The sequence below is a fragment of the Dipodomys spectabilis genome, unplaced genomic scaffold (assembly GCF_019054845.1).
Source record: "Dipodomys spectabilis isolate Male_0828 unplaced genomic scaffold, ASM1905484v1 ptg000092l, whole genome shotgun sequence".
In the NCBI taxonomy this organism is placed as follows: Eukaryota; Metazoa; Chordata; class Mammalia; order Rodentia; family Heteromyidae; genus Dipodomys; species Dipodomys spectabilis.
The window spans coordinates 14,470,811-14,542,899 of NW_024870769.1; the positions used below are offsets into that span (position 1 = coordinate 14,470,811).

A 72,089-nucleotide genomic window follows, 5' to 3' on the forward strand; every position below is an offset into this window, starting at 1 on the left:
GAGATCCTAGGGCCCAAGCCATGGCTGTCACACCACCTGGAAAGAGGGGACTCTGGAGGGTTGAATGGTTAGAGAATGAATATGTTCCTCATCCATGCTAACTGCTGCCAGGGGCGAGAGTCCAGATACAAGACCTTCTGGAAGAAACTCAAGAGAGGCCACAAAAAGCCTCAACAATTGGTGAGTGTGCATGTCTGAGGCCAGGGGCTTTCTAGAAGGAGTAATTGAGGGGGGTCCCCCAACCCAACCGACCTGTTGGCCCACTTCCTTAATGCCCCATCACACCTGGCCTCTGCTCAGATGGCATGTTGCAGCAATGAGTTGCAGCCACTGCACTAAGGCCTGCACCAGAGTAGAGGAGCAGGTGGAGGGCAGGGCCACAGACCTTGCCCGTGTGTCAAGTGCCAGCCCTGGAGGGGCCCAGACCCAGATAGATTTCCCCATTCAGGGCTGTGTCTTTAGTATGGGGTAGAGGGTAGATTATTGAGTAAGGAGCCTGTCTTGCCCCAAGTTCTGCTAGATAGATGGCTCCATGCGGCGGGGGTAAGTCTGGGGTTCTTGGAAAGAGCTTAACAGGTCTCTTCTGATCTTTCTGCACCCAATGCCACAGGACTATCCCGAGGGCACAGTCCCTTACCTAGGCACCGTCCTCACACACCTGGCCTCACTGCACAAAGACCAAGATTCCAAGGATGTGAGAACAGGGCCCCAGCCCTGGGAAAGCAGATTGGGGACAAAGAGCCTCTCCCTGCCCCTTGACCTCCAGCAAGAGCCCACGTCCTCCCCAGCCCCAGAGTGCCAAGCACCACAGCAATCCTACTTGTGATGCCCTATGCCCTCAGACCTCAGTGCTGCTGATGACATGGGGCCATCCTTCAGAGGGTGGTGAGCAAGGGTGGCAGTGTGACAGCAGGTGCTCAAGCTGACATAGCATGTGTGAATTGCATGGCCTTGTCACTGGAAGCCTCAAGTCTCTGCCATGTCCACAGAGTTGAGCAGTGAGCTCCCTGTCTTCAGGACCTAGGCCTCCCTGTCCTAGACTGAGAGCAATCCTAGTCCAGCTGTGCACCCAGCCTGCCCTCTGCTGGAAGGACTTGGTAGGGTGGCAAGTGGCAAGGCAGCCTTCAGGGTGGAACCAGCATTTTCTTAACAGATTGATTCTTTGCTTTGCAGGGTTCTTGGCTCAATATGAAAAGACGAAGAGAGGTGAGAAAATGGCACCTTTCACCGCAGGCAGCCAGCTGTGTGGGTCCCTTAGGTCCTTCATTCCCTCTGAGGATGGTCACATCTCTTGTCCTCCAGAGTACAGGAGATAGGGCCCTGAGCTGGGGATCTAGGGCAGCTTGCTGGGGATGGGCACTGGACCTCAGTAGAGAAAGGCATGTGTGTTCCGGAGAGATAAGGGTGAAGCCAAGTGACGACCCGAAGTAAGCTGCATGGCCCTACCTTGCACTGGTCCAGGTTCATCACCTCTGTGTCGTTTCTCTCAACCAGGAATTCAAGGTGATGGCACTAATGAAGGAACTACAGGGCTCATGTCAGGAGCTCCAGGTGGTTCCTGACATGAACTTCGTGTCTTGGTTTAACAACATGAACCGCCTAAATGAATTGGAAAGGTGAGCTGGGGTAGGCAGTGGGGGCAACAAACATGGGAATCCCCAGCACCAGTCCATGAGAGCCTGTTGCCTGAGTCAGCCTCCCACCAGACCTGTTGAAGGAAGGGTGTATGAGCTCCTGAGTCCCCAGGGCCCCTGGGAGGGAACCCCCAGGGTGGAGCCTGCTGTCCAACCAGCTACTTCTTGTCTTAGTTCCAAGCTATCCAGGGAGCTGGAGCCTCCCCGCTGGGTAGTTGTCCTCACCAGGAAAAAGAGGAGCCCTCCCCTGAGGAAGCCCTCCGGAAAGTAAGTACATTGGCCCAGGGGCCAGGGACTCCCCAGGGTCTGGGTGGTGGGACAGGCAGCCTGATGAGCTGGGGCTGCCATCCCACCACCTGCCACACAAGCCTTTGTCTGGGTGGTGTGGCCTGACCTCTGCCCACCTCACTTCCTTCATTGGGGTCCCACGGTGGTCCTTAGAGGATTGGGCATAGGGCTACTTGGAATTGAGCAGAAATGAAGTCTGCCTCAAGCCCAGGGGGCAGTGGGTGTGGGACAGCCCTGTGTGCTCAGGGAAGCCCTGGAATTAAGGCAGTCCCTCCATTCAGTTGCCAGGCTTCAACAAGAGAGCTCAGTGACAATGGCAGCTCCCAGTTGGAGACAAATGAGCAGCTCAGCGGTGGGAGTGGCAGACATGTACCCAGCGTGCACTTGGGCTGCTCACCCAAGCCTCCCTCACACAGCAAACGATTATATCGGTCTGCCCCAAATATCTGCATGGCAAAGATGACAGAATATGAGGGAATCTTGCCGTTCCTGAGCCCCCAGCCCTCCAGGAAAGCTGGGCATGGGGCTCTCTCCTAGCCTGTCCTTTCTTCAGCCCAGATGCCTGGACTCCAACCACAGAAAATCCTAATCTCCAGTGCATGATGGGAAATGCATTGCACAATGCACAAAGACTCAAATGTCACAGTTTACCCATTGGGAAGGGTGGGTGGGTCATTTAGATTAAAAACCTATGTGGAAACACTAGTAGTCTGTTAAAACCATTTCTTTACAAGAGCAAGGTTTTGGTCGGTGCTTTTCTTTGTCTTTGTTAATGGCAGAGACTTCTGCATATCCTATTCTAAGATGAAATCCTTTCGGGCTTTGAGGTAATTTTTTTCTCTGCAGAATGAGCAAGAGCAGGTCCCACTAGCGGCTAGGCTTTCAGTCAGTCAGGTGTTCTCATGAACTGTTCCACAAGCCTTGAAATCTGAGTGTTGAAAAGTCTCCTTTGTAACAGCCATCATCTGTGTGGGAAGCTGCTGGCTTACTTCCATGCAGGTAGGGAAGCCTCCCTCAACCTGCTGGGAGGGACTGGAGTCGCCATGCACAACTGCAGGACCCTGGGGGAAAAACAACCTGATGCCACACCAGACCCAGGGCAGTGCTCCAGGGAGGGAGACACTGCTGAACTGCCAGAAGTGCTAAACTCAGTCAAACCAAAATCACAATTCTTACAACAAAAGTTCGTTCCTAAACCCATAAACACACTGATGAAGCAAAACACAGGGAAACATGCAAAGGAGAAGATACAGATCACAGAAAGCACATCAGTCAAATGCCAGAGCCACTCACAGATTCCTAAGGGAATATAAACCCTCTTCCCTCATTATTTCATTGTTCAAATAATTCTTGAATAGTTGCCCCCCTGGGCTTTTATGCCTGTTATAGGAAGATATATTATCTTTTCTCCATTACACAGTTGAAGAAAGCCATGGCAAGAGCACTTCCCCTTTGTGTTTACTTCACAATACCAGAGTTGCAGTGGACAAAATGTCCATCCGGCCAAGCAGACACACATGACCAGGAAGGAAAGTGGGGACAATGCTTCTAGACTCCTCCGCAGCAGTAGCAAAGGAACCCAGCAAGAGATCAATAGAGGATAATGCACAATAGAGGATAATTGTTGTTTCAATCCTCCACTGTAAATTACCTGCCAGGTGCTTTTGACTAACATCTGCAACTTCAGTGTCTCAACAGCCTGAGATCTTCAACCTTATACAACTGAGATACACACTGTCATTCCAGATATCCTTGTAGACTTTTGAAACCAAACACAAAACGGTCAAAACTTAAAGCTTCATATCCATGGCCATAGAGTGAGAGATTACATTTGCCTAGTTTTATTCTCAAGCATTAGTTTTTCCAATTATTTTCATTCCTAGTCTTCATAACGAAAATGTTATTTCATGGAATATCTTACATCCTAGAATATCATCTTTCATCTACTCTCTTTGGATTTGTGGTATGATTACTTTTACTTGGGGGTTGCTTTTTTAAATTTCCATTGCTGCTTTGTCTATCAGCTATGGAACTGCAAGGCTGGTTCATTGCCTTGAGCTTGTGAGTTGAGTGTTTTGATTTACCACCTCTGTCTGTGCTAGACACACTGCCCTGCCATCTTGCCACAACCTAGTTCTTCCTCTAAAGCCATGGCAAATTCTACAACAGAAAGAAAGAGCCTGGGAGACAATAAGACACAGTGGGGAGTCAAGTCAAGCAGGAACATGTTTATTAACACAGAGCAAGCAGTTTTTATAGCAAAAAGGAGCGGGTGCATGGGAGGGGAGGAAAAGGAACCAATCACTGTCAAGGTCACACCCTATCATGCACCTAAGCTTCCAGGGGCTGGTTATGCACTGAAGTTAAAGCAAATCGGGCTCCGCTCACTCAACTCCCTCTCAGCACCATCTTTGTTGCCCATGTGCTCCACAGATTCCCGCTTTTTTGTTTTAATGGCAGACCCACCTCCCAGTTAGTTATCCTTTTTCCTCCATCTTAAAGGTCATTTTAACAGGATTACATTGGTAAGAATAGCATTGGCCACGCAAGGGGTTCGAGGCAAGTCTGGGATGGGAGAGAGAGAGAGAGAAAGACAGAGAGATCACTAGCAAGCAATTGGTTTAGGGAGAGAATCACCCCTCCCTTCGCGCAAACAGAGTCACAGTGGTTTCAGGAGGCTGACAAGGCTGGATTGGATGGACAGAAAGAGGACAAGGCACCAGCCTCACGCCCGTGCTTTCCCACACTGGGGACCTCGCATTCCATGTACCGTCCAAGGGAGTCCTGTCCTCCCTGGTTTTCCTTGCTGGGTTGGGGCCCTGGTGGCATCTAGAGACCTGCTGTGCAGATCTTGATCAGAGGTTGGGCTGAAGGGTCCAATTAGATGTTAGGGCGGGGGTTCCGTTGGGCTTTAGCTTTTGGCTGTGAATTGGGGTCAGCATTGGCCTTAGGCTTGGGTTAGGTGAGGTTTAGGGAAGAGGTGGGGGACAGGGGTCAGGTGCGATTTCAGTATGGAAGATGGGGTTAGGGTGAGACTTGGGATAGGTTTGAGCTTAGGTGTAGACCTACTCCATGGGGTTGAGGGTTTGGGTGAGGGTTACTGGTGGGGTGAGGAATGGGCCTGTCCTGAGGACAGTTGTGGACCAAGGTTTCTGGGTTAGGTGGTTCTGCACCGGCACTAGAGAGGTGACTTCCAGGATGCTCTGCAAAGCTCAGGCCTCTGCTGAGTGCATGGCCGGTGAGGGCAAAGCGAGGTGAGGGAGGGAGGGAGGCAAGCGCAGTGAGATGCAAAGCATCGGGAAGCAGCCAAATGCACAGCCATGCACCGAGAGATGGAAGCGGTCCCTCAGTAGCCTGGCGGCCGGAGAAGACAGGTGGGGAGCCTTGCAAGTGCACTTGCCTTAAGCGCTTGAATGTGCAAGGCTGACGCAGGCAGGCTGTGGGGTAGGAGGGCAGGGCAGTGAGTCGCTGGGAAATCGGCCCGGTCTCCTTCTGGGCATTAGTGCGTGTGTGGGGAAGGTTGGGTGCAAGGGGGGAGAGAGCACTGGGCAGGGAGAGAGCGCTGGGCAGCGAGAGCAGCAGGCCTGGCTTGCTGGCAGAGGCTGTGTTGGTCCGTGCGTTGATGCGAGCATGCTTCGATGCAATTGTGCGAGCAAGCAGGCGCAGCAGGTGTGTGTGAGCCGAAAGCCGCAGGCAGAGGCAGAGGCTGACAAGACCATGGAGAGCAGAGGCTGCAGAGGTGGCAAGCAGCATTTGGGGCTGTGCACAGCAGCAGCAGGGGTCTATGGCCATACCACCCTGAACTTGCCCGATCTCGTCTGATCTCGGAAGCTAAGCAGGATCGGGCTTGGTTAGTACTTGGATGGGAGACCGCCTGGGAATACCGGGTGCTGTAGGCTTTTGCCTCCACCGGGCTTCTTCTTCTTCACAACCCCAGCCCGCACCGCTCAGCCTGCCTTCTGCACACTTTCCCCACACATGCTCACACACCCTCCTGGCACGCTGACTCCCTCACAGTCACAATCACAATCACCTGCCCCACACACACTCAAACCCTAGCTCCACTGTGCTCACAGCACTGCCTAGGGAGCCCCTGCCCACCCCACACACTCTGACCACACCACAGGCCCGTGCCACACCCCGCACTTCCGCACGGTGGCGCACTCACACCCACCCCTCACACCCCCACTGCTCTTGCCTAGCTCACTGGTTTCTCGCTTCTGGCTGCAAGCACATCTAGCCTGTGGCCTGCAGCTCCCCGGCCAGACCCGTACCCGCCCCTCTACTGCGTGGCATGACTTCCTGTGGGTTACCTGAGGGGCTTCTTTGTGGCTCTGCCCAACCTTCTCTATGTGGGATGCCTACTCCTTCAATAGATGAATTGCAATCACTGAAATGAGGCTTGGCTCAAGTGTTCTTTCATCAAAGCCAGCCCACCTTAGCCTGCTTCTTCACAACTCCAGCAGGCACCAGTCACCCTCCCTTCTCCACACATGCTTACACACCTTCTGACATGCTGAGTCCCTCAGTGACAATCACCTGTTCCACACACACTCAACCTTTATCTCCATTAGGGTCAAAGACCTGTCAAGTGAGTCCTTTCTGTACACTGATGGTAGGTGGGGCACCTTGCAAATCCACTTTAGTGATTATATTTTTAACTCTCAGGCAACACAGTGTTTTAAGATGGAGGAGGATTTGTCAGAAAAACACAGAGCCCTGGGCACTTCTGCTCAAGGCTAGTTTGTTGAGTTCCCAACTTAAATCATATATATGTATATATACACACAGACACACATATTTCTTTTATTTGGTTGGATAAGCAGAAGCCATGGGTAGCTTCCTGTTTCTGGGTGACACAGTGCTAGCTTGACCTGTGTATCTATGTTAGATCTGGATAGTGCAGGCATTATCCACCAACCGGCTTTTTTTTTTTTTTCCAGGTAAGGGGTAGGTTTATTCAGTAGACCTCCTGGGACCAGGCAAGGTTGGCACTCTATGTAGCTGGGAAAGACCTGGGAATGAGAGAGAGCTGGGAAAGAGAGGAAAGAGAGAGGAAAGAGCTAGAAAACAGCAGAGAGAGCACAGAGAGAGGGCATCTGGGCCTGGGCTAGGCCTTATCTAGGGTACCAGTGGAGAAAGGTGTGGCCACATCAAATTCATACGCGACCTCTTCCAGGTGTCCCAGTTGCCTAGGTAAGGCAGGTACTGGGTGGAGACTTTGCTGTGAGGAGGGTGGAGTCTGCTAGCCATCCAGGAGCGGACCTTACGTTCCAGCCTTTTAATAATCATGAAATAGGGTGTGGATTCGCTCTGGCTACTTCCTGCTGACAAGGGGCGTCGACAATAGGGGTAAAAGGCTGGAATTTGGTCTCCTCCCAGAGAAGGCAGTGAGCAGCAGCTGTCCGTTGGTGGCGTGAGTCCTTAGATGAAGTCTGGAGAAGTCTCATGAGCATTGAGGGGCTGGAAAAAAAATACTAGAGAGCAAATAAATGGCAAGAGAAGGACTTGGGGCTGAAAATGTTGGTAGAAATGTCCCTAGCTACTTCTGACATCTGGTGACTAGGTAGAGGAGAAGTCAGGTAACAAAGGCAAGAATATAAATTCTTGTCCAGTTAATAGGTAGACAGATATGGACACTAGATGGGCAGGCTTCTTACTTCTACTAATCTCCCAGCTCTGGTTAATTTTGAAAGGGCAGGCACAAAGTGGCTGATGTGACATCATCTCCTCTTACTCCTCTCCATGTTCCCTTCTTCCCCAGACTGGCTGAGTCTACGTGCTCATTGCTGGGATGGCTTGTCCCTCCCAGCTGGTATTCAAGGAGGTTTGAACTCAAGGCCTAGGCAATGTCCCTGAGCACTTCTGCTCAAGGGTAGCACTGAACCACTTTGAGTTATAGTACCACTTGCAGAGTAGAGTCTTGAGCCATTCTTCCAGCCTGGCTCTTTGCAGGTTAGTTGGGAGATGGAGTCTTAGGGATTTTTCGGCCTGGGCTGGCTTTGAACTGCAATCTTTGCCACAAAAGCCCTTTATTATTTCCAATTAAAGCAACAAGGAGATCAAATAGAACAAGTAGAGTTTACCTAGTCCTTATCAAGAATTGCCAACAAATATTCTGAAATGACAAAACTCATTAGATGTAATGAGAATTATAGCACAGATATGCCCAGTATTTTAGAACCATGTAGGCAAAACTCAAAATCTAAAATTTTGACAACAATGTTTAGACATCTTTGCTAACAAACCACATCACATGGTTGGGCCTCAGTTGCCAGGGCCTGTGAAAAGAGCAACTTGTTAGCAAGGCATCTTAGAATAGCTGGATGGCGTAGTAAGTTTGGTGGAAGGTTAAGGGTCAGATGGGGCCAAACCCTTAACCCACCATGTGGCCAAGATGGAGAATTCAAGATGGCGAATTTCTGAAAGAATGCAAAGAAACCCTGAACAAATAGATCAAGCCTACATTGGCTAGCCTTTGAGAGGGAACCTAGAGGGCGGTCCCCAGGACCCAGCCTGCATCGGACCCTTCAGGGCACAAGCCACAATGTAGAAAAGAGAAAGGGAGAGATAGGGAAAGTTGGACATGAATGGCAGAGAGAGCAAAGAGAGCCCGAAAGTAAACAGACTTCTGATCATTTACCATTGCAGTGGCAAAAACTGTGTACATCTGAGAATGGCATAAAAATGAGGCGCTCTGGCTTTCCAGGGAGCCCAAGAGGCATTTCAAAGGGGTTTCACGGCTCAGGCGTGACTCGTAGCACCCCATTAAATGAGTAGTCAGTCTGGTGAATGAAGGAGAGCTGACCAGGCAGAAGCGGCGTACCAACTTCCCCCAGAGCCCTCTAGAGAGAAATGGCCAACCCCCCAAAACCAAGCGTCCTCGGCTTCAGAGGTGACTGGCCTTTCAGCTAAAGGCCGTCGGAGCTCTCTGGCGTGGCGCCACATCTGAACAGAGACTGAGCAACAGAGAGTCATAGAGAGTAGTTTCACTCACCAGAGTAGAGAAATGGTGTGGATGTGGATATGAAGGCAGCAATGGTATCGATGTGCTGTGTCCACAGCAGACAGACGGGTTCGAAAAAGGCCGTCAGAACTGTGGGTATTCCTCAGAGCAAAAAGGGAAAAACAGAAAAAGAAAAAAGAGGAAAAAAAACCAGAGAGGAATCCCACCTACCCTGACTTTAAGCCCTTTATCCGAGTCACGGCACCATTTATGTTAGGTTTTTAAAAAGAGGTAGCCGAGTAAGAACAGCAGCACGCAGGTGGTATTCAGGTAAGGGGTAGGTTTATTCAGTAGACCTGCTGGGACCAGGCAAGGTTGGCACTCCACGTGGCTGGGAAAAGCCTGGGAATGAGAGAGAGCTGGGAAAGAGGGGAAAGAGAGAGGAAAGAGCTAGAAAAGAGCAGAGAGAGCAGAGAGCGCAGAGAGAGGGCGTCTGGGCCTGGGCTAGGCCTTATCTAGGGTCCAACCGGCTTCTTCTGGGCAGCTAAAAGGCACATGTCCTTGTTTTGCTCATGGACTTGTGACCAAACCTTGCCCCCTTTTGAATAGTAAGTCATTAAAAACAAAATCTAAAGAAACAAAGAAGAACCAAGAAAAAAACAACTGTTAGGGTTGTGGCTCATGAACTGAAACGCCTGTCTAGGAAGAATTAGATGTGAGCTTCTAAAAAAAATTTCTGGGACACCTCATGGTTTGGTTGCTAGCTTGAATGTATTGTTGTTGATGCTTTTTAAATTCTTTGTTTAGTTGGATGGATGGGTAGATGGGTCCACTGAGCTATCCACACAGTCTGTGGTGCGTTCTGTTAGCTTAAGTTTGCCCAACGTTGGCAAGGCCCATAATTTTATTCCCAGACTGGGAAAATAGACAAACACTGGCTGCTTCATTATTCTTTTAATTCCACCTATTGCACCACACACCTTTACATGTCTCTAGAACAGTGAAAAAGATGATAGAACAGGGAAAAGGAGGCCAGGGAAACCAGCATTGCCTGCATGTCCGACACCAATGGTGCTAGACTCAGGAATTGTTAGATTCAGAGCACAGACCACCCTTCTTTGTTTGAAGGCCTCTTCATGTTAGAGTGAGGCTTTTGCTTAGGTTAGGCTTATTGGTGGCCTCAGCAGTATAGACAAGGGTTTTGAGTGGTCTTAGGTAATAAGGCTAGGGTTCTGCTTAGAGTTAGGATCACAAGTTGTGCTAGGCTGGGCATTAGCAATGGAATGAGGCTTGATCAGAGGTTCGACTGAACGCTCCAATCAGGTGTGAGGGTTGAGGTTCAGTTAGGGTTTACATTTTGGCTGTGGTTAGGGTCAGAATTGGGTTAGGTTTAGCATTAGGTAGAGTTAAGATGTCATGTCAGTATGATTGTTTGGGCTAAGGTGAGATTTGGGATCCCCTAGAGTAATTACATTCAGATGAGTTAAGGTATTAATAGTAAATATTTCACAACCTTCATTAAAATCCTAGACAATGTAAGATAATATTAAAAAAATGACACATGGTGCCAATTTTATTTGCAGCTATTATCATAGTATTCTAACTCAAGGTCACAAGTTACACTTTGACCCCTGCTCTGGATAAATGTTGAACTACTGTAGAATTCACCTGTGTTAAAATGCTGTTGACAAGCCTAGATGGAGCGTACTCATTGGTTTTGATTTTTTGGTCATGGGGCCTGAACTCTGGGCCTGGGTGCTGTCCCTCAGCTGTTCAGCTTAAGGCTAGCGGTCTACCTCTTGAGCCTCAGCACCAATTCCGGTTTTTTCTGCTTATGTGGTGCTGAGGAATTGGACCCAGGGCCTCAAGCATGCAAGGGAAGCACTCTACCACTCAGCCATCTTCCCAGCCTCACATACTTGCTCTTGAGAGTCATGTTGAAAGCCGCCTTCACCATGAGTATGTCCTTAGCAAGGTGCTGTGTAGTAAGGGGAGATTCCTTAGTGTACAACAGGTAATTCTGAAGAGGTAGTGTCCATTTACCATCATTAGGAACTTCTAGGGCAAAGCAAAAGCTCCTACTGGAATTTGAGGAGGAAAGTGCACCATTTCATAATCTAATATAGACAGTTCCATCAGATAGTTCACCAAAGTATGCTGCTCAACATCAACTTCTCTAATTCTGATGCTCTATGAAGGAGGTACAAGGTTAAAAGGTGGCTCAGAATAAAGTTCAAAACTCTTATAATCCTCATTTCCATCTGTCTGATTTGGTGACTTCTCTCCTGTGCCAACTCTGATGTCTGCTAAGATCTGACTTGTAAGTGAAAGACTTTCCACATTTGCAACATTCATAAGGTTTCTCTCCTGTGTGAATGCTCTGATGCACACTCAGATTAAACTTCTGCTTGAAAGACCTTCCACAATTGTTACATTCATAAGGTTTCTCTCCAGTCTATATTCTCAGATGAACACTGAGGTTTGACTTGTAGTGGACTTTCCACATTTGTTACATTTCTAATATTTCTTTTCTCTGTGTTCTCTGATGCTTGAGATTTGATATGTCTGAAAGGCTTTCCACATGTGTTCGATTAATATGGCGTGTCCCTTATGCCTCTTGAAGGATGAATTGTGCTATTCATATGGCTTTTCTCCTGAGTGTGTTCTCTTATGGGTACTGAGGTGTGACTTGGTAATGAAAGACCCCAGACTCCTGGGATACTTTCGTCTGCGGGAAGGCGCCCCAGAAACCAAGATTCCAAACCAGCAGATGCAACAAGCAAGAGAAATTTATTCCGCATTTGCGCAAATGGTCTCTCTGCCTTGGCATGGGAGAGAGTACCGAGCAGCGGTTACAGGCATTTTTAAAGGCAAAAACCACAGGATTAGCATAAGACACCAGGTGCCCCGGGATTGGTCCATCTACAAGTCACTGTGTACTCCAGCAATCATTTTGCTATGCGGGATACTTCGTAACACTCTTCGTAAAATGGTTGGCTCAGGGCAAATCTAGGGGGAGCGGTCACCCTGGAGGGGAGTTCACATAGTTGCAGGCTTGTGATTGGTTGACGTTTGACCTAGTTTGCTGGACTCGCCAGATGGTCCTTATCTTGGGTCCCATTTGGGGAATTTTCAAACAAGAGCTTAGAAAAACATACTCTTTTGTTCTTTATCTTTAACCACAGACCTTGTCCCGGGGCCAGCATCTGGACTCTGAAACTTTTTACTTATTTTTAGGGAGGGGAAGGGTCAGTGCTAGCGCAAGCAAGTTTACAGAAGTAAAATCAGCAGTTAGCAATTGTAAAATGTAACTCTAATTTTTAATCTTTCAGTAAGGCTTTCCACATGTGTTACATTCATATGGTTTCTTTATGTGTGCTCTGATGAATGCAGAGACAAGACCTCTGGCTGAAAGACTTTCCACATCTGTTACATTTATATGCTTTCTCTCCTGTATGGGTTTTCTGATGCATACTGCAGTATGACTTCATAAGAAAAGACTTTCCACGTCTGTTACATTTATATGGTTTCTCTCCTATGTGTGTTTTCTGGTGTATACTGAGGGATGACTTGTAGACAAAATACTTTCCACATTTGTTACACTCATAAGGCTTCTCTCCTGTATGCATTGGCTGGTGATAATTGAGGATTGCCTTCTTGGTGAAAGACTTTCCACAGATGTTACATTCATATGGTCTTTCTCCTGTGTGTGTTTTCTGATGTGTATTGAGGTGTGACTTTATGAGAAAAGACTTTCCACATGTGTCACATTCATATGGTTTCTCTCCTGTGTGTATTTTCTGATGGTCAGTGAGGTTTGACTTGTACAAGAAAGACTTTCCACATGTGTTGCAGTTATAAGGTTTCTCTGCTGTGTGTTTATTCTGATGCCTATAGAGATGTGACATCCGTCTAAAAGATTTTCCACATGATTTACATTCATATGGTTTCTCCCCTGTGTGTGTTCTCTGATGCCTAGTGAGGTTGGACTTGATGACAAAAGACTTTCCACATGTGTTACATTCATATGGTTTCTCCCCTGTGTGTGTGCTCTGATGCATGCGGAGATGTGAAATCATTATGAAAGACTTCCCACACGTGTTACATTCATAAGGTTTCTCTCCTGTGTGTGTTTTCTGATGTCTGCGGAGATACCACATCTGGGTGAAAGACTTTCCACATGTGTTACATTCATATGGTTTCCCTCTTGTATGTGTAAGCTGATGCTTGTGGAGATAAGACATCTTGCTGAAAGACTTTTCACATGACTCACATTCATATGGTTTCTCCTCTGTGTGTGTGTTCTGATTCCTTTTTAGGTTTGATTTGATGACAAAAGAATTTCCACATGCATTACGTTCAGATTGTTTCTCTCCTGTATGTGTGCTCTGATGTTTGCAGAGATAAGACATCTGGCTGAAAGACCTTCCACACACGTTACATTTATGTGGTTTCTCCCCTGTATGTTCTCTGATGCACCTCGAGCTATGATTTCCTTTTGAAAGACTTTGCACATGGGTTATATTCATAAGATTTCTCTCCTCTGTGTCTTTTCTGATAAACATTGAGGGATGGGTTTTGCTTGAAAGACTTTCCACATGTGTTACACTTATGTGATTTGTTTCCTGCTTGAGTTCTCTGAGGCTTGCTGAGATCTGATTTCTGGTAATTACATTCATTATATTCATAGGGTATCTCTCCTGAGAGAGTTTCCCGCTGTACACTGAGATCTGGTTTGTAGTAAGAAGATTTGTTTCATTTTTTACACCTAAAAAACGAACTCTTTCCTCCACTATGTTGCTACTTTTGATTATGACTTGTAACAGATGTCTGTCTGGACTTTCCTGGCACATTTCACCGAAGCCATCTACTTGCTGGACATCTAAAATGTTTAACAAATAAGTAGATTAAAATCATGATGGCATCCAAGAATTACTTAGAGAATACTCAAGTAAAGGTAAACACATTTCCGCCCATTCTACTTACTAAAGATAATACTACTAGGAATGGAATTATGAGAATTGAATGCATTCCTCCCTAAGGAGTTACTTAACAAATACTAATATAATCATATTCTTCTCTGGTTCTTGAAGTTTTATTGTGTGTTTAAATATCAGAGGAAATATTTGGTCAAAATACTCAATAACTGCTATTGCTTTTAAACTGAAGACAAATAATCTGCCAATTATTTCTCTTCCTTTCTTTTCTTTCCATTTTTTTTTTATTTTTGGTCTGTTGCAGGGCTTGAACTCTAGGTCTGGGCACTGTCCCTGAGGTCTTCAGCTCTACCACTTGAGCCACAGTATCATTTCCAGTTTTCTGGTGGTTAACTGGAGATAAGAGTCTCATGGACTTTCCTGACTGGGCTGGCTTTGAACTGAGATCTTCAGTCTTCAGCATTCTGAGTAGCTAGGATTACAGGCATGAGCCACCAGCACCCGGCTCAATTTTGTTTTGTTTTAGGGAAGTTTTTATATATTTTGCAAAAATTATGTGCTACTTTCCTTCTGAAACCTTTAGATTTGAAGACAACATGTGTTCCAGGTTCAGAGAACCTAAGGATATATAAAAGGGTAAATTACCTGTCACCTAATCAGGAGTGGTTCCTGAAGGGAGGATTCATGCCTATCTTTGAGAAACTCTCCTCCCAGAAAATTCTACCTGGTACCTATGGGGATTTTCAAGTCTCTTTTTTTTTGTATGTTCTAAAAAATATCTTCCACATTCCTATTTTCATAGCATTGCCCAAACACACTAGACCCCCAAACTTGGTTACATTTTTTAAAAGCTTTGGTTCTGAATCCTAGGTTTCTGCTCCACCGTTGAGAAGTTTCTTTTCTGACTTATCTGAGGCTGCAAATATCCTGTCCTCCTTAGTTCCTGATACCATCTATCTTCAGGGTTAACAGAAAATGGAATTCCTTTAAGTTTTCCATTTTCTTTTTTTGTTTCAGAATGGGTTCCAAAGATAAAAGAGAAATGCTAACCTTAAATACTCTCACACAGATTTTAGGATGCTCCCCATTAGTGTTGGTTCACTTGGACTTGAGTCCAAAGAACTTCTTTTCTGCCACACACAGTATGGGGACCCTGATCCCGATGGGAACTGTGAATATTTGCAGAGTGACTGATCTTAGCAGAAAACTTATTGTTTTATGGTTCTTTATCCCGTGTTTAAGACAGGATTTTTTTTTTTTGGGGGGGGGGGTTGTGGTGCTGGTAGTGGGGCTTGAACTCTGGGCCTGGGCCTGAGCTCTTCAGCTCAAAGCTAGCACTCTACCACATGAGCCACCGTGCCACTTCTGGTTTCCTGGTGGTTAACTGGAAATAAGAATCTCACAAAATTTCCTGCCCTGGCTTGCTCTGAACCACAGTCCTCAGATCTCAGCCTTTTGAGTTGCTAGGATTACAGGCACCTGATTTATACAAGATCAATTTTTCTAATCTTCCTGTCAAAGACAGGAAAAGTGCCTTTGTGTACTCACATTACTGCCTTCTGAAATCTTATTTCTTTTTTTTTTTTTTTTTTGGCTGGTCGTGGGACCTGAACTCTGGGCCTGGGCACTGTCCCTCAGCTCTTCAGCTCAAGGCTAGCACCGTACCACTTGAGCCACAGCACCACTTCCAGCTTTTTCTGCTTATGTGGTGCTAAGGAATCGAACCCAGGGTATCATGCAAGCAAGGCAAGCACTCTACCGAGCCACCTTCCCAACCCCCCGATATCTTATTTCTTATTGCTTAGAATATGCCTATTTGATCTGTTCCTGTAATTCCCATAAGCTAGCCTTGGTAAAATCTGATGATATAGAGGCAAAAAAAGGAGAGACATTGTCTATTAAGTCATGTAGGTTAGTTACATTCATTCCTCCTCTTATGATGTTATTACAAAGTTATAGTATGTCTTCATCCATTACCCTAGTACCTGCTGGAAAGAATCAGGAACACAGGAATCCAGGAGATGGGATAGGAACAAGAACATCTCAATATAGTCACACCTTCTGAGCTCTCTCTTTTTAACATCCATGTCCAGCAAATGCTGACTCACCTGTGATATTCTTATCTAGGGCTTCTCCCAGCCATGGTTCTGCTCCTTGCTCCAGCTTAACAATCACTTCAGGTTTAGGAACACAGTGTCCTGTCAATGGGGAATATAGAACTTTGGTCTGGTGTAATGATCTCACACAACCTGGTAGAAGGCTACTTTTGAACCTATTTTCTTATTTCTCATCAATTCTAAAGAAGACCTCAAATATGTGCTTTTGATTTTAAATACCAGTTTTAAATGACTGAATTCCAAATTCGTGTCTATAATAGTGATGTACACTTCATATTAGATTGTATATCAACCTGTATATCATATGGCAAATTTAGAAAAGTATCACATAAAAATTAAGTTATCCTGGGGGAAACAGGGAGAGAAAATGAGGTATTGCATAACACTTTCCAACAGCAATGTCCTCATTTCCTGACAAATGTAACTGTAACTACTCTGTACATCGTGTTTACAATAAAATTTTAAATATTAAAATAGGGGCTGGGAAGGTGGCTCAGTGGTAGAGCGCTTGCTTTGCATGCCTGAGGCCCTGGGTTCGATTCCTCAGCATCACATAAGCAAAAAGAAAAAAGCCAGAAGTGGCACTGTGGCTCAAGTGGTAGAGTGTTAGCCTTGAGCTGAAGAGCTGAAGGACAGCGCCCAGGCCCAGAGTTCAGGCCCCACAACCGGACCCAAAAAATAAAAAACAACAAAAATAAATAAATATTAAAATAAAATAAAGTTTTCTTAAGTAAATAATATCTCTTGGGCTGGGAAGGTGGCTCAGTGGTAGAGTGCTTGCCTTGTAAGCATGAGGCCCTGGGTTCGATTCTTCAGCACCACATAAGCAGAAAAAGCCGGAAGTGGCGCTGTGGCTCAAGTGGTAGAGGACTAACCTTGAGCTGAAGAGCTGAGGGACAGTGTCCAGGCCCAGAGTTCAGGCCCACAACTGACAAAAAAAAAAAAAACATAAAAATAAATAATAATATCTCTTATTCAATATTTTCCTCAGTCTCATCCAGGTAAAACTTCTTTGTGGAAGCTGGGCGCCAGTGGCTCACACCTGTAATCCTAGCTTCTTAGGAGGATGTGATCTGAGGATCGCGGTTCAAAGTCAGCCCCATCAAAACTCCATGAGACTCTTATCTCCAATAAACCACTCAGAAAACTGGAAGTGGTGCTGTGACTCAAGTGGTAGAGCGCTTGCTTTGAGCTGGAGAGCTCAGGCCCAGAGTTCAAGCGCCATGACGGACAAAAGAAAAACAAAAACTTCTTTGTGGATCTCATCTCACAACTAAACATATTTGTTTTGTTTGTGTCTGTTCTGAAAATAGTATTAAGTTCATTAAAAGGAAATATATTTGATTTTTCTTGTTATCTACACGTCACAAAAATAAAAGCACATGCAAATTATTCTACTAACCAACCTTGAAGGAATTTATGAAGTATTAGTAAATGTTTAGGGGGAAAGATTTTATAATTGGATAGAGAAAAAGTAACTGAAAATATAGAAAAACTAACCAAGAAGAAAGTCTAAGAGCCAGAACATGACTAGAGTCTCAGTAATACTTAAAGAAACAAAAATGAGGAGGTACATTTATAAAAGAGATACCAATGAAGACTGCAGAGGGCAGATGTCCAATGCATGACAGGATCTGTCTTCAGGTGAAGAAACTGTGGGAACTGTGGAGAACAGCTCAACACAGCCACACTGGCTCTGATCTTCACAACCTCCCTGTCTAAACTGCACTGAATCACCTGGGAAGCCCTGTTTAGAGTATCCTTCTTCCATCAATGGCTCTGCTGTTTGCTCTGGCTTCAGAAGTAAGTCAGATTTGGGAAACTAGTGCCCTGTTATTGGGTAATAGTATAGAACTTTCACCAAACTACTTTGAAGAATGAACTTTCTCTCATGGGAACATGATGGTCCTCAAAAAACAGAATATTGGGCTGGGAAGGTGGCTCAGTGGTAGAGCGCTTGCCTTGCATGCTCAAGGCCCTGGGTTCGATTCCTCAGCACCACATAAGCAAAAAGAAAAAAGCCGGAAGTGGCGCTGTGGCTCAAGTGGTAGAGCACTAGTCTTGAGCTGAAGAGCTGAGGGACAGTGCCCAAGCCCAGATTTCAGGCCCCATGACCGGACTCCCCCCCCCCAAAAAAAAAAAAAACAAAACAGAATATTACATCTAAATAGCATTAAATCTGATCCATATTCATATATCTATCAAGAACAAAGCACTTGCTCATGAGAATTAATGTGACCTTTGCTCACCCAAGGACACCAGGTTGCTATAGATCTCCAGCATTACATCCTTATACAGGGTCCTCTGAGCATCATCCAGGTCCTTCCACTCCTCCCAGCTGAAGTCCACAGACACATCCTCAAATGATACCAACCCCTGTAACGGCATATTTAAGAAGTCATTAGCCATGAGTCATGAGATAACCAACTCTGAGGACTCTATTTCTCTACATGTATGTTTCTGTCTTACATAAAATGGTTGGAGAGCCAGGAATGTTGCTTATTGGTAGAGGGCTGGCCTAGCATGAATGAAGCCTTGGGTTTAATTCCTAAGTACCACATAAACAGAAAAAGCTGGAAATGGCCCTGGGGCTCAAGTAATAGTGTGCTAGCCTTGAACAAAAGCAGCTCAGGGACAATGCCCAGGCCCTGAGTTCAAGCCTCAGGACTGGAAAAAAAATGGCTGGACCTTGCTCTGTTATCTATGCCATACAGGAAAGAAAAGTCAAAGTATGAATAGCTGCCTCTATACAAACTTATTAATTATTAAAATAAGTTTTACCTTATTAATCAGGAAGTGCTTCTGGTGCTAGCAATAGAAACAACATAAAATTCCTGTTTTAAAGAGCTAATGACCTTCACTACTGGCATCAATTGTAACTAGATGCCTAGAATCTAGATCGTCCAGAGCTCAGTCAAGAAATCACAAGGGGTTATTTCTTTGTTGCTTTGTATGTCCCTCCCCCACAGTATAACCCCTGCTTTCACTGTATCTGATGTGGGTATAATTTGTGGAGGGGAAGGGGAAAAACAAATTGTTTAAATAGGGATACAGGTGGACCCATTGCAACAATGAGATGTACAAGTCGTTATGTCGAAAATGAACTTTACAGCTTTGGTGGGGGGGGAAGCGAGGAGGATTGGGTGGAGGGGTAGGGGGAAGATGGGAAGGGATGGGAAGGGGAAACAAAGGAGGAGGCTACAATGCTTGATAAGAAATGTACTCATTATCTTGCCCATGTAATTGTAACCTCTCTGTATTTTCACAATAAAAAAAAATGAACATTAAAAAAAAAAAAGAGGGCTGGGAAGGTGGCTCAGTGGTAGAGTGCTTGCCTTGCATGCATGAGGCCCTGGGTTCGATTCCTCAGCACAACGTAAGCAGGGGAAAAAATCCGGAAGTGGCGCTGTGGCTCAAGAGGTAGAGCACTAGCCTTGAGCCTAAGAGCTGAGGGACAGCGCCCAGGCCCAGAGTTCAGGCCCACGACTGGACCAAAAACAATAAAGAAAGAAAGAAAGAAAGAAATCACAAGGGGTACCAACCACATTAGCAGATCTATAAAAACACAGTTCCTAGGTAAGTGTTAAAGAAAGTAACAGTACTCAAGAAACTGATTAGTAATAATCTGGAACACAGAATATTTTACTTAGTTCTCACAATAAAGGTCTCATTATTAGTATAACCCTAAAGATGTTCTGAAGCCTTCTTATACGTCATTCCTAAAAACCATAGAACTGGTAGCATTAACTATTATGACATCCTCCTCCTTCTGCATTACAAAACATTAATCATAATGAAATAAAATGTGTCTTGACCATATTTGCATTTACTGGTACCTCATGGAAGGATGGAAGGACATGGAAAAAGAACTAAGAGAGAGAATATCAGAAAGCACTGTCAGACCTAGCAACCCCCAGCAAGGCAAAGAAAAATAAGAATAAAGATCAGGGAAGGGCTGGGAAGGTGGTCAGTGGTAGAGTGCTGGCCTAACATACATGAAGCCCTGGGTTTGACTCCTTAGTAGCACATACACAGAAAAGGCCAGAAGTGGCACTATGGCTCAAGTGGTAGAGTGAACTAGCCTTAAGCAAAACAAGCTCAGGGATAGTTTCCACACCCTGAGTTTAAGATTAGGAAAAAAAAAAAAAAAAAAAAAAAGCCGGTGCCTCCTAGCTATTCAGGAGGCTGAGATTTTGAGGATTGCGGTTCAAGGCCAGCCCAGGCAGGAAAGTCTGTGAAACTCTTATCTCCAATAAACCACCAGAAAACTGGAAGTGGCGTTGTGGCTCCAGTGATAGAGTGCTAGCCTTAAGCTGAAGAGCTGAGGGACAGCACCCAGGCCCAGAGTTCAAGCCCCACAACCAACAAAAACAAAGAAAAAAAGAAAAGAAAAGAAAAAAAAAATCAGGGAAATGATCCAAAATCTGGAAGAAAATAAAAGAGGGTACAACAGTATTTGGTACTAATGTCTTATGCAGAAGGCACAAGGAAAGATAAACTCCCATGCTGAGTCTCACTACAAAAAAAGAATGACTAACCATTTTTCTACTGTCACTATGCTTAACAATACCAGAAATGAATGATGACCCCCCAATACACCAAAAGGAAATATGTGTATAAAGTATTAAAAGAAAATAACTTCCCTTATCCCAACAGTTCCAGAGGAACTATTCTAAAAATATGTATTGAATATATTTTCTGATTAAGCTAATTTATCAGCAACACACCTGCATTACCAGAGTGCTACATGAAAAGGCGCTACATCACAATATGTGCTAACTTAGACGCACTCATAGAATCAGGATCACAGAAATAGTGAAATTGTAGGTAAGCATAAAGGACTACTCCTCTACACACACACACACACACACACACACACACACACACACACACACACACACACACACACACACACACACACACACACACACACACACACACACACACACACACACAGATATGGATACAAACACATATTTATTTTATGTAATTTTTTAAATGATGGCTTAATGCAAAAATACAATAGTATATAGGTGATTCATATAAATGACAATTCAATATGTGCATCCATACATGTATTGAATACAAAAGTACATGCACTAGGGATAAAGAACCAATATCCAGCTGCTACTGCACTTACTTTGTACATGTCATGCCCTAAGTTCAAAGCCACAATATAGCCAATTTTTTAAAGGTATTAAGCATAAAGCTTATATATAGAGCTATTCCCTTGTAAAGCACCTATAGATTTTGATGCAGTAAAACAGTACTCTAAGCATATTCAAAACTCAGAGTAACTAATAATAATGCAATGCATTACAGTATATTAGTTTCCTAGGCTGCCATATCAAAACAGAATTGAGGGGGTTAGGAAGGTGGCTCAGTGGTAGAGCGCTTGCCTTGCATGCCTGAGGCCCTGGGTTCAATTCCTCAGCACCACATAAGCAAAAAAGAAAAAAACCTGGAAGTGGTACGGTGGCTCAAGTGGTAGAGCGCTAGCCTTGAGCTGAAGAGCTGAGGGACAGCACCCAGGCCCAGAGTTCAGGCCCCACAACCGGATCCCCTCCCCCCCCAAAAAAAACAGAATTGAGAGAGAAATATATTTTCTTGTAGTTCTAGAGATGAGAACTCAAGAACAATAGAACAATTGCCTGTAGGTTTGGCTTCTTCTAAAACATCATGCTTCAGGCTGAGGATGAACTTCCAGTAAATGTAAAATCACTCATTTTTCATTCATGAGGGAAAATGTAGTACCACACTCCATTAGTGCTCATCCATGATAACCTTAAAATACAGTGGGCCTTGCATATTTGTGAGTCCCACAAATTCAACCAACTATGGATCCAGAACTTTAAAAACACATAGCTACTGTACTGAATATGTACAGTCCTAAAATTTTGTGATAATACGCTGGAAAATACCAAATAACAACTACTTACATTGCATTTAATTTGTACTAGTTGTCAGAGGTGATTTAAAGTATATAGATGGATGTGTGCTGCTTATATGAAATCACAACACAGTTTTACATAAGAAACATGAACATCTATTTTGCTATTTGTGGATACCCAGAGATGACTATGCTAGAAAGATATGATCACACCCCTAAAAAGATAGAAAGTAACAAATATCAGATAAAGCAAGGAGAAAGTAAGTAGCAAAATGGTAGACATAAATGAAACCATATTAGTATGTAATGTAAATGGAGTAAAGATATATGCCATTGCCTGACATGAGAAAAAAGGGAAACAATTCAATAATATATCACTCATAAAAGCATACCTTTAAGAATACAAAAATAGGGCTGGGAAGATGGCTCAGTGGTAGAGCGCTTGCCTTGCATGCCTGAGGCCCTGGGTTCGATTCCTCAGTACCACATAAACAAAAAGAAAAAAGCCGGAAGTGACACTGTGGATCAAGCGGTAGAGTGCTAGCCTTGAGCTGAAGAGCTGAGGGACAGCGCCCAGGCCCAGGGTTCAGGCCCCACGACCGGACCCCCCCCCCAAAAAAAAGAATACAAAAATAAACACAAAGATGAAATAAGCAAAAACCCAATTGTTAGGTCCAGCTTAACCAAAGTAACTCCATTTTGTAAAGGCAGCCATCTGGTTTGTAAAGTATGAGCTGACCTTGCCCGCACCTGTTCTTTGTGCAGTAAGGGCAAACCGACTCTGTCTGTAAGGGAACTGTAAGGTCTGCACAGGGACACCTCTCTCCTTTTTGGCTAAGTTTCCGCCCAGTATATGTTACCCAGGTAACTGGCAGACCTGGAAGCAGTCACCTTCCCCTCCTACTAGGTCATATCCTGGGCCACCTCTGGTCACATGCCTTCCATCTGACCCTAGGAGGGTCCCAGACCCTGAGGTCACATCCAGATCCAGTGTGACCACACCTCTTCCTGCCCCAGGCCTAGATAAGTCCTGGCTCAGAGGGGGGTCACAGCTCTTCCTCCCCTACCCCCCTTTTCCTTTTCAGCTGTGCTTCTCCACCAAGCATGGTGGGGGAGAGGGGAGGCAGCAGTTCGGTAAATAAACTTCTTTTCCTGCCTGAATAGCTCATGGTGTTCTCTTGATCGGCTACCTAATGAAACCTACTTAGTTAATATACCTTACAGAACCAAAAGAAAAAAAGAAAAACAATTTCCAAAAACGGCCAGTTAGCAGAAATGAAGCCTTGGGAGGGGGAGGAGGGAAGGGCAGGCCAGGCGGAGGTGTCCAATCAGTAAAAAGCACATATGTAACCCTTCTGTTTTAACCAATAAGAGTAAAATTAGCTACATGTAGTTTGCTGTTTTGCCCTATAAAAGCTAGCCTGTGAGACTAGGTGGGGGTCACTCTCCACAGACACGGCCCTGACCAGTTAGTTTGATTCTTGATACTTGGCAGGGAATAAAGCTTTGCTTGACTTCACTTTGTATTAGTTTCATTCCTTTGATCAAGGACCCTTATCACCAATGTCTCTATTTTCAAATAAAAGGAAAGCAATGGTACTCACTGGAAACCATGTTGAAAATGAACTATAGAACTTGTGGGTATGAAGGGAGGAAAAAAACTGGGGAAAAGTGAGGGAGGGAGTGACATTATCCAAAAGGATATCTCTTTGCCTGATTTATGTAAGTGTAAACTTTTGTTTAATTTGAAAGACCCCAGCTCATGCTTGCCCATTAGGTACCCCAAGGAAGACTGCTGCCCCTTCCCCTGTATACCTAAGAGGGTGGGGCAGGATACGTGCAGGCCGCTAGCCGGGAAACGAAACCTTGGGTCTCTGAGTCACCGCCCGCAGACCCTAGCATGACCCTAGTACATGCCTTAAAACCAGGCATTCCGGTAAAACAGCCGACCAACACATTCCTTCCTGTAAAACTTAGCCCTAATACAAGGGTGAGGCAGGATGTGGTAAATCACTTGTCAAAACTAGGGAACAAACAGTTTCTGTGCATAACGACCAGCACAGGCATGTCAAGGCAAGTACTGACACGTCAGCCTCCCCCCCCCCCCCCCCCCCCCCCCGCCTCGCCTACCCCATCCGGCCGACTTAACCTGACCAATCCCCACCTTAAGCGTAATTCAAAATTAACCAACCCACACCCTGTAACCATGCATCTCGCTTCTGTAACCTTGCTTCTGCTGCCCATAAAAGAGGGTGCTTTCATGCACCATGGCGCGCAAGTCTCCCGATAGACTTTGTCGCCCCGGGTACCCGTGTAACCGGTTCCCAGCCACCCGACCCGAACCTTGTGGATCTCGAGGTCGAGTGCACCTGGGAGCCTAGGCATGCCCGAATAAACCTCTTGCTGTTTGCATCCACACAAGTGGTCTCGTTGTTCCTTGGGGAAGGGTCTCTTCAGATTGAAGGACACCCCACGCCATCGCGGGTCTTTCAAATTAAAAAATAATAATAAGGGGCTGGGAAGGTGGCTCAGTGGTAGAGCGCTTGCCTTGCATGCATGAGGCCCTGGGTTCGATTCCTTAGCACCACATAAGCAAAAAGAAAAAAAAAGCCAGAAGTAGTGCTGTGGCTCAAGTGGTAAAGCGCTAACCTTGAGCTGAAGAGCTGAGGGATAGCGCCCAGGCCCCACTACTGGACCCCCCCAAAAAAAGAAAAAATAACAAAAGGAAAGAAAGAGAGTAATGGAGGAAAATAGCGTAGGAAGTCAATTTAAAAGAGAATAAAAACATATTTCTAGAAAGGCCACAGACAAAGTCTTTAAATATAGCACAACAGTCAAGTAAGAAAAACAATAAATGCAGTCATGGGGTTTGACAGTAATTTAAGCAATTGATGAGCTTTGGAAAAAAAATACAACTCCATGCAGCCTGTTCCACTCCCTATAGAAAAGACCCAACAGCCAAGGGTTATATGTGGACAGTCATTTAAGTATATATGAAAGACCCCAGACTCACTGGGATACTTTCTTCAACGGGAGGGCACCCCAGGAACCAAGACTCCAAACCAGCAGATGCAACAAGCAAGAGGAGTTTATTTGGCGTTTGCGCAAACGGACTGTGTCCTGGGCAGACAGGGAGCCCTGAGCAGCCTTTACAGGCACTTTTAAAGGCAAAAACCATAGGATTAGCATAAGACACCGGGTGCCCCGGGATTGGCTCAATTTAAAAATCATCATATACTCCAGCAATCATTTTGTTGCACGGGAAGTCTTGTAACACTCATCATAAACTGGTTGGCTCTCTAGGGGGAGGCTTCCCTGGAGGGGAGTCTACATAGTTACAGGCTCGTGATTGGTTGACATTTGACCTAGTTTGCTGGGCTTGCCAGATGGTCTTTATCTTGAGTCCCTTGCTGAGAGATTCTAAACAGGAATTTAGAAGAACATACTCTTTTGTTCTTTATCTATGTCTGCAGACCTTGTCCCAGGGCCTGTATCTGGACTCTGAAACTTTTTTACTTATTTCCCGGGAGGGTCTGTGCTAGCACAAGCAAGTTTACAGAAGCAGAATCAGCAGTTATTAAATTGTAAAATGGACGCAGCCCTAATTTTTCTAATTCTTCATGTAGATGGCTTACTCAGGCCTTTAACATTCAAAGATACTTGGAATCATACTAATTCAGTTACTCCAAAAATAATCACTACCCAGTTTAGCATCATGAAGATAGTTTAATTTGTGTCTAATAAGGGTAAGATTTCTGACCAAGGGCCAGCAAATCTACATTCCATAAGAAGTTAGCATACTACCTCCTAAGTGTCAGTGGATCATGTAGCGCTTGCTACTTTTTCTCACATCAGTAAAAACAGAGACAAATTTGAGGTAAACTTGTATTCAACTCAGTTTGACTCTTTTTTTTGAGGGGGGTCTGAACTCTGGGCCTGGGTGCTGTCCCTCAGCTCTTCAGCTCAAGGCTAGCACTCTACCAACTTGAGCCACAGTGTCACTTCTGGCTTTTTATTTTTCTGCTTATGTGGTGCTGAGGAACCCAAGGCCTCCTGCGTGCATGGCAAGCGCTCTACCACTGAGCTACTTCCCAGCCCCCTCCCTCAGTTTGACTCTTAAGAACATATAATCTACTAAATCTAAAAGCCATCTTTATCTTATTTATGAATGTTTTCCTGAGGCTAAATATTTTCTACTCTTCCATTTTAATTTTGGAGCACATTGTTAATAAAAAGTTCCTAAAAAGCAAATAAAGACATAAGCAAAAAACTCACCAGGGATCCACTCATTTTTTGTTGCTGTTGGCAATGCAGAGATGATTGTGAAAGCAAAGCTGGAAGAGAAAGCAAATGAAATGGAATCAGGAAAGAACCAATATTGAAAGACCCCCAGTGTTTGGGGTGCCTTCGATCTGGAGAGACCCTCTCCCAAGGAACAACGAGACCACTTGTGCGGATGCAATCAGCAAGAGGTTTATTCGGGCATGCCCCAGACTCCCAGGTACACACGACCTCGAGATCCACAAGGTTCGGGTCGGTGGCTGGGAACCTGTTTGGACACACGGGTACCCGGGGCGACAAAGTCTACCGGGAGACTTGCGCGCCGGGGCATATGAGAGCACCCTCTTTTATGGGCAGCTGGAAGCAGGGTCACAGAAGCGAGATGCATGGTTACAGGGTTGATTGGCTAATTTTGAGTCATGCTTAGGGTGGGGATTGGTAAGGTTGAGTCAGGCAAGCGGGTTAGGCAAGGTCCGCTTAGGGTTAGTGGTGGAATTTTCCATAGGCAGTGGAGTTAGCTGACGTGTCTGTACTTGCCCTTCAACTGTTAACTCAGAGACTCTTTGTTCCTCATTCCCGGTTAACGGTTTAACCACAACATCCTGTCTCGCCCTCTTTGGTGGAGGCTTAGTCTCACGGAAGGGGGGGTTGGTCAGCAAGTTCTCTGGGGGACCTAGTGGCAAAACATATACTAGGGTCTTTCAATATGAATTTTGAAAGATCCCAGACTCCTGGGACACTTTCGTCTATGGGAGGATGCTCCAGAAACCAAGACTCCAAACCAGTAGATGCAACAAGCAAGAGTTTATTCAGCGTTTGTGCAAATGGTCTCTCTGCCCCTGCAAGGGAGAGATCCCTGAGCAGTGGTTACAGGCATTCTTAAAGGCAAAAACCACAAGATTAGCATATAACACCAGGTGTCCCAGGATTGGCCCATTTAAAAATCACTATACACTCTGAGGGGAAGTTTATAACACTCTTTGTAAAACAGTTGGCTTGGGGCAAGTCTAGGGGGAGCGTCACCCGGGAGGGGAGTTTACATAGTTACAGGCTTGTGATTGATTAACATTTGGCTTAGTTTGCTGGACTTGCCAGGTGGTCCTTATCTTGGGTCCTTATCTTGGGTCCCATTCTTGTGTCCCATTTGGCCACTTGGGGAATTTACTTGTTTGTTCTTTATCTATGACCACAGATCTAGTCCCAGGGCACGCATCTGGGCTCCAAAACTTTTTACTCAATTCCTTGTTTCCAGAAAGTGGGATGGGGGTGGGGGTTAGTGCTAGCGCCAGCAAGTTTACAAAAGAAAAATCAGCAATTAGCAATTGTAAAATGTAACTCTAATTTTTAATCTTTCAAATTTGTCTTAAATTTTCCTGCTCAAGGCAATACATTCACATGGATTGGAAAAGAAAAAAAAAACCACCTTCCTGTACAGAAGACCTTTTCCCTAAAAAATTGTTGAATAATCTAAGTCAAAGAGAGACATATAATCTCTTTACTAAAATTAGAAATTACAGAATTGCACTTAGGAATCTATGAACTATTTTCTGGTTAATGTAAAGATATCACATAGGACTCCATTGAGTATTTTACTATATCTCATGTTTTGGAATATTTAAACATCATGCAAAATGTTGGTTACAACTCAGTGTTTTAAACTCAGAATTACAGGAGAAAGTGAATAGAATATATATTTCTTGTGGCTTCCTGTTTCAATAATGGATCCCAGATAGCTCATCTTTCTCTAACAAAGTAGCCTCAAGCATTGATCTGGACTTTGTCATTTAACTTGCTTTGGCCAAAAAGATGTCAATGAATATTGTGTGAACAAAGTTTTGAAAATTCCTTAGTGACGGCCTCCCTTAACACAATATATTGTTAAGAATCTTGGCTATTCTGCTGGATATACACGGCCTAATCAAGAACATAAATTACTTTTAATAGGAATGATATCATCCTAAACCAACTATCCTCAGTAAGAAAATGACATGAGTAAAGCCTCATCTGTTCAACAATCAATACTAACAGAAATGCAATGCTGAGTCCAGCCTAAAATGTAGCTTCTCAAAACTTTAAATGAATGAAATGACTGCATATTTTTGCCAGTATATATTGGTTGGTAAATTATATAGGAAATTCTAGGTCATCTACAGCTTTGTTTTTAATAAAACTATGTAGGAGACAAATTTCTGAAGTACAATGAAGTGAACTTTTCAACCAGTGGATGAATAATGCAAATCACCACAAAAGTCAATTGTCTAGAATTCAGTGAGTTTGCTTTTGCAAGTAAAGACTGCTATGCCCAGATAAGGATCCCCAAAGACCACCAATGAACCGATTCTGATGCAAGCACAGGAGAGTCATTTATTGCAAGCTCCAGCCTGGACTCATAACCTTCACCAACACAGCGGGTCAGAGTTGAGAGCCCTGACTTCCAATTCAGCAGGGTTTTTATTGTGGTTTTAGCAAGGGTAGGAGGTTTCCAACTTAGTGGTTACATGATTGGTTAACATTTAGTAAGTAAGTCTTGTAACAATCTTATTGGCTAAAGTGCTCAGGCTAAGCAGTTGAGCAGCAAAATATGTTAACTATGCTATCTTAAAAATCTGGAGTTTTACTTTCCTGCTAGTTACTGATTGACTGTTGCTAGGGAGTTACCAGTAGAGCGGTTTTGGTCCTGCCATTTTTCTAGGAACCTGAACTCGTGTCAGTAAAAGCCTTTTTTACAAAATGGCCTTAATATCCAATATGGTTGCACTTTGGCCAGGCCAGCCTTCTCAAGACCAAGTGAATCATTAAAGGGCAATGTATGAATTCTAGTTTTAACTTTTTCTGCATTACAATAGTTTGTTTTTTACTTTAAAAAACATAAAATAGGGGGCTGGGAAGGTGGCTCAGTGGTAGAGCACTTGCCTTGCATGCCTGAGGCCCTGGGTTCGATTCCTCAGCACCACATAAGCAAAGTGAAAAAAGCCAGAAGTGGTGCTGTGGCTCAAGTGGTAGAGCGCTAGCCTTGAGCTGAAGAGCTGAGGGACAGCGCCCAGGCCGAGTTCAGGCCCCACAACCGGACCCCCCCCCCCCCAAAAAAAAATAAAAAAATAAAATAAAATAAATTTGTTATAGGCTGAATATCTCAATTTATGGGAATGAAATTTTCATATATTTCATGAGAACTTTTTCTTTTTGTTTTCCTTTTGGACATCCCTAGAGCAAAAAAAAAAAAATCATATTATGGAATTTCTGCCTACAAATGTTATCTCCAATTAACCACCAGAAAAGTGGAGGTGGTGCTGTGGCTCAAGTGGTAGAGCACTTGCCTTGAGTTCAGGAACTTAGGAACAGTGCCCAGGCCAAGTTCAAGCCTCACCACTGGCAAAAGACAAAAAGAAAAAAAAACAAGAGGGAGGGAATCAGGGTTAGGACAAAAGTATATGCAGTCCACTCTATTTTAAGTAATGTAAAATAAGTTCATTATTGTACTGAAGAATATGTAATATTTCAAGAACATATTAAAAGTGCAATATATCCATATTAGTAATATTTTTCAGTCACAAAAGCCACAGGAAATGCTGAGGATATGAAAAGGAGCAGAATCTTTCAAGTGAAATATTTTCAAGCAATGTTTGTGTGACATTGACTTCATTCACTTCCCTCACCCCTGTCCCCACAAAAATTTCCAAAGTGAAACAATACTACTTTTGGTAGATTGTAACATAATGGCCAACACTAGCTAAACCTTTAGGATAATTAACCTACAAACCATACAACCTTGAGCAAGGTACATCACTTAAGTTGTGTTTTGTCATGTTTGTTTTAAAGCATAAGGTGCCTAGCACACATTTCCTGAATTGCCAGAAAAAGCATCAGGTAAAAGAAAGAACTAGTACCACTAGATGCCGCATTTAATAATAGGATAAGTTTGAGAGACAGACAGTGAGGTTAGACTGAGTGAAAGAGAAGGGGATTAGCTTTCTTGTAGAGGCAGATCTTCCAGGTGTGAGAACATATCTCTGTACTATAAACCACAGCTCCTAACCCTCTGATAATTCAGCTCTGGTTCATTCCTCAGTCTAGCTCACTTCTCTCAACATTGGAGAGTGCTTGGAAGCTTTGGAGAAAGTTGTACCAGGTGAATCTTGTGCTCTGGAAAGTCGAATCAATCATTGCTAGGGAAAGGGACGCTAACCAGATCTTCCCGTTCTAGTGCTTCTCTGCCTCTGCTCTTTAGGGCTAGTGACAGTTCACAAGGACAGTGTTCTTTCAGGATGCACACTCCTGTTCAGAATCTGCCCTCCTTCGAATCTGCCACGCTTACTTAATTCCAAGGAATACAGGTCCATCAGCCAGTCGTGTACAAACATGTGTGAACTGGAGCCAGGAGTGCTAAGAGGCTACAGCGCCCAGAAGGGGACTAGAAATGTCCCCACAAGAAACAACACAGAACCCCACCAACACAACTGCCATAGCACATGACTCGGCCAGCACACCCTTCACAACCTCACTAGAATTGTGACTCGTCCATCGTTCAGCTGGACAAATGATGTCATCACACTAGCTCACAGCAGAATCAGGCGTGGAACAGAAGCGCAGGCCTCCCCAGCTCTCCTAGTCTGGACAACCTTCTAGCCTGCCCGCGAGCCTTCCCGAGCCAGCTAGGTTCCGGCACCTGGAAGGACACTGACTCTGGCAGAACCGATTCTGACAAAGCAATCACGACCCCAGGCACAGTCACCCAGACCGGAGGGACCCGGCAGTGCGTGGAGCCTCCAGGCTACCCGCCCCGCTCCAGCTGCCGCCTGCAGCCCGTTTTCCTGCCTGCCTGCCATCCACTCACATTTCAGGTCCCCAGGTTCGCCAGGCACCGCAGGGCCTCTTGTCACCCCGGCTCCGGCACTCAGAACACTGAACTTCACTCCAGAAACTTCCCAGGAGCTTGGCTCAGCGCCAGAAACCGGAATTCCTGAGCAGAAAACGCCGTGAGTGGGCGGGGAGACGCATGCATGGGAGGAGCCTGAAAGAGCCCTGCCAATGGGTCTGCGCCTGGGGAAGACTACATTTCCCACTATGCTTTGCGCTACACTAGTGGAAGCAGACGTTTAGAGTTGTTACCCAGAGTTAGATTTAATGTCTTAGCTTTCTGTGGGCTGGCTGAGGACCTAACTCTACCAGCTGAGCCAGGTGAGAGGAAGTACTTTCTGGAAATCCTGGTTTTCCCCTGCGATGTTGTGAGACCAAATACAAATTCAAATGTGGGCACAGCACAAAATAATCTTAAATAATAATAATTTTAAATAATAATATTCAATCTTAAATAATAATTTATTATTTAAGATTTAATTTATTTAAGTATCTAGTTGTATTAAGGTAATGGAGGCAATATTTCCATATCTTCTTTTTCCTAACAGTATGTGTTAGCAAAATTAAGATTAATAGACTTTGCCAGAGAACCACACAGATATCCACGTACAGAGAACAAAGAAAGGTTTATTGCCAAGGCTTATTGCCAGGAGAGGGAAGCCAGCAAGACTCATTTTCATGAGGGAGGAATAAGTGAAAGACCCCCAGACCGGGTGGGGTGCCTTTCAATCTAGAGAGACCCTTTCCCAAGGAACGACGAGACCACTTGAGCGGATGCAAACAGCAAGCGGTTTATTCGGGCATGCCTAGGCTCCCCAGTGCACACGACCTCGAGATCCACAAGGTTCGGGTCAGTGGCTGGGGGCCTGTTTGGATACACGGGTACCCGGGGCGACAAAGTCTATGGGGAGACTTGCGCGCGGGGCACATGAGAGCACCCTCTTTTATGGGCAGCTGGAAGCAGGGTTACAGAAGCGAGATGCATGGTTACAGGGTGTTGATTGGCTAATTTTGAGTCATGTTTAGGGTGGGGATTGGTAGGGTTGAGTCAGGCGAACGGGTTAGGCAAGGTCCACTTAGGGGTTAGCGGTGGGGCTTTCCACAGGCAGTTGAGTTAGCGTGTCTGTATTCGCCCTTTAATTGTTAACTCAGAGACTTTTTGTTCCCTATTCCCGGTTTAATGGTTTAACCACAACATCCTGCCTCGCCCTCTTTGGTGGAGGCTTAGTTTTGCGGAAGGGGGGGTTGGTCAGCAAGTTCTCTGGGGGACCTAGTGGCAGAACATATACTAGGGTCTTTCATAAGAAACACAGGCTATTGTCTGGGATGACCTATATAACCTAGGAGGTTTAGGAAGGGCTACAAACGGCTAGCAGGCCAAGGCTCTGGTGTGGGCCAGGGGCTTCATTCATCATGTCGGACTAGGATTTATGGCTGCCATCCAAGTGGTAGATAAGGGTCCTGCAACTGCCAAGATCTGAAGGTCACTCTAAGGGGCTCTTGTTGCCTTATATGGTGGTAGCTGCCCCAGAGAAGTGCCATGCCAAGGTAAAGGGGGTTGGAAGATGATTATTTACTGCCTTTACTACATGGGCCTGGTGTTGCCTAGGAAGGGAGCATGCTAAGCTGTGGAGAAGGGAAGGAGTGGACTAAGCTATGGGAAGGGACCCATTTCACTAACAGTATGTTCTGAAGTGTGACAGTTGTGTCTCCGTTTGCCTTAAATTTTCTAATGGTAACTGTTACCGGGTCTGGGGGAGGGGATTCCACATACCACCAGAGTCCACTATGCAGAGACAGTCTCATGCAAAAAGATGAATTTATTGGGGAAGTGGATAGCTGACTGGCCAGGGACGCAGCACAGACTAAACTTGGGTTTTTAAGGGCCAAAAACCACGTGGTCAAGCCTGGCCACATGCAGAAAGATTGCATAGTGGCCAGTGGAGTTACAGTCTGCCTCATAGTAACTGTTTGAACTAACCTATCATGTGGTTTAAATTGGTGTGTGAATTTGCCAGTCCCCACACAAAGCAGGCAGATATTCTTACTTGTGGGGGCAGGGATAAGGCTGCTTCTTCCTGGAAGGGCAAAGGTAGTGGCTGGGCTGTTTTCCTGTAGTTAACCTCCCACATTTCCCAAGGCAGGTGGTCAAGCAGATTACACAATCTTATCACAATAAGCAGAGGGCCTTTCCAAACAGTTTTCCCAGCGTCTCATATTTCCCAGAGTCTCAACAGACACAGCATCTTTCCTGATCCTGAGGTGCTTGTGAGAAACCAGTTTTTTTTTTTTGGGGGGGGGGGGGTCCGGTCATGGGGCCTGAACTCTGGGCCTGGGCCCTGTCCCTCAGCTCTTCATGAAGTTCAAGGCTAGCGCTCTACCACTGAAAGACCCCAGACTCACTGGGATACTTTTGTCTACGGGAGGGCGCCCCAAAAAACAAGATTCCAAACCAGTAGATGCAACAAGCAAGAGGAGTTTATTCAGCGTTTGTGCAAACAGACTCTCTACCCCGGTTCAGGAGAGAGCCCTGAGCAGCGGTTACAGGTATTTTTAAAGACAAAAACCACAGGATTATCTCTGCTCTTTTCTAGCTCTCTCTGCTCTCTCTCTGCTCTTTTCTAGCTCTCTCTGCGCTCTCTCTGTTCTTTTCTAGCTCTTCTCTCTCTTTCCCAGCTCTCTCTTTCCCAGCTCTCCCAGCTCTCTTTCCCAGGCCTTTCCCCACCGCGTGGAGGACCAAGATGGCCTGGTGCCAGCCACAACAATGAATAAACCAACCCCTTACCTGAATACCAACGCAACTTCAAAAGATAGTCCATGATATTAAGAACAACGAAGGTGGCATCATGGACAAAATCAAAAAGCTAAAAGTCAAAGCTCCTCCTAGTGTTCCTCGAAGGGACTATGCCTTAGGAAGTCTCCAAGGACCTGTGCATGGAGATCGGAGCTGTGTATGGAAACTTGAGCCTTCTGGGAACCTTTGGCCAGATTACTGCTCTCCAGTAACTGCAAAGACTTGGGCCATCCATGCCATGTAAGACATCACTACTTGTTCCCCCAAACAATGGAGCCATGTCCTCTTTCCTGTCCTGTGGGCAAGCCTTCTAAGCCAGGAGTGAGTGAGTGATGTTGGTGACATGGACCTTCTCATGGCAGAGGATGGACAGGACTAGCACCCTCTAGAGGCTGACAGAAGAATCACATAGTCCCTCTTCTGGCTTAACTCAGGACAAAGACTGGGACACACAAATAATGGTGTCCTGGCCCTTCAGGATAAAGATCCATCCAGTGAGAGGCTTGTGGCATTCAGCAGGGATCCACCAGCCCTGCCTTCATCTTTGAGTTGGCGACATTGTCACAGGCTTTTCATGGTCCACTGAGCAGAGGCAGCTGGTGCAGGGGAGGGAAAGGAAGAGAGCCAAGACCTGTGGGTATTCACTGTGTTCTGGATGTTTTGCTACATTCTTTGCCAATATAATCCATTCAATCTTAAAAAAAAAAAAAAACCCACAGGATTAGCATATGACACCAGGTGCCCCGGGATTGGTCCATCTACAAGTCACTGTGTACTCCAGCAATCATTTTGCTACGCAGGAAACTTTGTAACACTCTTCGTAAAATGGTTGGCTCAGGGCAAATCTTAGGGGGAGCGGTCACCCTGGAGGGGAGTTCACATAGTTACAGGCTTGTGATTGGTTGACGTTTGACCTAGTTTGCTGGACTCGCCAGATGGTCCTTATCTTGGGTCCCATTTGGGGAATTTTCAAACAAGAACTTAGAAAAACATATTCTTTTGTTCTTTATCTTTAACCACAGACCTTGTCCTGGGCCGGCATCTGGACTCTGAAACTTTTTACTTATTTTTAGGGAGGGGAAGGGTCAGTGCTAGCATAAGCCAGTTTACAGAAGCAAAATCAGCAGTTAGCAATTATAAAATGTAACTCTAATTTTTACTCTTTCACCACTTGAGCCACAAGTGCCACTTCCGGCTTTTTTCTTATGTGATGCTGAGGAATCAAACCCAGGGCCTTCAGGCATTTAAGGCAAGCACTCTACCACTGGGCCACCTACCCAGCCCCTTGAAACCATTATTTTAATTCTCAGCTCTTAGTGCCTTAAAGATGGAGTCAGTTTTTGCTCTCCTTAAAAACAACCCATTTCACTTAAAACAATTGTTCTCAACCACTAAACTGATTAATGGATTGTAAGGTTTTAGGCAAGGAAAGAACATGCATGAGGAGGTAAGGGTGAAGAAAGATAAGTGTTAGGGTTTTATTGAAAGACCCCAGACTCACTGGGATGCTTCCTTCAACGGGAGGGCACCCCAAGAACCAAGACTTCAAGCCAGCAGCTGCAATAAGCAAGAGGAGTTTATTTGACGTTTGCGCAAACGGGCTCTCTGTCCAGGGCAGACAGGAAGCCCCAAGCAGTTACAGGCACTTTTAAAAACAAAAACCACAGGATTAGCATAAGACCCCAGGCTCCCCAGGATTGGCTCAGCTTAAAAATTATCATATACTCCAGCCTGCACGGGAAGTTTATAACACTCTTTGTAAAACAGTTGGCTCAGGGCAAGTCTAGGGGGAGTGGTCACCCTGGAGGGGAGTTTACATAGTTACAGGCTTGTGATTGATTAACATTTGGCCTAGTTTGCTGGGCTCACCGGATGGTCCTTATCTTGAGCCCCCTAAACCGAGAATTTTTACACGGGAATGCAGAGGAACATACTCTTTGTTCCTTGGGTCCCATTTGGCCACTTGGGGAATTTACTTGTTAGTTCTTTATTTACGACTACAGAGCTTGTCCCAGGGCAGACATCTAGACTCCGAAACTTTTTATTTCCAGGGAGGGGAAGGGTCAGTGCTAGCACAACCAAGTTTACAGAAGCAAAACCAGCAGTTAGCCATTGTAAAATGTAACTCTAATTTTTAATCTTTCATTATTATTATTATTATTGTGAAAATACTGTATAGAGGAGTTACAATTACATGGGCAAGATAATGAGTACAAATTTTATTGAAAGACCCCCGTCGGTGGGGTGTCCTTCAATCTGAAGAGACCCTTCCCCAAGGAACAACGAGACCACTTGTGCGGATGCAAACAGCAAGAGGTTTATTCGGGCATGCCTAGGCTCCCAGGTGCACTCGTCCTCGAGGTTCGGGTCGGGTGTCTGGGAACCGGTTACACGGGTACCCGGGGCGACAAAGTCTATCGGGAGACTTGCGCGCCTTGATGCATGAAAGCATCCTCTTTTATGGGCAGCAGAAGCAAGGTTACAGAAGCGAGATGCATGGTTACAGGGTATTGGTTGGTTATTTTTGAATTACGCTTAAGGTGGGGATTGGTCAGGATGGGGTAGGCGAGGCCGGGGGGGGGGGGGGGGGGGGAGGGGGGGGTGGAAGGCTGACGTGTCAGTACTTGCCCTGACATGTCTGTGCTGGTCGTTATGCACCGAAACTGTTTGTTCCCTAGTTTTGACAAGTGATTTATCACATCCTGCCTCACCCTAGTATTAGGGCTAAGTTTCACAGGAAGGAATGTGCTGGTCGGCTATTTTACCGGAATGCCTGGTTTTAAGGCATGTACTAGGGTCATGCTAGGGTCTGCAGGCGGTGACTCAGAGGCCCGAGGTTTTGTTTCCTGGTTAGCGGCCTGCACGTATCCTGCCCCACTCTCTTAGATATGTAGGGTGAGGGGCAGCAGCTTTTCTTGGGGTACCTAATAGGTAAGCACGGGCTGGGGTCTTTCATTATCAAGCATTGTTTCCTCCTCCATTGTTTCCCCTTCCCGTCCCTACCCATCTCCCCCTCCTCCCCCCCCAGTGTTAGTTGTTTTTTTTTGGGGGGGGGGTCAGGTCGTGGGGCCTGAACTCTAGGCCTGGGCACTGTCCCTCAGCTCCTCAGCTCAAGGCTAGCGATCTACCACTTGCACCATACCACTTGCACCACAGCACCACTTCCGGCTCATGTGGTGCTGAGGAATCGAACCAAGGGCCTCATGCATGCAAGTCAAGTGTTCTACCACTGAGCCACCTTCCCAGCCCCACAGTGTTAGGTTTTTAAAGAGGAGTTTGATTAAGAAGTACACCACAGGGGCTGGGAAGGTGGCTCAGCTGAAGTCCATAGACACATCCTCAAAGGATACGAACCCCTGAAACAGCACATTTCAAAAAGTCATTAACCCTGAGTCATGAGAAAACCAACTCTGAGGATTTCATTCCTTTACATGTATGTTTCTGTCGTGCATAAAATGGTTCAAGCTTGCTCTGTTACCTATGCAGTATGGAAAAGTAAAGTTCAAGTAGAAATATCTACCTCTATACTAACTTATGAATTACTAAAGCAAAGTTTCCCTTATCAATCAGGAAATGTTTTTTGTTGCTAGCAAGAGAAGATAAGGTAAAAATTATCTTCCAGGACCCAATGATCTGCACTAAAGACATCAACTACAAATAGATGCCTAGAATCTAAACTATACAGAGCTCCATCAGGCAATCACAAGAGTTGCATACCACATTAGCATATCAAAAAAACACAGTGTCCAGGTAAATGTTAAAGAAAGCATTAGCATATCAAAAAAACAGTGTCCAGGTAAATGTTAAAGAAAGTAACAGCAATCAAGAAATTGATTACTAATGATTTAGGACATAGAAAATTTTACTTAAGTTTTATGTGCTCATTGTTGTTAGTATATCCCTAAAGATGTTTTGAGGCCTCCCTTATATGTCATTGCTAAATACTAAATAACTGGTTGCATTACCCACCATCTATAATACAGAACATAAATGAGAGGGAATAAAATGTGCCTTGACCATATATGCATTACTAGTTCCTCTTGGAAGGATGGAAGAGATATGGAAAGAAATAAAAAGCAGAATATAAGAAAGCAGTGTGAGACATGACTACCCACAGCAGAGAAAAAAAAAAAAAAAAGTAAAATTGGGGAATTGATCAAAAAATTTTGGAAGAAAATAAAGGAGGATGCAACAGAATTTGGTACTAATATGTTGTGCACAGGGCACAAGGAGAGTTTTATTCCCATGCTGAGTCTCACTACAAAGAAAGAATGTCCAACCCTCTTTCTACTTTTGCTATGTTTAGCAACATTAGAAATAAATGCTGACCCAAAACACACAGAAAGGAAATATATCTGTAAAGGGTTCACAGAACACAACCTTCAATTCACAATCTTCTGCCCAGAGGAGCTATTCTAATAATGTAGGTTGAACATATTTTCAGATAAAGATCAGCAGTATACTTGCACTCCCAGAGTGCTACACGAAATTGTCCTGCTTAGAAAATGACAAAAGGTGCAAACTTAGACATACTGATGGGACCAGGACCAGATCTGTCAGTAAGTATAAAAGAACATCTACACACATACACACACATCCAAACATACACATACACAGGTACATATATATTTGTTTTATGTAATTTTTTAAATGATGGCTTCAAGTAAAAATGACAATAGAGCCAGGTGCTGGTGGCTCATGCCTGTAATCCTAGCTACTCAGAAGGCTGAAATCTGAGGATCATGGTTCAAAGTCAGCCCCGGCAAGAAAGTCCACGAAACTTTTTTTTTTTTTGGGTTCGGTTGTGGGTCCTGAACTCTGGGCCTGGGAGCTGTCCCTCAGCTCTTCAGCTCAAGGCTAGTGCTCTACCACTTGAGCCACAGTGCCACTTCCGGCTCTTTTCATTTTGCTTATGTGGTGCTGAGGAATGGAACCCAGGGCCTCATGCATGCGAAGCAAGTGCTCTACCACTGAGCCACCTTCCCAGCCCTCCAGGAAACTCTTATCTCCAATTAAACACCAGAAAACTGGAAGTGGTGCTGTGGCTCAAGTGGTAGAATGCTAGCCTTGAGCTGAAAAATGCAGGGACAGCACCCAAGCCCAGCATTTAAGCCCCATGACTAACAACAACAACAACAAAGACAATAGACTATAGGTAACTCACATAAATGAAGATTCAATATTTACATACATGCATGTATTAAAAACAAAAGTACAAGAACTGGGGCTACAGATCAAATATGTAATTGCTATAGTACTTGCCTTGTATGTATCATGCTCTAAGTTCAAATCTATAATATCACCAATATCTTTAAATGTATAAAAGATCAAGCTTATATATGGAACTATTCCCTTAAAAAGTACCTATACACTATGATGCAGTACGACAGTGCTCTTAAGTATATTTACTTTCCTATGGCTGTCATACCAAAACAGACGGTGAGAAAAATACATTTTCTTGAAGTTATAGAAATGAGACCTCAAGAACAAGCTGCCTGCAGTTTTTGCTTCTTCTTCTTCGTTTTTTTTTTGGGGGGGGAGGTGTCTGGTCATGGGGCCTGAACTCTGGGCCTGAGCGCTGTCCCTCAGCTCTTCAGCTCAAGGCCAGTGCTCTACCAATTGAGCCACAACGCCACTTCCGGCTTTTTTATTTTTGCTTATGTGGTGCTGAGGAATTGAACCCAGGGCCTCATGCATGCAAGGCAAGTGCTCTACCACTGAGCTACCTTCCCAGCCCCCAATCTTAAAATTTTAAAATATATAGCTTCTTACTGAACATGTACAGACTTAAAAAAATTGTGATAATATCCTGAAAAATGCCAAATAGCAACTACTTGCATTGCATTTAATTTGTACTAAGTAACAGGGGTAGTTCAGAGGTGATTTGAAGTATACAGATGTATGTGTGCTGGTTGTATAAAATCACAATACAGTTTTATATAAGGAACTTGAGCATCTATTTTGGTATGTGTAAGGATTTCTTTTTAATTTTTTTTGGGTCCCGTCGTGGGGCCTGAACTCTGAGCCTCGGTGCTATCCCTCAGCTCTTCAGCTCAAGGCTAGCGCTCTACCACTTGAGCCACAGTGCCACTTCCAGCTTTTTTCTTTTTGCTTATGTGGTGCTGAGGAATTGAACCCAGGGCCTCAGGCATGCAAGGCAAGCGCTCTACCACTAAGCCACCTTCCCAGCCTCTGTGTAAGGGTTTTTGGAACCATTCCTGTGGATACGCAGAGAGGACTATGCTAGAAATATTCAGTTAACACTCTCTAAAAAAATAAGAAGTAAGGAAAAAATACCAGATTGAGACGGAGAAAATAAGTAGCAAAATGGTAGATATAAATGTAATTGTATTAGTATTTTAATGTAAGTGGAGTAAAGACAGAGGCATTGTCTGGCATGACCAAAAAAAAAAATCTAAAAAAAAAAAAATCAAAGACTCAATAATATATTACTCACAAAGGCATAACCTAAAGGATATGAAAATAAATAAACAAACACAAAGATGACATAAGCAAAAATCAATAGTGAGAAGCTCAAATAAAGATAGTAGGAAAGGAAACAAATGTCCACACAAACTGTATGACCACAGATAGAGACATAATAATAACATACAAATCATACATCAGAATAATACAAGTTATATGCTTAAAAACAAACTCTCCCAAAACATGCAACAAAGCCATGGAATTAAAAAGGGATTGTTAGCTGGGTGCCGGTGGCTCACGCCTGTAATCCTAGCTACTCAGGAGGCTGATATCTGAGGATCACGGTTCGAAGCCAGCCCTGGCAGGAAAGACCATGAGACTCCTATCTCCAATAAACCACTAGAAAACCAGAAGTGGCGCTGTAGCTCAAGTGGTAGAGCGCTAGCCTTGAGCTGAAGAGCTGCGGGACAGCGCCCAGGCCCAGAGTTCAAGCTCCATGACTGACAAAAAAATAAAATAAAATAAAATAAAAAGGGATTGTTTTAACATTGAATACAATTGGATAATTAATATTTCTCAATTACCAATAGAACAACTAAACAAAAAACAACAGCAGGAACACACACATAGATAACATTGTTTTGATGTCACTGTTGTTCATCAAGCATTGTGTGTTACATTTACTAAGACACACTGAAAGTGAAAATAAATCCCTAGGCAAAATGTAGTGAGTATATTCCCTGAGAAGTACAAATCAACAAGGAGAACCATAACTTGCAAATACATCATAATTACATACATATTCCTAATAATCTATGATTCAAAAACCTTGCAGAGAAATTAGGATGGGTCCAGAGCACAATGAATTGTAATAATGGCATTTATTTTTCATTCATGGTGGCAACAAACTCAATTTTTCCACCTTTGAGGTGAAAATAAATTCCTCCTTGGAGATGGACTAGACTTGCCAATTTACTTACTAAAGAAAACCTATCAGAAGAAAACAGTTAAAATTATTAGAGATGAAAGATAGCAGTTTCTTTGAAACATGGACTATTGTAGGTTAGGTTGGATATAAATTTCTACATAAACCACTAACAATAATCCTGTTTTATTGTAGTATTAAATTAATGATGAACTGGCTGGGACGTGGTAGGGTGCTTGCTTCGCATGCATGAGGTCCTGGGTTTGATTCCTCAGCACCACATAAGCAGAAAAAAGTCAGAAGTGGCGCTGTGGCTCAAGTGGTAGCCTTGAGCTGAAGAGCTGAGGGACAGTGCCCAGGCCTAGAGTTCAGCCCCTAAGATCAACAAAAAAAACAAAAAACAAAAAAACAGTATGAAGAAGAAAGAGTTTCATTAAATTTGACAATTATTTCTTGGATATAACACCAAAAGTGCATGGTACAAAAACCAGACAAGGGGGCTGGGAAGGTGGCTCAGTAGTAGAGCACTTGCCTTGCATGCATGAGGCCCTGGGTTCGATTCCTCAGAAACCACATAAGCAAAAAGAAAAAAAAAAACAGACAAGGTCAAATATATACAATTAAAACATGGTACATGAAAGGCCCAATGACAAATGCATTTATGAAATTTGAAAAAATATTTGCTTATATCTCTTAATAGATTAATAAACAGAATTCATTTAAAAGATTATAAAATAAAATTCTGTAACTCAAAAACAAATAAAGGGGAAGTGGCGCTGTGGCTCAAGTGGTAGAGCGCTCGCCTTGAGCTGAAGAGCTGAGGGACAGCACCCAGGCCCAGAGTTCAAGCCCCACGACCGACAAAAAAAAAAAAAAAAACAAATAAAGGGCTGGGAATGTGGCTTAATGGTGAACCCTGGGTTCAATTCCTCAGTACCACATAAACAGAAAAGAAGTGGTGCTGTGTTTCAGGTGGTAGAATGCTAGGCTTGAGCAAAAGAAAGCTCAGATATAGTGCTCACGCCCTGAATTCAAGCCCCAGGACTGGTGGGGAGTAAAAAAAAAAAAAAAAAGAAAATGGATTTTAATATGGGGAAGAGACCTTCCCAAAGTAATATAGATAAATGGTTAATTAAAAGGTGTTCAATATTAGTAGTAACAAAAGAAACTTTCAAATAAAAAATCACAATGAAATGCCTAGTTTACGTCAGTACTATGCATACATTAAAAATAAAAACTCCAAAACTATGACAGAGATGTGGAAAAGTATGAAATTTGGTGGATTTCTGGCAGGAGTGAAAAATGGTCAAAGACGCTAACAAGAACTAAATATAGAAGTACACAGAAATATGGTTTAGCAGTTCTAGCTTTGTATCCAACCAAAGAGAAAGCAGGGGTTTGAACAGGTATTGGGAGAATAATTTCATAGCAATTACAATAACCAAAGACAGAAACAAACCACTCATCCACCAATAGATAGATTTTTAAAAAGAAATGAAATTCTAATACATGCTATAGCATTGATGAATCATGAACACAATTAGCTAAAAAAAACACACAAGTCACAAAAGGACAGCCATGTTAAGTTGCGTGCCAGTGCTTCAAACCTGTATTCCTGGCTGAGATTTGAGGATTGTGATTTGGAGGCGGTCTGGGTAGCAGAGTCTCTGAGACTCTTACCTCCAATTAACTACTAAAAAAGATATATGTAGAGTTGTTGTTGAAGTGGTAGCATGCTAGCCTTGAGGAAAGTTCAAGGAAAGTCCCTAAGATCAAATGCCAAGACTGGCACACATGACCCCTCACTCTTCTCCCCTATCCCCACTTTCCCTCTCTCACTCACCCCTGCCCTCCCACCCTCTCTCACACACACAAAGAACAGCCATGGTAGAATTTCCTGTACTGAGGTTCCCAGGGTCAACAAATGCATAGAGACAAAAAAGTAGAATGATGATCGCAAGAGACTGGGGTAGAATGGGAACTGCATATTTCATGAATATATACAGCTTCATACAAGGAAGAAGAAAAATATTATAGAAAAACATTATGGAAAAGCAGGTTGCACAACAATATAATATATGCAATATCAATAAACTGTACATTTAAGAATAGTGGGATTGGAGGCATGGCTCACATGGTAAAATCCAGCCAAAAATCAGTGTCAGATCCTGAGCTCAAGATAATAATGATGATGATGATGATGATGATGATGATGATGATGATGTTGCCAGGCATGGAAATAAATACCTAAAATCCATGATTATGGGAGTTTGAAGCAAGATTACAAGATAGCCTATGCTATATATCAAGTTAAGAAAAGCTTTGCCAGGAGCTGGTGGCTCATGCTTGTAATCCTAGCTACTCAGGAGGCTAAGATCTGAGGATCATGGTTCAAAGCTAGCCTGGGCAAGAAAGTCCGTGAGACTCTTATCTGCAATAAACCACCAGAAAACCGGAAGTGGCACTGTGGCTCAAGTGGTAGAGCACTTGCCTTGAGCTGAAGAGCCCAGATCCAGAGTTCAAGCCCCACGACCGACAAAAAAAAAAAAAAAGAAGAAAGAAAACAAAACAAAACAAAACAACTTGTACTACACAGCAAACCTGTCTTCAAATTAACATAAGCCGGGCACCAGTGGCTCTTGCCTGTAATCCTAGCTACTAAGGGGGCTGAGATCCGAGGATCACAGTTCAAAGTCAGCCCAGGCAGGAAAGTCCATGAGACTCTTATCTCCCAACAAACCACCAGAAAACCAGACGTGGTGCTATGGCTCAAGTGGCAGAGTGTTAGCCTTGAGCTGAAGAGTTGAGGGACAGTGCTTAGGCCTAGAGTTCAAGACCCATGACTGATTAAAAACAAAAAAACAACACTGAAAGAGTAATGTGACAAATATTAGGTTATAGGAATTATATCAGAAATATATGTGATGTATGTATCTATTTTCCTTATTGACTTTAAGTAATTAATGGAAATTACAAAGGAAAAAGAAAAAAAGAAATTTAGAAGAGTTTGAAAGAAGGGCATCAGTGGCTCACATCTGCAATGATGGCAAGTCAGGAGGCTGAGAGCTGAGAGCGGCAGTTTGAATTCAGCCCAGACAGAAACGTCCATGAGACTCTTATCTCCAATTAAACAGCGGAAAGCTGAAAGTGGAGCCAAGGCTCAAGTGGGAGAGTATTAAGGGCAGTGTCCAGCTGTGAGCTTAAGCCCCAGGACTGGCAGCAAAAAAGAGAGAGAAGGGCTGGGAAGGTGGCTCAGTGCTCAGTGGTAGAGCGCTTGCCTTGCATGCCTGAGGCCCTGGGCTCGATTCCTCAGCACTATTTTAAGCAAAAAGAAAAAAGCCGGAAGTGGCGCTGTGGCTCAAGTAGTAGAGTGCTAGCCTTGAGCTGAAGAGCTGAGGAACAGCGCCTAGGCCCAGAGTTCAGGCTCCACAACCGGACCCCCCCCCAAAAAAAAAGAGCGAGAGAAATAGAATTTGAAAAACATGTTGTCAAAGTTAGTGGAAATGCAATGACATAATACAAACTTTGAACAGTTATGAACAAATACACAGGATAGAGATAAAAGTTGTTAAGACTCTATGCATTTTGATTTTATCCTTGTATAACTTTTCATTGACTGCATTACAAATGTGTTCCACTAACTCCTAAATGCTTTCACCCAGCAGAGTTCTAAGGAGATGTTGCCATAAATATTGGCTCAAAGCAGAGTTCCTGAGAGCCCAAACCTTATTACTGAGTAAATGTCCTCCAGATTTGTGAACAGTGACACCTCTAATGTAATAAACCAAGTCAATAGTTTACCAGAACTATCAACTTCTGTTCTTTTTTTTTTTTTGTCGGTCGTGGGGCTTGAACGCTAAGCCTGGGCGCTGTCGCTCAGCTCTTCAGCTCAAGGCTAGCGCTCTACCACTTGAGCTACAGCGCCACTTCCGGTTTTCTGGTGGTTTATTGGAGATAGGAGTCTCACGGTCTTTCCTGCCCGGGCTGGCTTTGAACCGCGATCCTCAGATCTCAGCCTCCTGAGTAGCTAGTATTACAGGCGTGAGCCACCAGCGCCTGGCTTCAGCTTCTGTTCTTATACATCCAATGGATGAAAATATTCAATAATGTGAGAAGAGCAAGCAAAAAAAAAACAGCATCACATTAAATGAGGTTAGACCTAATAGAATGAAATTAGGAAAAATCTATTTGATTGCAGATGGTAACTTTAGTGATTTTCTTATATAAGATATAAGAGAAAGTCAGTTCAGAAAGTGTCCTAAGAGAAGGAAAACTGGAGTGAGAAGAAGTCGGCCCATGATAGAGCATATGGAGAGGAAAGAAGGAAAGAAAGAAAGGGGATGGATGCAGTGAGGAAGGCAGGGAAGTATGGAACAGAGATAAGAAGGAAGGAAGGTATTTTGAGAAAAAGTGATCTTTTTGATCCAAGTGGGTTGCTTAAAAGTTCTTGACTTGTGCCGGGCACCAGTGGCTCACGCCTGTAAGCCTAGCTACTAAGGAGGCTGAGATATGAGGATCACAGTTCAAAGCCAGCCCAGGCAGGAAAGTCCATGAGGCTCTTATCTCCAATAAACCAACAGAAAACCAGAAGTAGTGCTATGGCTCAAGTGGTACAGTGCTAGCCTTGAGCTGAAAAGCTGAGGGGCAGAGCCTAGGCCCAGAGTTCAGGCCCCATGACCTGCAACACACACACACACACACACACACACACAGAAAGGCCATGGACAACATCATCAAATATAGCATAAGTTCAAGTTAAAAAAACAACACTAAAAAGACTGTAATTTTAGTCACTAATGAGCTTTTGGAAAAACATGCAACTCTATGCAGTCTATTGCATTCCTTACAGAAAATACACACCAACCAAGGGTTATGTGTGGACAGTCATTTGAGTATATAGCTTACTCAGGACTCTAACATTCAGAGATGTTTGGGATCACATTAATTCAGTAATTCCAGAAAAATGTCACTAACACAGTTTAACATCATTAAGATAGTTTATTGTATAATGAATGAGGATGATTTTTCAGACCAATGGCCAACAAATATTTGCATTCCATAAGATGTTAGCATGCTGAGTTCCTAGGTGTCACTGGATTATGTATAACTACTCTTTCTCACATCAGAAACATGGAAAACAAATTTGAGATAAATTTGCACTCAACTTAAACTGACTCAAGATTTCATAATCTGTTAAATCTACAAGCCATCTTTATTTTATTTATGAACATTTTTCCTGAGACTAAATCTTTTCTATTTTTCCATTTTAATTCTTGGACCCCACTAAGTTTACTAAAAGTTCCTAAAAAGCAAAGAAATAAATGAAAGCAACTCACCAGAGATCCATTCATTTTTCTGTTGCTGTTGACAATGTAGAGAAGATTTTGAGAGTATAGCTGGGAGAGAAGGCAAATAAAATGGAGTCAGGAAAGAGCCAATGTGGCTTTGTCCCAGATTCTTGCTCAAGACACTACACACGGGAAGGGGAAAAAAAAAAAAAAGACCTTCCTGTGGGAGAAGACCCTTTCATGGCTGAAGTAGACACAATATATTCTCTATTAAAGATGTATCCACAGAACATTAATTGGTAGATATCATAAATGTAATTTATTTCTAGATGAGGGAACAATTAATGTTCCCTCAAAAATAAATAATATAAATCAAAGAAAGATACAATATCTTTATTGATATTAATAATTACAGAAATGCACTTAGGAAAGTATGAGTTATTTTCCTGTTAATGTAAGGATATCACATAAGACTCTATTGAATATTTCACTCTGTTTTGGAATAGGGAAAGCATGTTTGTTACAACTTAAGATTTTTCACTCAGAATTTAGGGAAAAAATATATAGAATATATATTTCTTGTGGCTTCCTCTTCCAATAATGGCTCCCAGATAGCATATCTTTCTCTACCCAAAGTAGCCTGAAGCATTTGGTCTGGATTTGCCATTTAACTTGCTTTAGGCAAACGTATATCAATGAATATGGGAACAAAAGTTTGAAAAATTCCTTACTGCCTGCCTCCCTGAACACAATTATACTGTGAAGAACCTTGCTATTCTGCTGGATATACAGGAGCCAGCACACACAGCGAAACATCCCGCCATTTCACTTGTTTAAAGTTTTGTGGAGCTATATTTTTGGCTGGACTCATTATTCCATTTCTGTTAGGATTGTTTCTTTAGAAGATTAGGCCTTAATCATCTGGTTTCCTTACTCAGGATGGTTGGTTTTGGATGCTATCACTAGTAATTTCTGCTGGCTCTTGGACTTTCCTGCCTGGGCTGGCTTTGAACTGTGATCCTCATATCTCAGCCTCCTTAGTAGCTAGGCTTACAGGCGTGAGCCACCGGTGCCCGGCACAAGTCAAGAACTTTTAAGCAACCCACTTGGATCAAAAAGATCACTTTTTCTCAAAATACCTTCCTTCCTTCTTATCTCTGTTCCATACTTCCCTGCCTTCCTCACTGCATCCATTCCCTTTCTTTCTTTCCTTCTTTCTTCTCCATATGCTCTATCATGGGCCGTATGTGCTGGGTGGTTTACTACATAGGAAATGCTGATATCATCCACATCTCTGTGTTTTTTAAACAAAATCATGTAGGAGACAAAGTTTTGGGATAATATGAAGTGAACTTTCCAGCCACAAGGAGGAAAAATCCAAATCATCATGAAAGTCTATTATGGGGAATTCACTGAGGTTGCTGCTAGTAGTAAACACTAAGTGAATCATTAAAAAGGAACATGTGGGAAGTGGTGCTGTGGCTCAAGCGGTAGAGCGCTTGCCTTGAGCTGAAGAGCACAAGGACAGCGCCCAAGCCCAGAGTTCAAGCCCCACAACCGATAAAAAACGAAACAAAATAAAAAGCAACATATGCATTTTAGTCTTAACATTTTCTCCATCACAATAAAGATTTTTTTTAACTTCACAAAACATAAAATAGATGGGCACTGTTGGCTCACACCTGTAATCCTAACTACTCAGGAAGCTGAGATCTGAGGATCGCAGTTAGAAGTCAACCTGGGCAAAAAGTCCCCGTGAGACTCTTATCTCTAATTAACCACTCAAAAGCTGGAAGTGGTACTGTGGTAGAGGGCTAGCCTTGAACACAAAGAGGCTCAGAGACAGCACTCAGGCCGTGAGTTCAAGCTCCACAACCAACAAAAATAAGTAGAATAAAATAAATTTGTTATAGGCTAAATATCTCAATTAGAGGACTGGAATTTTCATAGATTTCATAGGGGAGTATGTTTTTATTTTGTTTTCAATTCTGGACAGCCATACAGCAAAAACTTTAGTTTCATGTTACAGAATTCCCATTTAAAAATGTAATCGTTAGCCAGGCGCTGGGCTCATGCCTGTAATCCTAGCTACTCAGGAGGCTGAGATTTGAGGATTGAGGTTCAAAGCCAGCCCAGGCAGGAAAGACCATGAGACTCTTATCTCCAATGAACCACAAGAAAACCGGAAGTGGCACTGGCTCAAGTGGTAGAGTACTAGCCTAAAGCTGAAGAGCTCAGGGACAGCGCCGAGGCCCAGAGTTCAAGCCCCATGAATGACAAAAAAAAAAAAGACAAGAAAAGAAAAAAAGAAAGGAAATAAAATCAACATATTTCAAGTAAAGTATTTTGAAGCAATGTTTGTGATACATTGACTTCAATCACCTCCCTCTCTTCAAAAAAAATCCCTAGGGGCTGGGAAGGTGGCTCAGTGGTAGAGTGCTTGTCTTGCATGCCTGAGGCCCTGGGTTTGATTCCTCAGCACCACATAAGCAAAAAGAAAAAAGCTGTGGAGAAAAAGAAAGCGCTGTGGCTCAAGTGGTAGAGCGCTAGCCTTGAGCTGAAGAGCTGAGGGACAGCGCCCAGGCCCAGAGTTCAGGCCCCATGACTGACCCCCCCCCTAAAAAAAATCCCTAAACTGAAAAAATACTACTTTTGAGAGATTTTAACAAAATGGGTAACACTAGCTAAATCTTCGGGTTACTTAACATCTACAAACCATACAATCTTGAGCTAGCTATATCAACTTAAGTTTTATTTTATCATTTTTGTTATAAAGCATGAAGGTCCCTAGCAAGCATTTCCTGAATTGTCAGACAAATCATCAGGTAAAACCAAATACCAGTACATCTCTAAAAGGCATATTTAATAACAAGATACGTTTGAGAGAGCTTGCATTCTAGAAATGATACTGGAGTTGACTGAATCAATGAGACTGGAATTAGGGTACTTGTAGAGACAGATTCTTTCAGGTGTGACAAGGTGTCTCTCCACTACAAACCACAAACCACTGCCTCCTACCCCTCTGAGAATTCAGCTCTGGCTCATCCTCAGTCTAGCTCACTTCTCCTCTCGCCAAGTTGGAGAGTTGAGAGCTTTGCAGAAGAGTCCCACGTGAATCTTGTGCTATGGAAAGCAGCGGCAATAATTACTAAGTTAATGAGATTCTTCCTTCTTGTGCTTCTCTGCCTCTGCCCTTTAGGATAGCAAGTGTTCGTTCTTTCAGGATGCACACTCCTATTCAGAATCTGCCCTCCTTCAAATTTACCATGCTTACTTAATTCCAAAGAATACAAGTCCATCAGCCAGTTCTCCAATATCCTATAAACAACTTTCTCTAGAAACTAGGTCGTGTACAAACATGTGTAAACTGGAGCCAGGAGTGCTAAGCGGGTTACGTGGTGTAGGAGGGAATTAGAAACGTTCCTAGAAGAAACAACACAGAACCACGGTAATTCCACAGCCATATCACATGACTCGTCCAACACACATTTCACAACTGCACTACAGTTGTGACTGCGTCCATCTTTCAGCAGGGCAAGAGCAATGAGGATGTCACCTCGGTTCACAGCAGAATCAGGCGTGGAACAGAAGCGCAGGCCTCCCCAGCTCTCCTAGTCTGGACAACCTTCTAGCCTGCCCGCGAGCCTTCCCGAGCCAGCTAGGTTCCGGCACCTGGAAGGACACTGATTCTGGCAGAACCGACTCTGACAAAGCAATCACGACCCCAGGCACAGTCACCCAGACCGGAGGGACCCAGCAGTGCGTGGAGCCTCCAGGCTACCCGCCCGGCTCCAGCTGCCGCCTGCAGCCCGTTTTCCTGCCTGCCTGCCATCCACTCACATTTCAGGTCCCCAGGTTCGCCAGGCACGGCGGGGCCTCTTGCCACCCGGGCTCCGGCACTCACAACACTGAACTTTACTTCGGAAACTTCCCAGGAGGGCGGCACAACGCCAGGAACCGGAATTTCTGAGCGGAAGATGCCCTAAATGGGCGCGGAAGCGCAAGCACGGGAGGAGCCTGAAAGAGCCCCGCCCAATGGTTCTGTGCCCGAGAGGAGACTACATTTCCCACTATGCATTGCGTCATACGGGAGGAAGTGGACATGTAGGTTTCTTACTCAACCTGTGACTGGAGGTCCGTGGCCTGCCGCAGGTGTGTGGGGACCTAACTATCCCACCTGGGCCAGGTGAGTGGAAGTACTTCCTGGAAATCCTGGTTTTCCTCTGAGACCAACTACAAAATTCAGCACTAAATAAGCTTGCATATAAATTTCTAGTTTTCATACGGTGATCATGGCAATCATCCGCACATTTTTTTTTTTTTTTTTTTGGGTCCGGTCGTGGGGCCTGAACTCTGGGCCTGGGCGCTGTCCCTCAGCTCTTCAGCTCAAGGCTAGCGCTCTACCACTTGAGCCACAACGCCACTTCCGGCTTTTTTCTTTTTGCTTATGTGGTGCTGAGGAATCGAACCCAGGGCCTCGAGCGTGCAAGGCAATCGCTCTACCACTGAGCCACCTTCCCAGCCCCCGCACATTTCTTTTTCTAACTATACCTTTTGATGCACCTTATAGTGTGTATACATGTATATACATGTATCTATATATTATAGATATAGACATATATATATATATACTATCTATACTATCTATATGTATAGTATATATATCTCTATATATACTATATAATATGGATATAGATACTAGCATCGTAATATATATATATGCTAGTACCATATACTAGCACAATGTGTATGTATATGCATATATATACACTTATATACATATGTATATATACACTATATATATACTATAGTATATATATATACTATGTGTTTCTATATCCTATACATAGTACATGTATGCATATATACATATGTATGTTGTGTACTATGTATAGACTTGTAGATATATCCAATACATATACAATACATATACTATACTATGTATAGATATGTAGATACATGTATAGATAGATATATATCTATAGCTATATCTATACATATATAGAATACATAGATATATAAAATACATATACACATAGAATACATATACATATAGTATATACATATGTATACCATAAGCTCATGTGCTTCTGTCTCATGCACTCACCCATGGGAGAGATCTGGAGCCCAGGCATTCTTAGGAACTGAAGAGTAGAAAGGAAATAAATTAGTGCCTTTACCCACAAGGACTAGGAGCACATGTTTTCTGTCATATGAACATCTTGGGCAACAACTAACACTTCCCATGTAAACACACATGGGGGCATGTGCACATATACTTGACCAAGTTTACTAAAGCATAATATACCAAAAGTAAAACCATTTCCACAAAGAATTCAACTAAATAAATACAAATGCTGAAATGTTTGAATGTGGAATTAGTGGGATGGGGGAAGATGAATGGAAAAGCAAAGGTAGGCAAATGTAGTTCTTATTCCCAAGTACATATGTTAAAACAAAAGTGGGAAGCTTCTCATGGCTGTTGGGGAAGGAGAATGAAGAAAGGGGTGACAGATCAAGATGCCCTATACACATAGTTATAAGTTGTAACAGACTTGGACAAGCACTTGAAGATAAAAAATTAAATTTAAAATGACAAAATAGTTGCAACAATGAGAAGTACAAAATGTCATGTCAAAACCAGCTTTACAATGTCGGAGTGTGGGGGGGGGGGGTTTGATTGGGTCGGGGGGAGGGGGGAGGGTGGGAAGGGAGGTGAAGGGTAAACAAAGGAGGAGGCTGCAATGCTTGGTAAGAAATGTATGCATTATCCTGCCCATGTAATTGTAACCCCTCTGTACAGTATGTTCTCAAATAAAATAAAATTAAATTAAAAAAAAATTAAAAAAAAAATGACAAAATAATGGCATTTGCAGGGAAATGGATGGAGCTAGAAGGAATCATGTTGAGCGAGGTAAGCCAAGAGCAAAGAGACAAAGGGTACATGGTCTCCCTGATAAGTGGATGCTAAATCCAAAATGTTAGGTGATACGACAAAACTAATAGGACTTAAGAAACAAAGAACTCCCACTCATCTGGTTGAACCACTACTAAATATCCCCATGCTGCTGATCAATGTATGGTGTATATGTGTACACCGTTATATGTTATAGACTGTGATAGACAATTTGCTCCAGGAAAGTTAGAATGAACTTGTGACTCTAAATGAGCATCATTATTCCACAATACTGTGAAATTCCGGAAATTATGTAATCACTTAATCACAATTAAAAAAAAAAACCTTGGGGAAGGTAGGGATTTAAGGGAAGGTAGGCGGAAAACAATGGAGGGGGGTAACAATGCTCAATAGGAAGTGTACTCATTACCTTGCTCATGTAACTATAATCCTCTGTATAGTATCTTTACAATAAAAAATTAAAAAAATTAAATTTAAAAGTTGAAATTGAAAAAAAAAAGACAAGAGGGCTGGGAAGGTGGCTCAGTGGTAGAGCGCTTGCCTTGCATGCCTGAGGCCCTGGGTTCGATTCCTCAGCACCACATAAGCAAAAAGAAAAAAGCCGGAAGTGGTGCTGTGGCTTCAAAGACCCCAGACTCACTGCGATGCTTTCTTCAACGGGAGGACACCCCAAGAACCAAGACTCCAAACCAGCAGATGCAACAAGCAAGAGGAATTTATTAGGCGTTTGCGCAAATGGGCTCCCTGTCCAAGGCAAACTGGAAGCCCCAGCAGCAGTTACAGGCACTTTTAAAGACAAAAACCACAGGATTAGCATAAGACCCCAGGCTCCCCAGGATTGGCTCAGCTTAAAAATTATCATATACTCCAGCCTGCTTGGGAAGTTTTGTAACACTTCTTGAAAACTAGTTGGTTCTCTAAGGGGGGAGGCTTCTCTGGAGGGGAGTCCACATGATTGACATTTGACCTAGTTTGCTGGGCTCACCAGATGGTCCTTGTCTTGAGCCCCCTGCCCTGAGTTTTTACACGGGAATTCAGGAGAACATACTCTTTTGTTCTTTATCTATGTTTGCAGACCTTGTCCCTGGGCCAGCCTGCATCTGGACTTTGTAACTTTTTAACTTATTTCTGGGAGGGGAAGAGTCAGTGTTAGTGCAAGCAGGTTTACAGAAGCAGAATTAGCAGTTAGCATATTGTAAAATGGACATAGCCCATATTGTAAAATGGACGTAGCCCCAATTTCAATCTTTCAGGCTCAAGTAGTAGAGTGCTAGCCTTGAGCTGAAGAGCTGAGGGACAGTGCCCAGGCCCAGAGTTCAGGCCCCACGACTGAACACCCCCCCCCCCCAAAAAAAAAGAAAAAAAAGACAAGAAATTAGTACATATAAGAAGAAATTGAGGGCTGGGAAGGTGGCTCAGTGGTAGAGCGCTTGCCTTGCATGCCTGAGGCCCTGGGTTCAATTCCTCAGCACCACATAAGCAAAAAGAAAAAAGCCAGAAGTGGTGCTGTGGCTCAAGTGGTAAAGCGCTAGCTTTGAGCTGAAGAGCTGAGGGACAGCACCCAAGCCCAGAGTCAGGCCCCACGACCAGACCCAAAAAAAAAAAAGAAGAAATTGAGAACTTTGTGCCAGTGTCTCTTGTCTGTAATCCTAGCTAGTCAGAAAGCAGGAACCTGGCTCAAAGCCAATCAACCAACAGAGAAAAGTCTCTGGGCTACCAGTTACAAGAAAGGACTGCTATGCACTAGAGCAAAATAAAGTTGTCTTCAGGATATCTCTGAAATTGGCTAAATTCTAGCCATCTGCAAATGAAAATACCTTAAGGCAGGGCTTTTCCTCCCTTTTAGAATGGAAATATCTAATCACATTTTTTTTAATTTTTTTAATTTAATTTTATTTGTGAACATACTGTACAGAGGAGTTACAGTTACATGGGCAGGATAATGCGTACATTTCTTACCAAGCATTGCAGCCTCCTCCTTTGCTTAACCTTCACATCCCTTCCCAGCCTCCCCCCTCCCCCCCTAATCCCAATCCTTCTCCTTCCCCCCCTTCCCCCCCCTCCCCGCACCAACGTTGTAAAGCTCGTTTTGGACATGACAACTTGTACATCTCATTGTTGCAACAGGTCCACCTGTATCCTTAAACAACTGGTTTTTCCCCATCTCCTCTACAAGTTATACTGACATCAATCTAATCACATTTTTATCTCATGGGGGGGGTGTAACCTGTGTTTGACTTTACAGGAACTCACAAGAGCTTTCCTCCAGTGTATGAAGAAATTTTGAGCTGCTGTGGGGAACTAGAGAAGATGGACAAAAGTCCAAAGGGCAAAGAGTGGAATCATATAGTTATGAAGAATTTGGGGTTCCAAGTTAACAAAACTTGTGATGGATGTATTGAATATCAATAGGATTGGATTGAGAAGCAGCTAGGAGATTAGGAAAGCACTCCTGTTAAGTTAGTAAGGGTTGTTCCAAGAAGAATTAACAGAGTTTGAGAAGATAGGCACTAAATGAGAACACTACCATCAGATTTTGGGATCCTGATAGAAAGAAACAGGCAAAAAGCAGAATGCCAGGAATGTAGATTTGTTCTCATTCTCATTCCCTCCCTCTACCTCTACTTCTAAGGCATCATTAAGTGAGAAGCTTCGCTTTGCTAAAAACCTCCCCAAATATGAGCAAACTAAATCTTTCCTAAGTTGTTTATATCAGACCTGTCCTCAGACATCGAACCCTGGCAAACCAGATGGTGGGTAGCTTGGTCTTCAGAACAGACCAACCATGGCATTTGCAATTCCGTGAATGGCCTCTCTAATCTCTAGGCTTTTCAGCACTGGGCAGAGAGCCCCCTCCACCTACAAGGCACCAGGATGACTGTGAGAAGTTACTAAGACTCAGCCTCCTCACAACAAAACATTCCTTGTAGCCTAGAATCTAGAGAGTGTGACGGGCACTAAGTAATGTAAGGCCATAGGAATCAGTAGGGTCATATAGAACACCCAGAATGATATATCCCCTGGATGAGCTGGAGGAGAGAAAAATAGACAATTCAATTCAAGAAGAGGCTGGAGTCCCCTTGCAGCTAGCAACTCAGAAGCTGGAAGAGCAGATGCATCAAGGGCAGAGATAATTCTCTAGAAGGTGAGACCATAACATTATAGGTGCACAAGGCAGTAAGGTCATCTTCTGCCATCTGCAGGTCAGGCCTTAAAGATCACACTCACAGGGAAGTAATGAGTTTGCTTGGTGTGTCCTATGGCTGCATCAGGCAGCACCCACTTCCCTGCTCCACCAGTGACCAGCCATTGTACCCCTGGCCATCCACATCACTCTCAGCCTCACTTATCTTTGTTAATTATTCTGCCCCCTCATGGCTGCTGTTGAATGTCCCTACTGATTTTTTTTTAATAACATTCCTAAACTCTGCATCCAGACTGTTTGGTTTCTGTCCATTTCAATGTCCATTTGGAAGCTTCAATAGTTGAAATATCCTCCAATGGAGGTGGATGCTGGTCTCTCAGAATGTCATGAACAAGATACAAAAATCAAATAGTCAATGAGTGTGTCTGGAAATGATGCAACAGGATGCAATAAAGACAACTCAGCTACATATTTCAAAATAGAAAATTCTTCTTCAAGGCTGGGAAGGTAGCTCAGTGGTAGAGCGCTTGCCTTGCATGCATGATGTCCTGCGTTCAATTCCTCAGCACCACATAAGTAAAAAGAAAAAAGCCAGAAGTGGCGCTGTGGCTCAAGTGGTAGAGCGCTAGCCTTGAGCTGAAGACCTGAGGGACAGTGCCCATGCCCAGAGTTCAGGCCCCACGACTGGACCAAAAAAAAAAAATTTCTTCTTCACTACTTGATTCCAGCAAGAGCAGAAAGAAACAGTATAACTATGAGATCACAATAGTTTTTAACTATGCAACTTTGATCCTTACCATGATGAATTGTAACAGGATCTCATATACTGTTTTTGTTTTTTTGGGGGGTCTGGTCATGGGACCTTGAACTCTGGGCCTGGGTGCTGTCCCTCAGCTCTTCAGCTCAAGGCTAGCGCTCTACCTCTTGAGCCACAGCGCCACTTACAGCTTTTTCCTTTTTGCTTATGTGGTGTTGAGGAATCGAACCCAGGGCCTCATGCATGCAAGGCAAGCACTCTACCACTGAGCCACCTTCCCAACCCCTCATATACTGTTTGTGTGTGTGTGTGTGTGTGTGTGCCAATACTGAAACTTAAACTAAGGGCCTGGATACTCCCACTTTTCTTGCTGTGCAAGGCTGGTCTTCTACCACTTGATCCAACGCATCAACTTCTACCTTTTTCTCCTTAATGGAGATGAGAGTCTCACAGAATTCTTTGCCTGGCAATCTCCAAACCTCAATCCCTAGATCTCAATCACTTAAATATCTACAATTACAAGGGTGAGCCATTAGCTCCCTGCTATCACATACTTTTCAAAGGATTTCAAGATAATGAGTCAAGACACAAATTTTTTCCGCCCATACACAATTTCAGGAAATTGATTTCTGTATTCATTTAACAAATATTCACTGAAAACGTCCTATGGGAGCCTCAAAGGCAGAATAGGAGACCACCCTACATACACATCAGAAGTGGTAGAACAGGACAGTGCCATCTTGGCCACGTGGTAGGGATGGTAGGGAGTTGAGTTTAACTGGCACCATCTTGTTTTCCTGGTAGAGGCAAGACAGTTTCACAAACCAGATAATGGGCATGCCTGAATTCCTAGAGGCAGAGGCAGAAGCAAGGACTTGGGACATAGGTTACTAGACCTGCCAGTCTTGGGTCATGAACTTTGAGATTCCTGTGACCTTGCCCCTTGATATGGACTCTATTTAGGCCCAGACAAGCTCAGGCACCATTATGCCATGCCTTGAGTTTCCTGTCTTCATGTCTCCTGGCTCTGCTCAGTCATCATGGCATCCCACTTCAGCTCTCCATTAGAGTTGATCTGGTTTGTTGATATTATTTTTCTGATCTTTTCTTTCCTTTCCTGCTCTCATGGCTAAGTTTTCTAACAGTGTAAAGTGTATTCATGAGACTGCAGGTCTTTGTGACAAGAGTCTACCTGCTATTGCCAACTTTCCAGTAGACTACCAATTCCACCTTTCAAAACATGGCTTCTCTGTTTTCTTGCCATACAACAGTAAGTCTGGAGGATGAGGAAAACAGAAAAGTCTGGTCTTAATTCTAGGAAGGAAGTCTGGGACTGTGGGCCACTGGTAGAGCATGTGCTTAGCATGCTCAAAGCCCTGTGTTGACAAGTTCATACCTGCAATCCTATTGCTGCAGGCTCACACCTATAGGTGCACACCTGTAATTTCAGTTACCTAGAAGGCTCTGAAGACTTCAAGACTAAGTCAGTCCAGACCAGGTTGCTGTGGCTCATGCCTGTAATCCTACCTCCTTAGGAGACTGAGATCTAGGGATTGCAGTTTGAAGACAGCCAGGGCTGTCTGTGAGTCTCTTACCTTCACTACATTACAAAATGTCAGATATGTAATGTGGCTCAAGTGGTAGATCAATAGCCTTGTGAAAAAAACTAATGGACAGCACCCAGTCCCTGAATTCAACCACAACACTGTCACAAAAAAAAAAAAAAAGAAAAAACAAAGAAAGAAAAGAAACAGAAAGGAAGTTATTTCAAAAGTAGCCTGTTAGAGCTATGTAATTCCAAGGAAATGAAAAGGAGAGCAGGCAAAAAAAATTGGAATTCTCACTAAATTGTGGGTTGGACAGAAGCAATCATTGAGTAACTTTGGCTAAAGAAAATGACTCAGGAAATGGTGCTGTGGCTCAAGTGGTAAAGCGCTCACCTTGAGCTGAAGAGCTCTGGGACAGCGCCCAGGCCCAGAGTTCAAGCCCCACAACCAAAAAAAAAAAAAAAAAAAAAAAAACCCAACCAACCAAACAACAATAATAACAACAACAAAAACCACACACGCAAAACAAAAAAAGAAAATGACTCACTCTGCCCTGGGGTGAAACCTCCACCCTCGGAACTAGATGCCCCAGTAGACTTATATTGATAGTAATTCTGCTCTTTGGTGGTATACTCTGCATCCTAAGATGCATTTCATTAAGAAGTTCTTGACTGAATTCTCCCCCACATCCCACTTCGTTCATCTACTCATCTCCCCTCAACCCCATCCCCTGTTTGGCAAGTACCCATTTCCTGTTATTGATTTGTTGGGCTTTGACTTAGTCCTAAAAATGATACTAATTGAGCTTTTCATAGAGCCTATTATACTTCAGTTAATTCTTTTATAATCACTTACATATTGCCCAATATGTATATTTATAGTTTTTTTTTTCCAGAGCTGAGGACCGAACCCAGGGCCTTGCGCACACCAGGCGGGCGCCCTTCCGCTGGGCTAAACCCCCAGCCCCTACTTATAGATTTATAGATACGTTCTATCTACTACGAATGAGAAAAACCATGCATATCCTATTTTGAAAAAAATACAGAGGTTTTTATAGCATTCTGCTCATACCATTTGAAGAGCATCAATGCATGTTACCATTTACAAGATCTGTCTGGAACTGCACAGGAAAAAAGAAGAAAATGAGTAAAGGTTCCATGGAACACAAGTGCAATTCAAGCAAGCATATCCTACAACCCAGAAGAAAGCCCTGCAGGTTTATATAAGTGGTATTTCATATTCACTGTTATTTTGTAGTGACATGGATAGATTGGTGGATTGATTGTTCCATGCATGCATCCATCTATTCATCTATCCACCCATCCATCTATTCATCCATCTATCCATCCACCCACCCATCCATCTATTCATCCATCCAAAAATAAAAAGATCAACTAATAGAACAATGAAGCAACTAAGCCAGCAACCAAGCTATGAGGTGTACCGGGGTTTAACACAGGGTCTTACTTCAGGCTTGCTAGGCAGGCCTTTCAGTCCTTGAGCCGCAATCCTAGCGTTTTCTTTTGTTTGTTGGTTGGTTTCTAAAATGACTGACTTTTCAAGAGTTGGGAGGGTCTGGTCACAAGTCCATGAGAAAGACAAGGACAGGTGCCTTTCAGCTGCCTGGAAGAACCGGGTTGGTGGCTACCTCCTGCACTATCAAGGTCTGACCTGGGCACAGGGGCCAACCTAGCACTGTGTTACCATGCAACAGGAAGCCAAGCCATGGCTTTTTCTGCTTTTCCTGGCTGGAAAACACTGCCTGGTCTATTGCCACCTTGATGAGTTTCTTCTACTGGACTGCAGCACACAAAATATAAACAGAACACAGTAGCCACTCCAGCCCATGTTATATTTCAAGACCCTCTGTGGATGGAAAACCTTATATGTACTGTTTCTTTTCCCTATATAATATATAAACTAGGCACAACAATAGATGAACAACAATAACTTACAACAGATTTAATTATAGCAATATACTGTACTAAAATCATGTGAAGCTAGGCACAGTGGCTCAAATCTGTAGGCAATTCTTGCTTCTTGGGAGATGGAGAGTGATGCATCACAGTTCAAGTCCAGACCAGCCCTGCTGACCTCCCCACTTCCAATTTGGAGGACTAGTGGCTGAGCACCTAGTCATTACAGATAGCCCAAATAGGATGATCACAGTCCAGGCTGGCTCAAAAGTAAAGTGAGACTCCGTCTCAAAAATTACCAATGACTAAGGTATTGACTCAGCTTTACCATTTTCTATAGTTCTACATGCATCGGTATTCCATTCATCTCTATCATGCTACATGAGCTTATCCAGCTTCTGTATCATGCCAGGAGTACAATGTCACCATCATATGAATCGGCACTTATGGGGGATAGGTAAGGACTTGGCGAGGGACGGGAGCTCCTTGTAGAAGCATCATCATGGTGTGGGATTGGGTAGAAAGGTTCCCACCTTGGCTTGGTTGAAGAAAACCTTATTAATAGAGTGGAAAGGAAGCTTGTTCTGTCACTTTTGTCTACCCTGTCCTCCAGCTGAGCCCCAGACATTGGTAGCAGAAAGGAGACATGCCTTCCACATACAGTATCCTCTGAGGCTCCACACTTGGTACCTTCTTACTTGTCTGGTTCCCCTTTTATTCTTTCTCCTCTCCTCTGTTCCCTGTTGCTCCTCCTTGTTCTTGCATGCATTGGGAGCACCTGATGAGAAAACCACAATGTAACCTAAGAGGGAAGGACAGGCAAATACAAGACTAAGGAAACAGTCCTTAAATGAGCCCCGAAAGAAGTTCCCAAGGAGAAGGAGACTCTGGTGGTTTGTGTCTATAATCCTAACTACTCAGGAGACTGAGATTTGAGGATCACAGTTTGAAGCCAGCCCAGGAAAGAAAGTCTATGAGACTTTTTTCTCCATGTAAGTCAAAGGCTAAAGGTGGAGCTGTGGTCCAAGTGGTAGAGTGCCAGCCTTGAGTGATAAAGTTAAGTGACATCACTCAGGCCCTGAGTTCCATGTACATGTGCATGAGGCCCTGGGTTTGATTCCTCAGCACCACATAAGCAGAAAAAAGCTGGAAGTGGCACTGTGTCTCAAGTGGTAGAGCTAGCCTTGAGCTAAAGAGCTGAGGAACAGCACCCAGGCCCAGAGTTAAGGCCCCATGACTGACAATAAATAAATGACAATAAAGAAATAAATAAACAAATAAATAAATAAATAAAAACTGGGGGCTGGGAAGGTGGCTCAGTGGTAGAGCGCTTGCCTTGCATGCCTGAGGCCCTGGGTTCGATTCCTCAGCACCACATAAGCAAAAAGAAGCTGGAAGTGGCATTGTGGCTCAAGTGGTAGAGCGCTAGCCTTGAGCTGAAGAGCTGAGGGACAGCGCCCAGGCCCAGAGTTCAGGCCCCACGACTGGACCCTTCAAAAATTAATAAATAAATAAATGAATAAATAAATAAATAAAAACTGGAGCTGGGTAGTGGTGGGTCATACCTGTAATCCTAGCTACTTAAGAGGCTGAGATATGAGAATCTCAGTTAGATGCCAGGCAGGCAGGAAAGGTTCTGAGACTTATCTCCAATTAATCTCCTAAAAACCAGAAGTGGAGCTTGGCCCGAAGTGATAGAGACCTAGCCTTGAGCAAAAAATCATCAGGGACAGCACCCAAACCCTGAGTCAAATCCCATGACTGACAGAAGGAAAAGGAAGAAAATGAAGAACAGGATTTAATGAGAAAGAAAAATGATGAAAATTGTTGAAATGCACCTCTGATACTAGTCATGAAAAACAGACTGGGTAACTTATAAAACAAGCTATTTGTTTGGTCTCATGATTATGGCTCAAGGTTGTGAGGAGACTTTTGATGACAGATCATCCTGATTACAGATGACAGATGACAGATCCTGATGACAGATCATCCTGGCAGAGGCCTAATATAGTAGAAGGACCCTCACATGGTGATAGAGTATTAGACATATGCTGACTTACTCTAATCTAATTTTATCTAAGCCCACCATACCTAATATGATGTACAGGTGGTATGGATTGTTGTCTTGTTATATAGATTGCTATACTCTGTTGTTAAGGGAATAATATATATATATATATATATTATTTATTTATTTATTTTGTGGGTCGTGGAGCTTGGACTCTGGGCCTGGGCACTGTCCCTCAGCTCTTCAGCTGATAGCACTCTACAACTTGAGCCACAACATCCACTTCCGGCTTTTTCTGTTTATGTGGTACTGAGGAATTGAACCCAGGGCAACATGCATGCCAGGCAAGCATTCTATCACTGAGCCCTTCCCAGCCCCATAATATATATTTTAAAATGAGGAAGTCTACACATGTTCAATATATATGCAGTTTCCTTATAGGATTCAATTCAAAGCCAGCTCTGGCAGGAAATGAACTACCAAAAAGTCAGAGTTCAAGACCCAGGACCAGGACGGGGAGGGGGAAGAAAGTGTCTGTACTGGGAGACAATGACAAGCTATAGTATCTATTAACAAAACTTCTTTACTTTGAAACTAATTGTACATAAGCTCATATCTTTTTTGTTGTTGGTTATAGGGCTTGAACTCTGGGCTTGGACACTATCCCTCAGCTCTTCAGCACAAGGTGAGTGCTCTACTGCTTGAGCCACAGTGCCACTTCCAGTTTTCTGGTGGTTTATTGGAGATAAGAGTCTCATGGACTTTCACTCCTGGGCTGGCTTTGAACCGCGATCCTCAGATCTTAACTCCTGAGTAGCTAGGATTACAGGCATGAGCCACCAGGACCCGGCAGCTCATATCTTTCTTAAAAAATAGATTCTGCTTTTCTTTTGTCCCTCTTTTTTCATTATTGCCTTTACGTAGCTATACAAAAAAAAGTTACCATTTAACAAAGCAATATATATATACTTATATATATAAATAAAGCAATTTATATATATTATATCTTGAGCAATGTTATTCTTGTACATCTAAGTGATACATTGCAAATATTCACAATAAAAAGGCTTTATTTTATTTATTTATTTATTTAATTTTGGTCAGTCATGGTGCTTGAACTCTGGGCCTGGGTGCTGTCCCTCAGCTCTTCAGCTCAAGGCAAGTGCTCTATCTCTTGAGCCAGAGCCACTTCCAGTTTTCTGAGTGGTTGATTGGAGATGAGAGTCTCATGGACTTTCAAACTGCCTGGGCTGGCTTTGAACCGTGATCCTCAGGTCTCAGCCTTTTGAGTAGCTAGGATTACAGGTGTGAGCTAACAGCTCCTGGCTAAAAGACTTACTTTATAGTTTAAAAAAGACTGTGGATTATATAGGAAATGCTAAGTTTGCCTGGTCTTACAAATCTTTGACAACAAGAACTTTGAATGCATTCACTAATTAAAACTCTTATTGAGGGGCTGGGAAGGTGGCTCAGGTGTAGAGCGCTTGCCTTGCATGCCTGAGGCCCTGGGTTCGATTCCTCAGCACCACATTAGCAAAAAGAAAAAAGCCAGAAGTGGTGCTGTGGCTCAAGTGGTAGAGTGCTAGCATTGAGCTGAAGAGCTGAGGGACAGTGCCCAGGCCCAGAGTTCAGGCCCCATGACTGGACCCCCACCCCCCCACCCCCCCCAAAAAAACAACTCCTATTGAACTCAGGGCCTGGGTATTGTTCTTGAGCTCTTTGTGCTTACAGCCAGCACTCTATCACTTGAGCCAAAGCATCACTACTGGCTTTTTCTGAGTAGTTAATTAGAGGTAAGAGTTGCATGGACTTTTCTCCCTGTGATGCCTTTGAACTGCAATCCTCAGATCTCAGCCTCCTGAGTGGCTAGGATTATAGGCATGAGCCACTGCCACCTAGCTATGTTTACTTCTTAAAGGGTAAGGGAAAGGATTTTTTTCCCCTGGCACTTGCATATTAGTCATTAAACTCTATATAGGGAGAATTAATTTAATGAAGAGTTTCTGTAGGATAGCTAGGCATTAGGGGCTCATGCTTGTAATCTTAGCTACTTAGGAGGCTGAGATCTGAGGATTGAAGATCATAGCTAGCCCAAACAAGAAGGCTTATGAGACTCTTGTCTCTAATTAATCACCAAAAAGCCAAAAGTGGAGCTGTGGCTGAAGTGATAGAGCATTAGCCTTGAGCACAAAAGCTCAGGGACAGTGCCCAGTTCCTGAGTTCAAGCTCCACTACTGGCATACCAAAAAATTAAATTAAATTAAAAAAAAATAAAAATTAAGGGGCTGGGAAGGTGGCTCAGTGGTAGAGCGCTTGTCTTGCGTGCCTGAGGCCCTGGGTTCGATTCCTCAGCACCACATAAGCAAAAAAAAAAAAAAAAAAAAAATTAAGTTAAAAAGTGGAGGAGGAAGAAAGGGCCATAATTATGGCTCCTTCTGGCCTGGCTGGTATCTTGCACCTAGAGAACCATTTGGGAATGTGAGTGATAGTTCTAAAAGTTGGATGAAAAGGGTAAAAAATGGAGGGTGAGAACTTGGAGCAGGCCTGGAGAATGTGGCAAAGCCGAACCATCTCATGTCTGCCAGAGCTTTTGAGGAACTTTTTCTTTACACTTCTACCAGTCTGCTAGTTTCTCATGTCACAAACCACACACATGCACTGCCCTTTCCCCTTCTTTTTTTTTGGGGGGGGGGTCTGGTCGTGGGCCTGAACTCTGGGCCAGGGCGCTGTCCCTCAGCTCTTCAACTCAAGGCTAGCACTCTACCACTTGAGCCACAGTGCCACTTCCGGCTTTTTTTTTCCTGCTTATGTGGTGCTGAGGAATGGAACCCAGAGACTCATGCTTGAAAGGCAAGTGCTCTTCCACTGAGCGACCTTCCCAGCCCCCCTTTCCCCTTCTTTTGACCAGATCAATTCTAATGGTAATTTTTAAATCTAAGTTTATGCAAGGGAAGTTTTTTTTGTTTTTGTTTTTTCAGGTAAGGGGAAGGTTTATTCATGGTTCTGGCTGGCACCAGGCCATCTTGGGGAAAGGCCTGGGAAAGAGAGCTGGGTGAGCTGGGAAAGAGAAAGAGCTGGGAAAGAGAGAGAAAAGAGCTAGAAAAGAGAGAAAAGAGCTAGAAAAGAGAGTGTCTGGGAAAGGTGGGAAAGAGAGAGCTAGGAAAGAGAAGGGAGCTGGGAAAGAGAAGAGAAGGAAAGAGCTGAGTAAGCTAGAAAAGAGCAGAGAGAGAAGGAAAGGTTTTTCCATCAGACCTGAGTCAAATTTTGTTTAGGTTCATTATAGCTCTGGAAATTGTATAGTTTAGATTAGACTTTTAGTGAATATTTATTCTAAAACTATCTTTAAAAACAAAGTATATCTTTATAAAAATCAACACGGTAGCTAGGAAAATTCATTTGGCATAGGCAGGAGTGTTCAGCCACAAGTGCTCCTGACTTCCAAGATGAACCAAATAAAACTTGACAGCAAGGCAAAACATTTTATGGGCAAAGTGACACTTTATAATGCTGGAATGATAACTGCAGAAGGGGGAAAATGAACTAAGACTGGAAGACCACTTCAGACTGCTTGGATACAAAAAGGCAGTGAATTTCAACACCAGATGTTTCCTGGTTTTGTTACACTGGAAAAGAGGTTGTCCAGGACTGCAGCATGCTCAGTATTATTAGAGAGCCTCAGGTTTCAAAGCTGCTTGTCACAAATCTCCAACCACCTGTCCATGTGGAATGCACGTGATGCCTTAGTAACACGTTGCTATGGATGGATGCAGGATGAACACGGTACTTAATCAAGCACTTCAATTGGGAACCAAATCAAGCAATGCTTAAATGCTGCTGCTGACCGCAAGCTGCCCACAACACATCTACATCTTGGCACTCCATCAGATTACAAATGGGGTTAATAATGAGCACATAAATAAATGTAATGATCTACCTTCCTCTTTTTCCTTACTCCACTCAGAAACTCCATTTTTGTCCATTGTGGAGAAACCGGCACAGTTCTAGCCATCACTTTTCTATTCCATTGGACACAAATTATAAAGAGAGTAGAACAACACTGCTGTTTAACTCCTGAAAAAAAGAAACAGCAAAGACTGGGTTTAACAAAGTCTTGTCGAAAGAATAAAGGAGAGCCAGGAGAGAGCAGCTGGTGTGTGCATCCTCCCCTGTGCCCACAGACAGGTTAGTCTTTCTTCAATTCCAGGAAGATGATCTTTTGGTCCACAGTAGTCTCCTGGCTGGGAAAAACCCATTGGATCTCCTTTCTCTCACTAGGTAAGACCAGTTCCCAAAAAAGATGGTGTGGTATAATATACAAGAAATAATTCAAGCCAACAAAGACCCCACAAGCATCAAATCCATAGAATAAAAAAGACTTAGCTCATGTCTTTGTTTGCATAGGTATGGGTGCTGAATTTAGGGACAATCAGAAGAGACCTAAGGAAACATTTCACCTCTGGACCTTCTAGGTAATTTTTGTTGTTGTTTTTTTGTTTGTGTGGGTTTTGGTGGTGGTGTGCGCATGCTTTTGTGAGTATGTGTATGTGCGTGTGTGTGTGTGTGTGTGTGTGTGTGTGTGTGCGTGTGCGCGCACACGCGTGCCAAGCCTGGGGCTTGAACTCAGGGCCTTGGCACTGTCCCTGAGTTTCTTTGGCTCTAGGTGAGTGCTCTACCACTTGACCCACAGCTCCACTTCTCTCTCTCTCTTTCTCTCTCTCTCTCTCTCTGTTATTTTTAAAGTTAGAGTTGAGTCTCACATACTTTCCTGCACAGGCTGGCTTTGAATCATAGTTCTCAGATTCCAGCCTCTTGAGAAACTAGAAATACAGGCATGAGCCACCAGTACCCAGAAATGCCCTTCAGGTATATTAGTGGCATGGAGGCTAGTAAAAGATAAGTGTTTAAACTCTGAGATAATATATCATCAAGTTTGGAGCCCACTGATTTGCAACAGTGATTCTCAATCTCAGGGCTACCTGGCAGGACAGGCAGGAGAACATGGCTGTGTTCAGAGCTGGAAGATAAAGAATTAATAATAAGTCAGGTGCCTGTGGCCCACAATTGAATCCCAGCTATTCTGAAGGTCGGGATCTGAGGATCACAGTTCTACCACTTGAGCCACAGCGCCACTTCCGGCTTTTTTCTTTTTGCTGATGTGGTGCTGAGGAATCAAACCCAGGGCCTCAGGCATGCAAGGCAAGCGCTCTACCACTGAGCCAACTTCCCAGCAGGATCACAGTTCTAAACCAGACCTTTCAGGAAAGTCCAGGAGACTCTTATCTCTAATAAACTACTTAGAAAAAGCCAAAAGAGGTGCTGTGGCTCAAGTAGTAGAGTGCTAGCCTTGAGCAAAAAAAAGTTCAGAGACAGCTCCCAGGCCCTAAGTTCAAGCCCCAGGACTGGCAAAAAAGAAATAAAAATAAAAACAAAAAGAATTAATAGTAACTCTAGTCTTCGTGTCAGTAGTCTAGTATCTCTACAGTGTGCAGTAGAGAAAAGACTCAGAACTATGGATCAGAACATGATGTTGCTGCTTAGAAACTATGAGTCCATAAAGAAGAGGTCAAAGATTCCCCAAGGATGACCACCTCTTAAAAATCCATAGCATTCTTTTTTTTTTTATTTTTGTCGGTCATGGGGCTTGAACTCTGGGCCTGGGCGCTGTCCCTCAGCTCTTCAGCTCAAGGCAAGCGCTCTACCACTTGAGCTACAGCGCCACTTCCGGTTTTCTGGTGGTTTATTGGATATAAGAGTCTCACAGTCTCTCCTGCCCGGGCTGGCTTTGAACCACGATCCTCAGATCTCAGCCTCCTGAGTAGCTAGGATTACAGGCGTGAGCCACCAGCGTCCGGCTATAGCATTCTTTTCCCATTGCCTGTCTATCTCAGCTACAATGTTAGACTCTGCTTCTGTCCCTCCATTCTCTCACTTGTACCCTCCTTGTTTTCTTTTCTTTTTTTTCTTTTTTTACTTTAAATTGTTTTGTTTTTATTCTCCACAATCCAGTTCCAACCCACAGTGTGGCAGAATGAGCCTTCTCGGCATCTTACCACCCTACCCCCAGACCCAGGGACCTCCCTCCTCTGTATCCCTAATGCCCTTAGCTTGGGTGTCACACACACTGAGACTGAAGTGTTGTTCATTTATTTTGTAACAATGAAATCAGTATCATTACCAGAGTGAAAAATAATTCACCAGATACTGTTTTCTTCCGTTGAGGTGCAATGGATTATCCAAATTACCTGTTGGGCTGCGGCTGCTGCTGAAGATGTCCAAGGAGTGGAAGAAAACTTCTCTTGGGTCTGACCAGAGAAGACTGTTCCACACAAGACTGCCACTGCCTCTGGTAGGCATTAGTATTCTGAAATAATCATCTGCATGCTTGACTCCTTCCCTACCCACACACTGATTTTGCTAGGGGGAAAAATGCAAAACCTGCATTTTGAGCGAACCAGACCTCTCTCTATGCAGAGCGAATGCATGTCTGTGTTCAGCATCCCAATGTGACGATTATACATTATGTTTACTGTGTGGCTAAATCTTACATTCTTCTACGCAAACACAAAGGAGTGACTACACAGTGTGTCTCGCCCTTGCTTTTCCATTGTGACTTTTTCCTCCCTCTCATCCAGATTGCCCTCATGCTGAAATGTGCTCATAAAAATAACTGAGAAATTTTCAAACACATAGGTAACTTGAAAGGTGGAGAAAGAATGAATTGCAGGAGTAGGGTGTGTGTGTGTGTGTGTGTGTGTGTGTGTGTCCATGTGCCTGTGGATGAAGCAGAATTTATTTAAAAATGCAAAACAAAAGCTGGGTTATGTAAGCAACACTGAATGGGCTTGTACAGCAAGAATGGAAACAAGGTATGAATATTCATAAGTAAAATAGAAGAGTTCATTTGCTAGTGTCAAGAAGGAGGCAGAGATGAAATTATTCTAAATATTGTTTGACCACAATATTATCCAGGAGACATTATGTAGATCATATAAGATGTCATAAAACACAAAGCTCACTGGATTTGTTGTCCAAATTTTCCCATTCTTTGACAGCAATAGTTTATTAATGTTTCCATGTGACATTTTCACATCAACAATTAGTTCAGTAAATAATTTGATTTCATTTTTTTTTCCCTGCCAGTTATGGTGCTTGAACTCAGGGTCTGCGCACCATCCTTGAGCTCTTTTGCTCAAAGCTAGCATTCTACCACTTTGAGCCACAGTGTCACTTCTGGTTTTCTAGTGGTTAATTGGAGATAAGAGTTTCACAGACATTCTTGCTTAGGCTGACTTTGAACCATGCTTATCCGATCTCAGCCTTCTGAGTAGCTAGGATTACAGGTGTGGCGCACCAGCATCCAGCTTTGATTTCATCTTTTAAGACCTAAAAATGAAAAGGAAAATAAAATAGCCATACTTAAAAACCTTACACAACAATTAACTTCAAGCAACTCAAAAGTCTAAATGTGGGCTGGGAAGGTGGTTCAGTGGTAAAGTGCTTGCCTTGCCTGCATGAGGCCTTGGGTTCGATTTCTCAGCACCACATAAGCAGTAAAAGCTGGAAGTGGCTGTGTGGCTCAAGTGGTAAAGTGCTAGCCTTGAGCTGAAGAGCTGAGGAACAGTGCCCAGGCCCAGAGATCAGGTCCCACAACTGAACAACAAAAAAAAAAAATTAAATTAAAAGTCTAAATGTAAGAAAACATAGAGGTAAACTTCTGTGACCTTGGATTTTGCAATGGATTCTTATTAAATAACACTAAATACACAAGTAACAAGTGAAACACATACGTAAGTTGGACTTTGTCAAAATGCAAAACTTTTAGGCTCAAAACACGTTGTAAAGGGTAGAAAAACAGCCACAGAATAGGAGAAAATGTTTGCATATCATATATCAGATATAGATATCGTAGCCAGCATGTATAAAGAACTCTTACAACCCAGTAATAGTGAGATACAAATAAAAACAAACCTAAAAATGACCAGAGGAGAGCTGGGCAGTAGTAGCTCAGTCCTGTAATCCTAGCTACTCAGGAGGCTGAGATCTGAGGATCATGTGCTTCTCCGAATTTATAAGAAAATGCTCCTGGGGTAGAATTAAGCTTCATTTCCAACTCTTGACCTGCCAGAAAGGTGACTTAGATATGCTGATGATGGCAAGAGAGCTCTGTCCATCTGGTGGTGGAAATCCAGCTTGATGTGTCACAGTTGCTCCTATTGATCAATGAAAGCACAGAGCCTTAGAGAGAAGAGTGTGCAATCAGTTTTTACCCTCCTTTCCCTTTTCTTCCCTTTCATTCCCTTCTCTTCCCCTTCCCTTTCCTTTCCTTTCCCTTCTCCTCCCCTTTCCCCCCCTCACTCCCCCTCTCTCTCTTTCTGTCTCTCTCTCTTTCTTTCTTTCTTTCTCACTCTCTCTCTTTCTTTCTTTCTTTCCTTCTTTCTTTCTCGTTGGTCATGGGGCGTGAACTCTGGGCCTGGGCACTGTCCCAGAGCTCTTCAGCTCAAGGCTAGTGCTCTACCATAGCGCCACTTCTGGTTTTCTGAGTGGTTTGTTGGAGATAAGAGTCTTATGGCCTTTCCTGCCCAGGCTGGCTTTGAACTGCGATCCTCAGATCTCAGCCTCCTGAATAGCTAGGATTACAGGTGTGAGCCACCAGCACCCAGCAGGAAGTTATTTTCATGGTTGATGTTACTGTTTTGGATATAAAGTCTTCCCTCAAAAGGTTCAAGTATGAAGTAGGTCACTGACACTGAGTCCTTGGGGGCTTGTCCTGGGGGTGAGGGGGACTTGTCCTAGGAAGGATTGTGTTTGGAGGGGCTTGTCTTTGAGAGGGGCTTGTTCTAGTGGGGTATCATCATCAGGGGTGCATCCACAGGAGTCCTCTCCATCTGTTTCTCTAATTCCTGGCCACCATGAACTAATCAGCTTTCTTCCTTCCTCCCATGATGCACTGCCATGGCACAGACACAACAGAGCCAGCTGATCACAGGCTACTACAGCCTCTGAAACCATGAATCCAAATCTCTCTTGTCCTTTAACTGAGATAGCAGTAAACAGACATCAGTTTCTGGGTTCCCAAAGTGGCAATTGCAAGCTTAGGAAAATTCAGTGCAGATGAAAATGTGAGAGGAAGAGGGAATATTAGGCATCATCAAATACCATGCTTTGCTATTGTCCACTGGTACTGAAAACTTACAAACCCTGGATCTGGTTCTTTATCCCTGTTGTCTTGATGATTGAGGGCCACAGACACAGTGGGAGAAGTGAAACCAGCAAAGATTTGTTGAAGAAAAAGATAAGCAGAGCTCCTGATAGACAAGAGGGCCCCACGAGTGGGCATGGCCTGGGGTGTGTTGTGCAGGAGTGAATAAGGTCCAAGGACTCTTGAGATCTGCATCCTTACTCCCTCTGACCAGTTGCTTGGTCCTGGATAACTCTGGGATTCCCTCAGTCTGCTGTTCACATGCAGGTCTTCCAGGACAATGGGCTATGATGTGATGCCTAATGGACTGCACGTGTGACAGCTCATGATGCTATGCTGTAGGGCCCCCGGGCCTGCACAGAGGACCACTCAGGGCCATGGTGAGAGATGTAGAACCTCAGGGGAGGGGGTTGTCCTGATGGACCTAGATGTCCCTTTTTCTGCTCTTACTGTGATTGGCTTTTAGAATACATCTCTTAATTCTGAAGCTGATGAGATTGGATAGGAGAACATAATCATATTTTATCCAGGGAGATTAAAAGAGATTTCTTCATCTGCATCCTTTTCTTGCCTAGTTGCCACACTGGCAATTGGAACAAAACAGAAAAAGATGGAATAGGAAAATAAAGAATAGAAGAATCTGAGATGCTAAGGGGGAAATGTGTGTTGAGGAAAGTATTCAAGAAAACATAAACTTTGGTCATAGAACTCCAAATGACAGCAATTATGAGGGGAGGGAAACCCTGACAATTCAGAAAAATCAAATCAGTGCCCCAGAGGGTGAGAGTAAGAAATGCTCAAAAACATAGACAAAGAATAACAGAGCGGAAAATGTTGGCAATGGAGATGAAAAAAGTGGTGCAAGAGCAAGAATCACACATAATTGTAGAATTCTTTCTCCTTCTGAAAAAAAAATCACTGGGAAGTGAATCTCAATAAGTTTCACCACATTCCTACAAAAATTAGATTACATCTTGACAAATACTCAATTTATAAAAACTTCAAAGAGATTAAAGACAAGCCTGTAGTGGGTAAGTAGGTTATGCAGTATAGGACTGGAAAAAACAATCACTCAGGTCTCCGTGACACTAAATGCCAAAGCCACATGATTGGAAGAGTTCTTCTTGAGGGGAGAAAATTGTGCCATAAATTTACCATAGCAAGATAATCTTCCAGTGTGAAATCAATAGTCTCAGATTTGCAATTATTCTAAAAGA

General features: G+C 43.6%; 1 long non-coding RNA gene and 1 other non-coding gene across 2 annotated transcripts; one reads left to right on the forward strand and one right to left on the reverse strand.

The window, feature by feature from the left end:
• The first annotated feature begins 5,702 nt into the window (after positions 1 to 5,702).
• LOC122112231 lies at positions 5,703 to 5,821 on the forward strand. The gene has a single exon (XR_006148127.1). It is a non-coding gene; the product is annotated as a 5S ribosomal RNA (ribosomal RNA).
• A 27,848-nt stretch (positions 5,822 to 33,669) lies between these two features.
• On the reverse strand, positions 33,670 to 50,320 carry LOC122112096. The gene is made up of 3 exons (XR_006148105.1): positions 50,224 to 50,320; positions 46,432 to 46,491; positions 33,670 to 34,438 (listed from the first exon to the last, which is right to left on the reverse strand). It is a non-coding gene; the product is annotated as an uncharacterized LOC122112096 (long non-coding RNA).
• Between the last annotated feature and the right edge of the window lie 21,769 nt (positions 50,321 to 72,089).